At 40.3% G+C, this 72,089-nt stretch overlaps 2 long non-coding RNA genes across 3 annotated transcripts; one reads left to right on the forward strand and one right to left on the reverse strand.

The window, feature by feature from the left end:
• Positions 1-20,386: 20,386 nt before the first annotated feature.
• On the reverse strand, positions 20,387-26,887 carry LOC138957960 (uncharacterized). The gene is made up of 5 exons (XR_011453244.1): positions 25,958-26,887; positions 25,385-25,479; positions 24,638-24,700; positions 24,204-24,297; positions 20,387-20,890 (listed from the first exon to the last, which is right to left on the reverse strand). It is a non-coding gene; the product is annotated as an uncharacterized lncRNA (long non-coding RNA).
• Positions 26,888-28,144: 1,257 nt separating this feature from the next.
• Positions 28,145-39,340, forward strand: LOC138957955 (uncharacterized). 2 transcript variants are annotated; one of them, XR_011453240.1, is made up of 5 exons: positions 28,145-28,490; positions 28,978-29,071; positions 29,397-29,477; positions 38,286-38,332; positions 39,073-39,340. It is a non-coding gene; the product is annotated as an uncharacterized lncRNA (long non-coding RNA). The 2 variants fall into 2 exon arrangements; XR_011453241.1 differs by having other exon boundaries at positions 28,405-28,494.
• The last annotated feature ends 32,749 nt before the right edge of the window (positions 39,341-72,089 follow it).

Consider the following 72,089-nt stretch of genomic DNA (forward strand, 5'->3'; position numbering starts at 1 on the left):
TCTCAAAACGCAAATTTACCTCCTGGTATCACATTCTGATCACAAGTTCGACACACAGCACAATGCATCTCCTGTTTCGTGTCGTCGTACACGAGCCATACTCTTTCTTTGCCGATATCTGTCCTCTTCCATTTTTCCTGCCATTTTCTCTGCCATGTTTCGTTTTCATACTGTCTCTTTTGACCGCTTTTTTCATCGTCCGTTCTCTGTTTTTTTGCGGCGGGGGAGTGACAGTGTCCATGCATCTCCACATGTTTACAAGCGTGTGTACAGTACGACGTTTGAATGCGAGTGGGGAACTTCCGGAGGTAGTCGCGTTAGACGCGAGAAACATGGCGTCCAATATTATAGCAGACGAACCGCGCGGGATCTTTGTTCGCCGGCCGTTCCTATCGACTGCGTTCATCGAAATTTGAACCCGCCAGGCGGACAATTTCAGATCAATTTCGAACCCGCCCGACGCGATTTGAACCCGCCGGGGGTGATCGGGCGACCGCCAAAATTCACCCCTGCTCTCAGCTATACTTGCCATAACATATTTGTTTGTTTTATCAAAATAGGAAACGGGGAAAACTCTGCCATATTTGCTACGTGCAGTTGTGTACATGGCATCATACACAACTGCACACACCCGAGTTTTCTCATGGTATAAATATGGATTTTTAACTTCTTCGACTTGTTAAATGTGACCCTCCACCACGGAATGAGTACACCGGCACGGTTGGCCTAGTGGTAAGGCGTCCGCCCCGTGATCGGGAGGTCGTGGGTTCGAATTCCGGCCGGGTCATACCTAAGACTTTAAAATTGGCAATTTAGTGGCTGCTCCGCCTGGCGTCTGGCATTATGGGGTTAGTGCTAGGACTGGTTGGTTCGGTGTCAGAATAATGTGACTGGGTGAGACATGAAGCCTGTGCTGCGACTTCTGTCTTGTGTGTGGCGCACGTTATATGTCAAAGCAGCACCGCCCTGATATGGCCCATTCGTGGTCGGCTGGGCGTTAAGCAAACAAACAAACAAACGGAATGAGTCACATGTCACCTTTGCATGATTTTCATCTTTTTAAATTTTCCTAAAAAGTTGTTTATGCTCTATTCAGTGGTGAAAACCGTTTTAGAAAAAAGTGAAACTATTGTTTGAACTGTTTGAATTATAAGCCTGTGATACTAATGTAACAATGTTACATTATTCGGGGGCCGTCCTTTTTTCAACTTAGAAAAAGTTAGACTTAGATTAGAAAAAGTGTAAAATAGCTCATAATACAGTCTCGGGTTAGGGTTAGCATCCACTCTAAAAAATCACACGTCTCACACATGGCATGCACGCTTTTTGCAGAATCAGTGGCGCCACTCGCACACATGCACAGACAGATAGACACACGCCGTTATACTCTGATTCTACCCCCCTCCCCCTCCACCCCTACCCCCACTCCCTCTTTCTCTCTCCCCTCGTTCTCTCTTTCAGGGCTTTTTTTTTTATTTTTTTTAATTTTTTTTTTATCATTATTCAGCCACAAATATAAACATATTCTACATACACAAAAAGCAAATAAGCCTACAAAACCGCTCCAGCCCAACCATATTCCGCGTACACAATCATTACTTCCATCTCCATTTTGAAATATCGCAACAACAGATTTCCAGATATATAACACAATCATATGTGTTCTCTGTTAGCATGTTTGTCCAGTGTCTTGTCCCCACATAATGCATATTAACTCTACCTGTCCCAAGATAGGCCAAATGATTCTAATTAAAACTAATTATCATCATCATCTCTCCGGGCTAATATAGGAATTTCGCAGAAATGTATTTTAAACTACTAGGGATTAACGTCGCCTGTATTTAGGCCTTTAGCTCCCACGGCTGTCGCTACGCTGAGTGAATCAGCAAGTTCACGTGCGCGTGTCGCTGTGAACACAGGCCTGTGCCCACTGCGTCAGTTCGCTGCCAAACTCACGCGAGTGCGCACACACAAAAAGGGCTCGTGCAGAGACAGCTTCGTCATGCAGTCCTTGCGCAGGGTCTTCTGGGCGTCGGCCACTTACAACTTCCGGCTGAAGGCGGTATACTACCCCGGCGCCAGGAACGTCGTTGCAGACGCAGTCTCCCGCCTTCACGAGTCGGGAGGTCACGAACGCTTACGTAAATTGCTCGTGTCTGGTAACTGAAACTGCTAGTCACCCCCCTTTTTGACAGTCATGTTTTACCTTGTTTTATTTTATTTGTAGATTATTAATTGATGTCTAGGGACTGTCTGTATGGATTACCAAACACTTGAGAAGACAAGACTGTGTGTTCTACCCAGACGCTGTGCGCATCACCATTAGTTGGTCCAAGGTTATTCAGTTCAAAAATCGCACTTTGACTCTGACTTTCAGGAGGATGCCCTCTGCTCTGCTCTGCCCGGTCGCTGCGATTTTCCAAGCTTTCAGGCCCCCCCCCCCCCCCCCCACGCCCCGCCCGACGGCCCCGCCTTCGTGGCCTCGTCCGGCAACCCCCCCTTCTCCCCCCCTGACCCCCTCGTCCTTCGTGTCAAAAGTTAAGCAGTGCCTGCAGCAGGCAGGTGTTGATCCCAAGCAGTACGCCGGGCACAGTTTCCGCAGAGGGGGTGCTTCCTGGGCTTATCAAGTCGGTCTTCCGATAGAGACAATTCGCTAGTTTGGAGACTGGCGCTCATACGCTTGCCTAGCTTACATTGCCATCCCTGGTGATCGGATTGCTTCCGCAATCGCACAGAGGCAGTGCGCTGTCAAAACGTAAAAGGGACATTTTAATCTGTGACAGCGCACTAAAGGGACTTTAAAGGTAGAGTGAGTGAAGTGGATTTGGACAATTGGGCCAAGACAGGATTATCCATCCTGCTGTTGTGGAGTATACTATGTTTTGATATTTATGCGCCACTGTGGGATGTTTATTATGCGCGCAGCAAATCCTCAGTGAAAATATGTACATGTCTTTTAATCTCATTTCAAGCGCGACATTTTGCATTATTTTATTATGGTATTTTATTGAAGCATGAATAAAGCTTCCAGTCACCCCCTCATCTTTGAGTGGTCTCCTTTTTGTTTAATAGGAATTTCGCAGAAATGTATTTTAAACTACTGGGGATTAACGTCGCCTGTATTTAGGCCTTTAGCTCCCACGGCTGTCGCTACGCTGAGTGAATCAGCAAGTTCACGTGCGCGTGTCGCTGTGAACACAGGCCTGTGTCCACTGCGTCAGTTCGCTGCCAAACTCACGCGAGTGCGCACACAAAATTGTTCCCCTCCCTCCCACCCTTTTGAGCTTAGTGTGACTGGAATGCCTTATCCATTTTTATATTTAGTCAAGTTTTGACTAAATATTTTAACATCGAGGGGGAATCGAAACGAGGGTCGTGGTGTATGTGCGTGTGTGCGTGTGTGTGTGTGTCTGTGTGTGTGTGTGTGTAGAGCGATTCAGACTAAACTACTGGACCGATCTTTATGAAATTTGACATGAGAGTTCCTGGGTATGAAATCCCCGAACGTTTTTTTCATTTTTTTGATAAATGTCTTTGATGACGTCATATCCGGCTTTTCGTGAAAGTTGAGGCGGCACTGTCACGCCCTCATTTTTCAACCAAATTGGTTGAAATTTTGGTCAAGTACTCTTCGACGAAGCCCGGACTTCGGTATTGCATTTCAGCTTGGTGGCTTAAAAATTAATTAATGACTTTGGTCATTAAAAATCTGAAAATTGTAAAAAAAATTAAAAATTTATAAAACGATCCAAATTTACGTTTATCTTATTCTCCATCATTTGCTGATTCCAAAAACATATAAATATGTTATATTTGGATTAAAAACAAGCTCTGAAAATTAAATATATAAAAATTATTATCAAAATTTTTTTTTCGAAATCAATTTAAAAACACTTTCATCGTATTCCTTGTCGGTTCCTGATTCCAAAAATATATAGATATGATATGTTTGGATTAAAAACACGCTCAGAAAGTTAAAACGAAGAGAGGTACAGAAAAGCGTGCTATCCTTCTTAGCGCAACGAATACCCCGCTCTTCTTGTCAATTCCACGGGCACTGCCTTTGCCACGGGCGGTGGAGTGACGATGCTACGAGTATACGGTCTTGCTGCGTTCAGTTTCATTCTGTGAGTTCGACAGCTACTTGACTAAATATTGTATTTTCGCCTTACGCGACTTGTTAATAATTATGAAGAATTAACTGCCTATGCATGTATTTTTTGTATATGCTTGTTTGTTGTATGGTGTTGGTTATGCTTATGTTACAAGAAAGAAATAATTATGTGCGTGTGTCTGAGTATTAATTCGTTGTGTGTGGTTGTTGTTTTTCCTTTGTGTTTTTTTTAGCGCGTATGTTTGTGTGAGCCAAGACAGGATTATCCATCCTGCTGTTGTGGAGTATACTATGTTTTGATATTTATGCGCCACTGTGGGATGTTTATTATGCGCGCAGCAAATCCTCAGTGAAAATATGTACATGTCTTTTAATCTCATTTCAAGCGCGACATTTTGCATTATTTTAGTATGGTATTTTATTGAAGCATGAATAAAGCTTCCAGTCACCCCCTCATCTTTGAGTGGTCTCCTTTTTGTTTAAATAATAATAATGCAAACTTTTATAGCGCTATTCTAGAAAAATGTCTACTCTTAGCGCTTTACAATACATACATAGCATACTATACACGCACAGGCAAAGAAACCGACCAAACATAACCAACAAACTATACATGCACAGGCAAAGAAAACGACCAAACACACAATACACGCACAGGCAAAGATAACGACCAAACATAAACAAACATACTATGACCAATCATAACCAACATACTATACGCGCGCAGGCAAAGAGAACAATCAGCACATGTAATAATTACTGACAACTAATGATGCAGGCATACAATGACAATCCAATACACAGCCTAGGCACAAGAACCACATAAGGCTACTGTATAAAAACGTGTCAACAATACTATTTACACATACACAAACAGTGCTGACACAAAGCGCAGAAAATATGTATACACGTTATTTTAGGCACTAGGTAGGGGGTGAGGTGGGGCGGGATGGGGTGGGTGGGGAGATGCTGGAGGGAAAATCACTTGCGCTGAAAGAGGTGTGTTTTGAGATTTGTCTTGAATGTAGTGAGAGAATCTGTGTGTCTGAGAGGCAGAGGTAATCTATTCCAGGTCACAGGGGCTTGATAGGCGAAGGACCTCTCGCCACATGTCTTTGTTTGCACTGTGGGGAGTCGGAAGAGTCGAGTGTCGGCGGCGGAGCGAAGCTGACGAGAGGGGGTGTAGAGATTGAGGAGTTCTGAGAAGTATTCTGGGGCAGAACCAGAAACGACGGCAAAAGAAAGAGAGGAGAGTTTGTATTCGATCCTTTTAGTGATAGGCAGCCAGTGTAGAGAGTGAAGAAGGGGTGTGGCGTGTTCATACTTGGAAGATTTGAAGACCAGGCGGGCAGCGTTATTTTGGATCCTTTGAAGTCTATCTAAAAGGTACTTAGGGAGACCGGCCAGAAGAGAATTGCAATAATCTATCTTTGAGAGGACTAGAGAACACACTAACGTTTTGGTTGCATCAGTGGTGAGGTAGTGACGGACTGAACTAATCTTGCGCAGCTCTAGATAGGCGGACTTGCAGATGTTAGAGATGTGTTTTTGGAAAGAGAGAGTTGGATCGAGAGTGACGCCAAGGCTGCGGACAGACGGAGAGAAAGAGATAGGTAGTTCGTTGACAGTGAGAGAGGCAGGAAGAGAAGGGTGATTGAGAAATTTCTTGGGACAGGCCAGCATAACTTCGGTTTTGTCACTATTTAACTGGAGTTTGTTTAAAGACATCCAATCACTGAGGTCCGCAATGCAATCCTGTGTCCGAGATACCAGAACGTCAACTTCAGCAAGAGGGGCAGACTGATGAAGCTGTGTATCATCAGCGAAACTCTCGTGCGACAACGCATGGCGACTGATAACATCGGACACAGGGGAGGCATATAGAACGAAAAGTATGGGGCCAAGCACGGACCCTTGCGGGACACCGTACTGGAGAGCTGAAGGTTGAGATTTGATGCCGTTGACACAAACGGTCTGCGTCCGGTTAGTAAGGTACGAACGAACCCAGGAAAGGGCCAGATCATGAACACCAAACCGTCATAACAGCCCATCAGAACGCCCGCTTCGTGCACCCAGCCCCGCAACCAATCAGATACCCACTTTGGGCACACATGTTAACCCGTGATTTGTAAAAATGTAAAATGTTTTACAAATCCCGTAAATGCGCCCGATATTTAACTCATCATCTCCAAAGTGAAGGGATCTATTGAGAAAAAAAAAATTGTAATTACTTTTTTGTCCCATCGCTTGGAAATTCGGGTCGCTTCCTCCCAGTGGAAAGCTAGCAGTAACAGAGTCGCTCTACGCCAAAGTCAAGGGATCTATTAGTCCCGTTTCGCCGTTATCCCATTTCACCCCCTTCCCATTTCGCGACATTTCACAGGCCAAGTGTCATTTTACCACCATATCATGTACCATTAGCTCCACATCCCATGTTGGCGCAATCCCGTTTCGCCGTAAGCCCATTTCGCCCCATCCCATTTTCGCGACATTTTACAGGCCCAGTGTCATTTTACCACCGTGTCATGTACCATTCGCTCCACGTCCCATTTTGGCATAATCCCGTCTCGCCGTTATCTTATTTCGCCTCCATACCATTTTCGCGACATTTCACAGGCCAAGTGTCATTTTACCACCGTGTCATACCACTAGCGCCCCATTCCATTTTGTCGCCATGCCGTTTTGCCGTCATCCCATTTCGCCGCCATCCCTATTTCGCGACATTTTGGATTGTGGCAAAAATAGGATTTCGCGTAAACGGAATGTCTTCCTTGTTGAATAACGCAGTATATTAGTACATGTATAGTGAGGCTTGGCAAGAAGAATAAATCAAAAATGGGATGGCGGCCAAATGGGATGGTGTCAAAATGGGATGTCTCGCTATTGTTATGACACGGTAGTGAAATGACGCTTGGCTTGTGAAATGTCGCGACAATGGGATGGGGGCGAAATGGAATGGTGGTGAAACGGCATGGCGGCCAAATGGGATATGGTGTCAAAATGGGATGTCGCGCTATTGTTATGACATGTTAGTAAAATGACGCTTGGCTTGTGAAATGTCACGAAAATGGGATGGGGCAAAAAATGGGACGGCGGCAAAATGGGATTGCACCAAAATGAGATGTGGATCTAAAACCACCCCCACCACTCAGCGTAGAGGCTCTAAACAACAAATATTAATAATAATAAAAGACATGCATTACTTTGTGGAATGCAATATTTTAACATTTTTACATTTTTACAAATCGCGGTTATAGGTTCGACGTGATTTGTAAAATGTTTGTGCAAATCACGGGTTAACAACACACAATGTTTTTCATGAATTCTCTGCAGATCCGAATAATCCTTAACTTTTCACAGTAGGCAAACCTATTACACCACTATTTTGGAAATATAAATTCGGTTTCGAGCTTGTTCAAAAACAATGTTACCAGTTTAATGAAAGAAACAAGATTAAGACTGTTGCGTTGTGGTAGCCTTCGTACTACATTCCATACAGATTCTGTTGTTAGAATGGGTAAATCCCATAGTGCAGATTTAACATAGCTCGTATTGTGTTAGAGAAATAGATTTCATTGACCTTTTGTTCTATTCCTGTAACAAACAAAAATATTGGTAAAACAATAAACAGAATTTCTATCTTAAAAAAAGCAAACAACAATCTAATTTGTATAATTATTCATTGGTATTGTACATAATTCTGAATATTTACACTCAGATAGCAATTACTCTGCTTGTGCTTGCAAAATATGTGTCGGTGTGTATCAATATGGAACTCCATTAGAAACTAGACACAGTTTTAGTTACGAATAAAGGTTTAGGAACATAGAATCAAAGAAAAGAACAAGTTACAGAACGAAAAAGATTGGACCTGATGTCGGAAAAAAACCCATCCCAAAACAAGCAAACAAAACCGCGACGACACTTATCTTAATTCCTGTCCAAAAGTGTTTTTTCCACGTGTATTTCAACAGGAGGTTTGAAGCCCCACACACATATGGGAAAGCCGAGGCTAATAATGGCGGCCACCATGTGCTATGTCCCAAACCCTACTACAAGTCGGGAATAACACATTAAAATACACATATTAATTCGCACGCACATTTACAAACATAAATATTCATTATCACATACACATTCATGCACCTGCCTGCGGGCATATAATGCAATGCATTTCCAAAAATATGATGACATTTGTTTTTCCTCCCATAAGAAAAAACATAATTCTTATATCCGGAGTCTCCCGATAAGAAAAACCTCGAATGTAAGAAAGCAAAAATAATTTCTCCTGGACACTCTTATAAACCCTTTGTTCTTGACCTCACTGGGTGAAGGGTCATTCGCATCATTACGCACGAATTTGTGTGCATCACAATAATTATCAGTCTAGTGTTTCCTAGTGAATTATATTTATAGAGAAAATCTCGATAGCAATTTCAAGGAAAAGCTACATCCGCCCGGTAGCTCAGTTGGTAGAGCACTGGACTTGTGATCGAAAGGTCGCAGGTTCGAATTCGGGCCGGGACGGACACGGGTCAACTTTATGTGCAGACCCAGAGACGGAAGCCATGTCCCACCCCCGTGTCATCACAATGGCACGTAAAAGACCTTGGTCATTCTGCCATAAGTGCAGGTGGCTGAATACACCTAAACACGCAGACACCTGGGTAGCGCGACTCCGTTGCTGCTAGCTTTCCACTGGGAGGAAGCGACCCGAATTTCCCAGCGATGGGACAATAAAGTAATGATTGATGAAATGAATAATGTAACAATTGTTACATTATTCGGGGGCGGCCCCGAATAATGTAACAATTGTTAATTTATTCGTTTTTGTTACATTATTCGTTGTATCATCCTGTGACTAAGGTGACCCTCACACTGTTACCAGACACACTCCCCGGACTCATATCAAACCTAGCGCAGAACCGCGCAAGGTGACATGCGACTCATTTCGTGGTGGAGGGTCACAAATATGTAGAGGCAACAGAACGGCTACTGTGTAGATGTTCTTGAACATTCATACTAAAAATCAAACACACAGCAACAACAAACAGCCACGCGAACAAAAAGCACACCGAAGTTTAGTTTGCTTTCCGTATACTGGATGTCGTACTATTGTGTCGAACAACTCTAGGGCCATTCAGAGTTAGTTATGAAATTCGACACAACCTACCCATGTGATTTCCTACTGTAAAAAACGCTCGTGCTGGACCTGAGTACTCTTCAGACTGGCTCGCTCAATAAATATAAATGTTTGGAATGTCTGTGGTGTGAATGTTGGTTTCTGACCAGAAATGCAGATCTGTCTCTGGCCGATTCATAGATTCAACCTACAAACTGTGACCTCATCTGTGATCAGATGGCCAAGCAATGCGTGAAATCTTTTATTCTAAAGCCTTATGGCTCGTTTCGACAAGCATTAAACGGATGAAATTAACCACATGCAGTTTATTCTTCAGAAAAATGCACACAAAAAATGGGTTGGGTTCGGTGATTTGTACCACAGGCACTCGTCACGAGGTGGGCGGGGCCTATGTCTTGGCTGTCACTTGTGATGGACGGGGGGTCTTTTCTTATGGTTTATACAAGGTATGATACTGATTCTCTCGACCTCGTCGGCAAACTTCGCATTCCTGCCATACACAGCTTAGCAAAGCAAAACAACGGCTATGATAAAATCAAGCAGACAATAAACTATCGGACACTGACAGATTTATACCAAATAGACGTTGCTACTGCTGTCATTTTGCAAAACGGCACGGATTTTGACACACAAAATCCACCGTAGTTCTGAACCGAACGGAAGTTACGAATGACTTACTTCCCCTTATAATCAAACCGAGACAACAAGCTGTGTCTTCATTGGCTGAAGGGAAAATATTGCGCGAAATCTGACATGTAGATCTGTTGTAGATTTGAGAAAACATAAGAATGTTGGTTTGTATTAACGTTGCAATCTTTAATAAAATAGTAAGATTGCTTTTGTTGCTCCAGACTGATATTGTTCTGGAGCTTGTCTCCGTCCAAAATTGCGCACCATAAGAGAGTGGGAGGGAGATTGAGAGCAAAGAGAGAAACAAATTTTAAGGAAGCAAAATGCTGCAATCTAGGGCCACCTGAGCTCAGAAACTGTCATTTAATCATCTCTCTGCCTCTTCTTTTTGTCATGAAGGGGGCATGGCCCCACCCCACCCCCCTGGCCCCCGCCCCCCCCCCCTTAAATCTGCCGCTGGTTTGGTTGTTGATGAAGAACGATAGCAAAGGAGTCAGGTCAGATCATAGAGAGAGAGATGGAATTTTACTCATCAGGGTTCTTGCATGCTAACAGTGTCATCAATGAACATAAAGCCACAGCAAAACATATTTAACCCAATTGTACTTAGTGGTTTAAGCTAGTTTATCCCTTTGCATGCTGAGAGTGAAGTTAAGATTTATCTTTTCAATAAGTAGGCTCTGCAGTCAGCTAAGTTCAGGCTATCCAAATAATCTCATTTGCAGGCTTATAGATTCCCAGTTAGCTAGCACACAAAGAGCACCAAGTGCAGTCACATCTGTGCATGTACAGTACAGAGCATAGCAACCGAGCTTGACTCATTTGTGCAATTCAATTATAAGTTGATCAAAATGCTAATTGAGTCGATTGAAAATTAAGCAGATAATACCCTCCTGCTGCAGATTTTATGTACACATTTTTTCAACAAAGTAACTAATTGTTTACAGGTTCCAGTGTTCATCACAAGACATTCTTATTTTTATTTTCAAAAGCCATATAATCAGGATCATTTCACATCTCATACCTGCATGTGCATACTTCCAAACCATTGAAGAAGTCAAACATGAGTAATTATATCATGATCCTTCATATATATTTATTTCAAATTAAATCTTTCAGTAAACACCTCCAGATGTTACTAATTCATACCAATATACTTTATTGAGTCACTTGAGAAAAAGTGACTCTATGTAATCGGTCAGTGTTAGTCTGTCCGGCCGTCCGGCCGGCCGTCCGTAGACACCACCTTAACGTTGGACTTTTCTCGGAAACTATCAAAGCGATCGGGCTCATATTTTGTTTAGTCGTGACCTCCAATGACCTCTACACTTTAACGATGGTTTCGTTGACCTTTGACCTTTTTCAAGGTCACAGGTCAGCGTCAAAGGAAAAATTAGACATTTTATATCTTTGACAAAGTTCATCGGATGTGATTGAAACTTTGTAGGATTATTCTTTACATCAAAGTATTTACATCTGTAGCCTTTTACGAACGTTATCAGAAAAACAAGGGAGATAACTAGCCTTTTCTGTTCGGCAACACACAACTTAACGTTGGGCTTTTCTCGGAAACTATAAAAGTGACCGGGCTCAAATTTTATGTGAACGTGACTCCCAGTGACCTCTACACTTTGACGTCTGCTTTGGTGACCTTTGACCTTTTTCAAGGTCACAGGTATGTCTTGAAGGAAAAAAATTGAAATATCATATCTCTGAAACTATTCATCGGATTTGATTCAAACTTTATAGGATTATTCTTTACATCAAATTATTTACATCTGTATTGTGTTGTGAATAGCAATTTCTTCCTGTCCATCTGATGCCTCATATAATATTCAGAACTGCGAAAGTGACTCGATCGAGCGTTTGCTCTTCTTGTTGAAATTTAGCAACACCAATATAGAGAAAGACACACTTAACTGATAATCTGCATTCAAAATTATCACAACACTTCTTTCGACACGCACACACTTTTTGGAATCCTGCTGCTAAAGCTGAACGAACACATTTCACAGCAATATGCAAGCATTCATTCTTGTATTCAGCAAACATGTATACACTCTTCTTTCGATATGGCATTTTCTGGAAAAGATTTTGTTTGAGTGTTTATGGAGTAGTTGTATTTCATTTTCTGGATAGGGAGTCAAGATACAAACAACAACAAAAACATATGCTGATCGTATAATAGTGAACAATAATTATATAGTGCATATTTTGTCAAAGTGTTGGTGTCAGAAATATGCACTCATTCACTGCCAGTATGATCGTTTTGACTATTGATTGAACAATTCAACACATGATAGGCCCCCCGCGGGTTAGGGGGAGTCCCATATTGGTTGGGACGAGAAAGAATTTACCCGATGCTCCCCAGCATGTCGTAATAGGCGACTAACGGATTCTCTTTTTCCTTTTACCCTTGTTAAGTGTTTCTTGTATAGAATATAGTCAATGTTTGTAAAGATTTTAGTCAAGCAGTATGTAAGAAATGTTAAGTCCTTTGTACTGGAAACTTGCATTCTCCCATGCAGGTAATATTTTGTACTACGTTGCAAGCCCCTGGAGCAAATTTTTGATTAGTGCTTTTGTGAACAAGAAACAATTGACAAGTGGCTCCATCCCATCTCCCCCCTTCCCTCCGTCACGATATAACCTTGAATGGTTGAACACGACGTTAAACACCAAATAAAGAAAAGAAACACATGATAGTAGTACTCATTAGCTTGGATGTGCAGGTTTTGGAAAGAACATATTTAATTGCAGAAAATGTGTATTGGGACCGTGAGGCCTTTCATCACTTGCCCGAACATTATTATCCCTTGATATAGTTAAGGTTCATAAAGGTCGGCGGTCAATAAAACCCTGAGTAGATTTGTGGGGGCGGGGATATAGCTCAGTTGGTAGCGCGCTGGATTTGTATTCAGTTGGCCGCTGTCAGCGTGAGTTCGATCCCAGGTTCGGCGGAAATTTATTTCACAGAGTCAACTTGTGTGCAGACTCTCTTCGGTGTCCGAACCTCCCCCCGTGTTCACTACATTGGGTGTGCACGTTAAAGATCCCACGATTGACAAAGGGGTCTTTCCTGGCAAAATTGCTTAGGCACAGTTAATAATTGTCTACCTATACCCGTGTGACTTGGAATAATAGGCCGTGAAAGGTAAATATGCGCCGAAATGGCTGCAATCTACTGGCCGTATAAAATTTCATCTCACACGGCATCACTGCAGAGCGCCTAGAACTGTACCCACGGAATATGCGCGATATAAGACTCATTGATTGATTGATTTGTTTCCAAACTTCGTCAACTGTAGTGTTGCTCCTAGGCCTAAGTTTTTTTTTATTCACTGGTCCATATTTTTTTCTGATTTGAAGCACTGTTGTGACCACTGGCTAGTCAGCCTGTTGTCCGATACACTTTTGACATGTTGGAGGCCCTCTGATTGAAAACAATATTGTAATAAATCTTGAAGAAGGGGTCCGTTTAGCGAAATCCACTTCTTGCACCCTTCAGACTGAAACAATCAGTTCAGAAAATCATTAGTGTGTATAGTCTTAAGCCAAAACACTGCAGATTTTTTCTTTCACATCTCCATCTACTTATTTGTTTTGCTTTTGTAGTACACTGACTCTCCTTTCTCAAGTAAACAAAGAAACAAAACTAAAAACAGAGGAAACAAGCAAACAAACACCACCACCACCACCACCACAAACAAGAAGAACCTAGCTGAAGACAAGCTGTTTTGCACAACGCAAACATGTGCATAGCTCAAAATGGTAATTAGACAAGTAATTAATCATGTCTAACAGTCAATTCCTAGAAGTGTGTTACTTTAATAACATAATTATAACAACTGAAGGGAAAGCTCGCGTGGATCACCTTCATCTTAGATTATTAGACTCAAAAATGATCTGGCACTTTGACTCCACAAACAAACGATAAATATCTGCTTCTTATATAACCCTTCTCTTGAAACTTAAACGAGATCAACTAGACGTGATTCATAGCTAGATATGGAAGTGTAATATGTTTGAAAACTCTAGCTAGCTAAATACAAATCAAAGAAAAGGACAATTCCCCATAGTTTTATATACTGACCTTATTTGCTCTCACTTTGACATTTCATTATGGCGTACCAATTGTACATCATGACTGTAGGTTATGAAACTTAAGAGGATGTGAGTTTAAAAGATGTAGGTTCAAAAACGAATTTTTTTATATGACTGGAACATTACCTTTCTGCCGGCTATACAGACGGCCACTACTCAGTACTAAGACTCCAGCAATTGGCATGTGTCAAGACAGGCGCTTTCCCATCCCACTGCAAAATAAGACATTCTGGGTTTTAAAAAATTCAGCTACAGCACAACCTCAAAAGTATGATTAGCTGCGAAAAAAAAGCAGTGCGATGCTTGAGCATCATACGATACTAATTGTACAAACTTAAATAGATATGAAATGAAAACAATGCACGACACCTAAAATTAATGCTCATTTTTGTGTGCCATACAGATAAAAAAAAAAGCTACTAGAACTAAGAAGTACTTGTTTCATTTAACACAACTATTGAAAAGCACACGATTATTTCTGAAATGTGTAATTTGGAAGAATACTTGGCATTTTGGGGTGTTAAATACATTCATTCATGATATAAGCAAGTCACATTTATTTGTTTCTTTAGTCACCCACATTCTCAATTACTACCTTTACTTTTAGTCTGTATCTGCCACTGTTCATAACATTTTTACTTTTAATCTAATCCAGGTTCCGGTCGGATATGTTACACACACTAAATCAGTTGGTGTCAATTACCAAATGGAGACACAAGAAAGAAACTAACCTGTCAAAATATGGTTCCATGGCATATGTGTCGTCACAGGGACATGCTCAAGCACTTTCCACAGGTCGTGAGAACTAGTAGGCCTACATGTACTGTTATAAAAAAAATCCAGAAGAAAGAGCGTGAAATACAAATTAAAAATATAATGCAACAGAGCATTGAGTTTGTTTCAAACTCAAAATTTAAAATAAAAATGTATCACTTGAAAACACACACACACACACACACACACACACACACACACACACACACTCACACACACACACACACACACACACACACACTCACTCACACTCACACACAAACACACACACACAGATGATTTTTTTTTATATATAACATCTCCTAATTAAACCATTGAAGAATAGGTGTCTGAACTTACTCAGAGATGAAGAGTTGACCTTCTGTTGTTACTGCTCAAGAGATTAGTACTGCTCATGCTTGCCGCCTCGGGTTTTCCGTGTTCGGCCTGCGTTGAAGTTCCCCAAGCATCCTCTGTGTAAAGGGAAGTCTCTTTGTTACGTCTGTAGCTCCACTGGATATGATTGAGGCTTCGTGTAAAGTTCCTCTGCAATTTGCTGTTCCAGCACTATCAGTCATCAATATAGAATACTCCACCTGCAAAAATGCCAATAAGACCCCTTATAGTTATGTGTAAAATAACTTCGGATTCATAATGTAGATCTACACCGGAGAGCCAAAATTGTGTGACTGGACAACTGATGGGTAAACCTGATGAAATATAATCTGTCTTTGGTATCACTCGGAAATTGCTGCTTCCATATTTAGCTATGAATCTTCAAATTACAATTTTATACTGATTTACCCTTCACCTTCGTTTCCAAAAATCACATCAATCTAAGAGAGGAAACATAAAATCACATATCTTGTTATTTGCTTCTGGCCGTTAGATCTGAATGCAGTATTACAACTGCACTAGGTGCACAGACTGAGTTTAAGATCTACAAGTACTTTAATGAGTGTGCTGCCTACCAACGCAGCCTCTCTCAAATAGGCTGCTGCAGTGCTGAAGGGATTGGGATTATCTATTCGAAAATTTGCTCACCTTCAAATGTGGACTCCGTTGCGTCTTCAGCAGAACTTAGTCAAACCATGGCTTATAATTATGTTTCGTGACGTTCAACAACAGGCTTTGAATTAGTTCATCGCGGCAGTGAACAAACAAATCTCTCATCTCTGCTCCTGGTTGAAACAAAACCACAACCCCTGACAAAACAGACTTTCCAGTTTTCGAAAACTATCCGAAGACTTGATGCACTGGCCGCACTGGCCAAATCAGGTATATATATTTTCTCTGGCGAATCCATGATTTCCAACTCCATCACAAGGATGAGACTATCTAAAGGTATGTTTGCATCCCATTATCTGGAAGTTGCAAGAAGAATCAAGGAATAGGAAAGTTGGCGGTGAACAGACAGATCGACTGACGAACGCCGCTGACAACTTTTTAATTATGCCTGGTCACGGGGTCACATGCGCAGGAAGCATGCATTGCGCAACCTGTCTGTCGTCTGCAGCAATCTCGGTTTCTGATAACTTCACTACTTCCGTTCGGTCCAGAGCAACGAAGAGAGTTTTATAGTCAGTCGGCTAAGGACCGTTTTGGTTACTTTTTGGCGTCACGTTAGCAAAAACTTTTTTCTGATAGATTTTAACACCACAACACTAAATCGAAAGTTTTGGGGCAATATTCCAAACCACCGGTGAGAAAAACGTTGGTTTGTGTGTATGTTTTCCTTCTTTGGCGTTACTATTCTTGTTTTGAGGGTTGGGTTCATAAAACGGACATAAAACTTAAACCGCTTGACAGAAATTATATAACTGTAAATCATTCGAAAGGAAAGGCATTCATGTACACGTTTGTGCCACTTAAAATGACGTCATTATCTGTTTGTTTTTGTGAAATTGACAAGAAGAGCGGGGTAGTAGTTGCGCTGAGAAGGATAGCACGCTTTTCTGTACCTCTCTTCGTTTTAACTTTCTGAGCGTGTTTTTAATCCAAACATATCATATCTATACTGTTCAAAAAAAGAAACGCATAGCTTGTAATATTTGGTTAATTTAGTTATATGGCTACAAGGATATCCACCAAACTGCAGAAAATGTTTATCTGGTCGTCGACCTTTCGTCCATTGCCACAAGTGAGCTCTGCACGTGACGCATGCGTTATCAGTGGCTACAATGTCAAAATTGCTCATTTGGCATGACCACTCGTCATGCTTCAGTGTAATCTCGTGAAACTCGGGGAATATTGAGCTCTCACCATGTCTTCCAAAACCCATAAAAGCGGATTGTTCGCCACAAAGAAATCAGACGACAATTCAGCGACGAAAGATGGCCCGATTGAGCAGAGAAGACCGCCAAATTGCATTGGGTCGTTTACAAGCAGGCCAAAGTCAAAGTGCAATCGCCAGGCACTTCCACGTGTCCCAGAGCACCATCAGTAGACTGTGGGTCAGGTTTCAAGCCACTGGCTCCGTTGCTGACTTGCCACGAGCGGGAAGACCAAGGGCGACAACTGCTGCTCACGACCGCTTCATACGGCTCCGCCACCTCCGGAATCGTTTCCTGTCGGCCTCATCTTCTGTCCAGGCTCTCCCCGGGCCACACCGATTATCGGACCAGACCGTGCGGAACCGCCTGCATGAAGCTGGTTTGAGAGCTCGCAGACCTCACAGAGGAGCTGTCCTCACCCGCCGCCATCGCCAGAACCGAGTGCAGTGGGGCAACCAGCACCTTCGCTGGACCGTCCGGAATCACTGGAGACACGTGTGGTTCAGCGACTAGTCCTACTTCCTGCTCCAGCGACATGATGGTCGGAGGAGGGTCTACCGGAGAGTAAACGAACGTTACGCGCCCAACTGTGTGGATGAGGCACCCGTTCATGGTGGTGGAGGCGTCATGGTGTGGGGGGCGATCAATACCGCTGGAAGGAGCACCCTGGTGCACGTCCAAGGGCGCATAACTGCCCAGCGATACGTGGAGGAAATTCTGCGCCCACACGCCCTTCCTCTTCTGGCTGACCAGGATGCCATATTCCAGCAGGACAACGCTCGCCCGCACACAGCACGACTCACCTCCCAGTTCCTCACCGACCACCATGTCCAGGTGCTTCCCTGGCCATCCATGTCGCCAGACATGAACCCGATAGAACACCTCTGGGATGAATTGGACAGACGTGTGCGCAGGCGAGAAGAAGCGCCGGCAAATCACCGCGATCTATTGCAGGCACTTCAGGAGGAGTGGGACACCATCCCACAGCAAGATATCCGGCATCTGATCCAGTCCATGCCCAGAAGGTGCCGGGCAGTTGTTGCTGCTCAAGGCAGTCACACCCCCTACTGACTTGACAGCCTCGGCACCCAATCGTATTGATTGACTGATTGATTTGAAGATGCAAATGAACTGTGTGTGCATTCAACTGTGTCCATACCAAATTTCAAACAAATAATCTAAATATTGGATTTTCTGTTAATTTTTTCGAAAAATAAAACAAATTTGGCAAGTAGCAACTATGCGTTTCTTTTTTTGAACAGTATATATGTTTTTGGAATCAGGAACCGACAAGGAATAAGATGAAAGTGTTTTTAAATTGATTTCGAAAATTTAATTTTGATCATTAAGTAGATGTGCAACGCCAAGGCACTGCATACCCCAGCGAAAGACAAACCTCTCTCTCTCTCTCTCTCTCTCTCTCTCTCTCTCTCTCTCTCTCTCTCTCTCTCTCTCTCTCTCTGTCTCTGTCTCTCTCTCTCTTTTTCTCAAACACACACACACGAACACACACACACACACACACACATACCCCAAGTTACACACGTACACACATACACACGCACTCACTCACTCTCTCACACACACAAAACACACCCCCATACGCACATATACTATAGACAGACGGACATATACACACCTTTACAAACAAACACACATACACACACACATACGCACACGCGCAAACACACACCCATCCACCCACTCTCTCTTTCTCTCTCTTTCTCTCTTTCTCTCTTATACAAACAGACACACACCCACACACCCACACACACACACGTGTACATACGCACACATGCGCACACACACACACACACACACACACACACACACATTGACTCACACAAATCTCATGCACACAAAACACACACTTATATGCACATAGGCCGGCACGGTTGGCCTAGTGGTAAGGCGTCCGCCCCGTGATCGGGAGGTCGTGGGTTCGAACCCCGGCCGGGTCATACCTAAGACTTTAAAATTGGCAATCTAGTGGCTGCTCCGCCTGGCGTCTGGCATTATGGGGTTAGTGCTAGGACTGGTTGGTCCGGTGTCAGAATAATGTGACTGGGTGAGACATGAAGCCTGTGCTGCGACTTCTGTCTTGTGTGTGGCGCACGTTATATGTCAAAGCAGCACCGCCCTGATATGGCCCTTCGTGGTCGGCTGGGCGTTAAGCAAACAAACAAACAAACAAATGCGCACATAGACAGTCGGACACACACACCTCTTAAGGCTGTTCTTAACCAGACGAACCATTGGTTCGCCGAACTAAGGTTCGCGAACCATGGTTTGTGTCTTAACTGGGTGAACTTGTTCGGCAAACTCAAGGACTAGTTCGTCCAGTTAAGACACGAAACCTGGATCGCCGACAAACGAGGGGAGCTCACTCCGAGTCGACAATAAAAGCAAGTAAGTTATTCCCCTTCCAAAAATGGCTGCCTCCAAGACGAAATCACCGATTGAGTGGTAACTCCGTGCTGGTTGTTGATTTGGGTCTCTCCTTCCCACTTGATCATGGTGCACGAAGCCTGGTAATCTTGAACTTTAGTGTGTTAAATTCATAGCTCAGAATCGAGTGGCATACTTTACTTATTTTAGATCCAAGTACCTGTAATCAAGCCCAAGAACATTTATCATGAAATTAATTGACGGATTAAGCTCCAAACCTAAGCATAATTAATTAATTTGGTTGTTTGATCGGCGAAAATGGCGTAGGTTGTCAACCAAGGGACTTCAATTACACGACAAAGTTGCCTCCCCTGTCCGCTGACACGGATAATTCCTTCTTTGACGCATGCCGGTTCTCCAAATTTGGAGGCTTGAATGCCTCTGAATTATGAGCTATGAATTTAACACATTAAAGTTCAAGATTACCCGAAGCCTTCTATGTCATTTACCTCCTGGGTTAAAGGTTATAAATTGATTCGAGAAAATAACATGACTGGTATGGACTGATCATTGTGTCTACCGTGGAGCCATCGGGGTTCTATGGGAAATGCTACACAAAAAAACTTGCCTGTGAAAAGGGAAAGACATTTACCAAAAATAAATGATGATAGCGATATTTCTAATTGTGGATCAGCAGAGTCGAGAAGCATACATGATGTTTACCAAAGTGTGTGTGCGTGTCTGTCTGTCCACGTGTGTGTTTGAGCTCTTTTCGGTACAGAATATGAGTTTGGGGATTGAATGAAGAGGGAGACCTAAAAAAAAACTACTCGGGATTTTGGTTCTTTTTATCACAATTCAGTCTGTTTTAATTTTCAAGTTATATCAGAAATTTTCTATTTGCACTGATACACTGGAATCCCTTGTGGATGTATTGCTTTAAGGGTCTACAAATAGTAGCCTACTACTGAACCAAAATCATCCTGTTTCTTTACGTTTTGAGCAATTCAATTGGTCTTGGTTTTTGTTTTTTAAAAATTTGATTCCTCTTCATTCTTCTCAAAAAAAAGCTTTCATTGCGATAAACAAAACATTACTGGATAGACGTTTTCTTGGAGAACGTCTGTATTAGCAAGCATTTAAAGTAGGAGGACGATATGGAACGTACGATAAAAGGATGTGCTTTAGCTTTCTGTCTCATCATTTATAAATGTTGCCCTTCAATCACACACACACACACACACACACTTTTGATCCAGCTCCAACCATATTTCATAAGGCTTTATTCAGGGTTGTCTCTTGTTCTTAAACATCCGATTTCTAAGCACACGTCTGTGCTGAGAATATGAACATGAACCGATATGAACATCAATGTCAGCCGCCTTTTTATTATGAAATAATGTTCATTTGTGTTCCAAACACTTCCGAAGAATACTTGTTGGTGTGTCTTCAGTCGCCCTGACATCATCACAACTCGACCCTGTCCTGCAAAAATACAAATATATACAGGGTGACACCCAAACATTCAACCCAAACAAATGCTTATTTCTTTTACATCTGTTGACCGAATTAGTTATCTTTCTTTTTTTCTTTCTTTTTTTTTTTGGTCCCTGTCCTGTCCTGTCTTGTCTTGTCATGCCTTGTCTTGTCTTGTCATCCCTCTATTGGCCTACTGGCAACCTTTTCCTAACTTGTCTTGTCTTGCCATGTCTTGTCTTGTCTTGTATTGTATATACATTTAGCATACATTTGGGTAAAGGTTTGCGAACAGGTAAGGGGTGTAAGAGAGAGAGAGAGAGAGAGAGAGAGAGAGAGAGAGAGAGAGAGAGAGAGAGAGAGAGAGAGAGAGAGACAGAGACAGAGACAGAGACAGAGACAGAGATGGTGGTGGTCTAATTATTGTTACATTACACAGGTCAACACAGTTGCAAGTTCATAGGTTAAAGGCTGCCCTTTTCGTAGCGTTCATTAATTAATTCCTATTGTTTACATGTGCCAATAATGTTATAAAACTGTACCTAAGGGGATATAATAACGATTGGCTGTAGCTTTCGAAAACAGAAAAAATTATTTCAGTATTGCAAAGTGGTGTTGATAGTGTCGAATGTAAACAGAACAGTCTCAAAGTGAAAGTGGATGTTTTCCGGAAATTGCGAAGTTAACAAGAATACAGAAAAGCGCGCTTTCCTGCTTAGCACAATCCGCTACCGCGCTAATCTGGCGTGTCAATATCACTACGTTTTGCACGTGGAAGGTGAGCGATTTCCTTCACGCGGGGATTGACGAAGCTGTACTGTCTGTGTTGACGGTCTAAAAATAGCCCAAGCCCTGGAGAACTGTTTCTAAAGATAGCAATAAACTTTATTAAGAATTGATTATTTCTTGTAATTGTTAAGGACTTCAAACCTAAAACTTTGCAGGAAGCTTAATTTATACATCCCCGCAACGATGGGAAAAGCCCTGGAAGTAAGTAAACTAATTAAATAGGACTTTGTCAGCCTTTAAATGAGGGGTTATTGTGTATAGTGAGGAAATAATTTTCTGATGTATTTTTAATTCATTATTGGTGTTTTATGCAAAACGTACGGTCAATATTGAAAGTTTAAAAAAAAGTACTGCCCTCACATTAATACGAAGGCGGGATCACAGCTGGATAAGACAAGGTACGGCAATTTCGACCCGGAGGTCTCTTTCAGGGCGCACAGAGGATGAGACAACACAGGAGAAAAAAAAAACCCACAGATAATAGCACACGGAAGGAACGATTACAGCAGTTATAATTAAATTACTTTGTGGGTCAGGGTTTTTTAGGAGTACAGGGGAAACCCCTTTTAAGACCTTAAAAAATGTGAGAAAATCAAGTCTTAAAATGGAAGGGGTCTAAAAATGGGGGTAATTTACAGAGGTTATGAACAGAACATCTTCTTCTTCTTCAGCGTTCCAGAAATTCTGGTGACGTGTGAGCTTGTTTGCCCATTTGGGTTCCCCACACTATACTCTGAGAGCATAGTCAGCTTCACTCCGCTTTCGTTGAGTAGGCATGCTGGGTATTTTCGTGTTTCCATAACCCACCGAACTCCGACATGGTTTACAGGATCTTTTCCGTGCGCACTTGGTCTTGTGCTTGCGTGTACACACGAAGGGGATTAAGTCACTAAGCAGGTCTGCACATAAGTTGACCTGGGAGATCGAAAAAATCTCCACTCTTAACCACCAGGCGGCAGCAGCGACCGGGATTCGAACTCATGACCTCCCGATTAGGAGGCCGACGTCTTACCACTGCGCGCCACTTCACCCGTCACAGAACATCTAAAGAAGCAAGATCTTAAAAAGGAGGAAATCTGAAATGAATGGGTCTGAAAGGGGGGTTCCACTGTGGAAAAGTGATCTGTCAGTTTACCTGTATGTATTAGGACTGGGTGGTCGAGTGGTAACGCACTTGCGCTCGGAAGCGAGAGGTTGCGAGTTCGACCCTGGGTCAGGGCGTTAGCAATTTTCTCCCCCCTTTCCTAACCTAGGTGGTGGGTTCAAGTGCTAGTCTTTCAGATGAGACGAAAAACCGAGGTCCCTTCCGTGTACACTACATTGGGGTGTGCACGTTAAAGATCCCACGATTGACAAAAGGGTCTTTCCTGGCAAAATTGTATAGGCATAGATAAAAATGTCCACCAAAATACCCGTGTGACTTGGAATAATAGGCCGTGAAAAGTAGGATATGCGCCGAAATGGCTGCGATCTGCTGGCCGATGTGAATGCGTGATGTATTGTGTAAAAAAATTCCATCTCACACGGCATAAATAAATCCCTGCGCCTTGAATATGTGCGCGATATAAATTGCATAAAAATAAAAAAAAATAAAAAAATAAAAATCCCTGCGCTTAGAACTGTACCCACGGAATACGCGCGATATAAGCCTCATATTGATTGATTGAATAAGACCACCCCTGACATGCGGCACATACCAAATATCTACAAGTGCTTTGTGTGAACAGTAAAAAAAATTGTTTTCCTTTTTGCAAATTCATTTCATTAAACACAACAACAACAAAATTCATCAAATTCCAGCTGAGCAGAACGGCTTTCACAATTATGACTGGGCCTTTAAAGGCATGTTCCTCACCATATTACCCAGCATATCAGACACCACATGTTTGACTAGGTTTTTACATGGGAACAACAAGACTATACAGGATGGTAAAAAAACCTCCCTATTTTCTTTTTAATCACATTTTTGACTGCGAAAAAAAAAAGAGATCAAAAAGGAAATAGGGCGCTTTTATTTAGACACCCCTTTTTACGTCCAGCTTCTTTTGGTGGAGATTCAAGTTACAGACACATGTGAAATTCATTAAGCAAAAAGGTTACCACTATGCACTGCCACAGAACACAACCAGGTTATTAATGTGCGGTACAGTGTATAATTATGTTTAAGTAAAAGGATGCCCTTCTTTTGTTTAATTGGAGCATCTATGATGTCTGACATTTTGGTTCTAACGGTAAGGAACGTATGTTTAGGCTCTAATAAGGACAGTTTGTCTTGTCAAAAGCCTCATGCATATTCCTTCCTCCCCATGCAAGACTTTCTTTTATTTGAATATCTGCCTTTATAGTACAAAAATCAAATAAAAAGGTCGCACTCTGCGCATAGCGACAAAAATCGCAATTTTACCAAGAAAACCTCACACTCTTTATGTGGAGAAAGACCCTGACTGTTGCAGCATGTTATGCATTTGAAAACATCTGAAATTGTGTACTTGAATTCTACAGTTTGATCAGTTCTGTGTGTTTAAAAAGTTACCTTGATCATTCTGACATGCTCTTGCTCAAATCACATCCCAGACAATATTGTAGACTCCATTGATAGACGCTGTGGTGCATGGGAGAACTGCATTCTGAGGAAACGAAAAAAATATACACTGAGGAAGAACAGTCACAACAACATTTGCAGCAGCAACAGGCTATATAATTTTATTCAAAGAACACTTAAATAAGGTAAAATGAAAATCAGTGTTGTGTCAGTAAATTTGATTTGGGGGAGATGGAAGGATTGGGGTGGGGGTTTAGAGGCGGGGATAGAAGGATAGCTGGGAACCGGGGAAGGTGGGGTGGCTAACACAGTTTGATCATGTAATGACTGGTACAATGTTTAATATATCTAAAAAGGCAGCAACTCTGTAATGTATTATGTGAACCAACTTCTCCATAAACTAAATAAAGATCAGTAAAAGTTACCTCTTTCATTCTGGAAACTTTTTGGTCCCATCACAGCTCAGACGCTGACTCAATGGACAGATACTGTAATGATGAACAAAAACACCAGCATTTTAAGGGAGAACAAGAATTATGCAGAGAGAAAAAACAGTAATGAGTAAGAACAACAGCAGCAGCAGCAGCAGACTCAATACTCTTACTCTACATAACACTCTCACTGAATGTCTGATTCAGTAACTAAATCCCAGTGAAGTGCAAGTGATCAAAATTACTGATGTAAAAACAGAGAGAGAGAGAGAGAGAGAGAGAGAGAGAGAGAGAGAGAGAGAGAGAGAGAGAGAGAGAGAGAGAGAGAGAGACAGAGACAGACAGACAGAGAGAGACAGAGCGAGAGACAGACAGGCAGAGACAATGCGAATGTGTGTGTGTGTGTGTGTGTGTGTGTGTGTGTGTGTGTGTGTGTGTGTGTGTGTGTGTATACATGGGAAATGCAGTGCCATTGAAAACAAACACTTGCTTCATTTAAATATCAACAGTTATACAACATAAGAGGGTCTAGAAAAGTTGTACATGAAAATAAATGTTGCTCTTGCTGATGGAAAAAGAGCAGGGGGAGAGGGTCGATGTTGCTTGCACTTGCAGATAATTATGCACTAACATCCAGCTGTTTTTCTGGGTGTACTGTAACCCTGTAATGTTTAAGCAGAAATGTTTGTGGATCACGTTATGCTTCTGCTTTTAGATCAGTTTGAGTATTTGCAATATTACCTGGATCATTGCGGCATCCTCTTGATCACATCACATTTGAGACTTTGACCTATATAGACTCCATGGGCAGACGCTGAAGTTATTACAAGAGCATTCTGAAAAATGACAATACAAATGCAGAGATGTAGAACTTTACATTACACTTACAGAAGCAACAACCAGAGAGCTGATTTATACAGGTAGAGAGAGAGACAAAGAGAAGAAGAAGTAAAAGAAAAAAGAGAGCATAGAAAGAGAGAGGGGGTGGGGGATGGGGCAAAGGGAGTGTGTAATGTGACGTGAGGAAGGGGAAGAGCAATGGAAAATGAAACTCTCAGTACTTTTAATTTATATTAACAGTTATGGAACTATTTGAGCACTCCCCATAACCACAAACAAGGTACAGACGGCAACATATGTTGCACGGAAGGGTGGGGGTAGTTGGACTGGAGAGTGTTGTTATGGGGTTAGGGTGGTGCTGGGGCGGAGTGTGTACTGTATGTAACTTGATAATAATAAGCATGATCAGTTAGAGCTAACAACTATCTTGATCTTCACAGACATAAATTGCACAATGATTTCACCAGCATGTACCTTTATTTTTGCCCTTGAGTTAGGTGGAAGACAATGTTGAGTGGTGAACGCAAGTTGTATTGATCACTGGGTCATCCTGCGGTCCGGGCCATTGATCTGCACATTGCACCAGCACAAACAAACACAATGTTATGATTTCAATCAGCCTGCATGGTCAATCATGAATCTAAGAACACAAACACTGTCCAGATCTAATTGAAAACGAGATCATCATTACTTGGGAAATTCAATGAAAATCTAGCAGTCAACGAAGCAGATAGATCTGTCCTTGCGATTGTTGTTGCAAGCAGATAAATGTGTGAACTTCCTTATCTCAACGTTATCATTTAAAGGCATATGTACGCGCTCCCGTGTTTACAAAGTGTAGTTTGCCCATAATAGATGTCAAACGCACCATAAGACCATGTAATGACGATATGTCGCCATGCGCGGACCATATACATGCATTACAGCTTGTTTTAGAGTCTCAAAAACTTTGGATGTAAACAAAGACGCGGAGTTATTTCCCTTGCGTCAACGCTACCTCTGTTGGCAAATCTATAAATAGGACGATCCAGATCAAAATGAAAATTAACATATCTCAACATTTAAGGGGTCCTAGACCACAATATTTTGCAGGGAACTTATAATTCAGCATGTCTGCAGCTGTTGGTAAAGCAATTAGCGTGTATAGTCATCGAGTACATATGGCTTTAACATATTGATACTTTGCCTGATGGATGTTGTGCCGATGAGATAAACAAACAATCAAAATCAAAGTCATAAACTTTTGAAGAACAAAATTAAACAAATTGAGCAGAAAGAATCTAGCTTACTGCTGTGCTGATTTCGACAGAATCAATGCGTTTACATGCCGAAGTCATTCCTGCTTTTATTCATATCATACTAGATGATCCTAATGCACAACAATACGAAAACGAGCTCAGCGAAATGAGTAACACTGCCTCACCTGCACTTAGAACACAATGCTGCAGAAGCGAAGGTCGTCTACGACTGGAAATGTCGAAGTCGAACAGCGGCGTTTTTTCACTCTCAGCGGTTGTCTTGATCGGAAAAGTGAAAAGCTTAACTTGAAATCGAACGGAAGTCACCATTCTACCTTTTCGTTCAAACGTTGTTTTTATAAAATCTCAGAAAATGTAATTTTGACTTGAGTGATTTCGTCCGCCATTGAGATTCAGTTTTTCAATAATTTGTCTTCCTCCTTGGCAGAAGAGTCAAAGGTTCGGCCCGATCTTCAAGGTTTCCAAGACATGACTTGCAAACCCCGAACCTAGTTCGCCGAACCCCCCAAACCTAGTTCGAAAACTCAGGTTCGTCTGGTTAAGAACCAAGACAAGTTCGCCGAACCAGTCTTGAGGTTCGCCGAACCCCACGAACCTAGTTCGCGAACCAAAGGTTCGTCTGGTTAAGAACAGCCTTTACAAACAAACACATATGTATACACACTCATACACACACAAACATACACACAAACTCATGCACACACACATTCACACACACACACACACACAAACACTCTCTCTCTCGATCTCTCTCTCTCAAACACACACACACACCCCAAGTCACACACACACACACACACATCCACACACTCACTCACACGCACTCACTCACTCTCTCACAAAAAACTTCATACACACAAAACACACACCTATACGCACATATGGACAGACAGACATACCCACCTTTACAAACAAACACACATACACGCACACACATACACTTATGCCCACACACACACTTACACACACGAGTACAGACTCATGCACGCGTGCGCACACACACACACACACACACACAAATACACACACACACACACACACACACACACACACACAAACAGTAACACTAACACATGTGCACAAAATGAACAGGCAAACACATACTGCGCGAGAGAGAAAGACAACAGGGAGGCATGACGTCATGATGCATTAATTGACGTCAAAGACTTTCGACCGTGACGTATTCTTCTTACGCGAGCTTTATCCATAGACTTGGAAACTACGGAATTTCTACCCGTCCAAAGCGGCCTTGGGTGGCGTTTGCTGAAAAAATGGGGGCGACTATTGCACCCACCGTATTTTTGTTAGTATGGTCCCAATTTTTGGTGAACTTCCATCTCCACCTGTAGCACGTAGCCGGGCACAAAGAATCCTTCTTTATCATGTATTATTCGGTATGCACATTTCTCAAGTCGATTATCACGACTTTTTTCCGTGACCTTTCGGATTTCATGGGGGCTGCCATTTTGTTCTCATCTCCTCAGTGTGTTCCGGTCTGAAACCGGTTTAAAACACCACTAGGCGGAAACCCCAAAACAATGACGGCCGCCTTTTTCGAAATAACATTTTCAGAGATTGTACACAAAAACAACGCCCGAACGGAAAGACAGAATGTGTCTTTCGCTAGATTGCAAGTCAGGCTTTTCACTTTTCCGATGAAGGCAACCGCTGAGAGTGAAGAAACGACGCTGTTCGACTTCAAAATCTCCAGTCGCAGACGACCTTCGCTTTCGCAGTACAGTCTATAGGCAGGTGCAATGTTACTCATTTTGATCAGCTCGTTTACGTATATTTTTTGCATTCAGATCAATTAGAATGATTGGAATCAAAGCAGGAATAACTTCGGCATGCAAATGCATTTATTTGGCGAAATCAGTACAGCAGTAAGCTAGATTGTTTCCCTTCTGACTGAATTTTGTCTTCAAGAATGTACCACTTGCTTGATTTTGATTGTTTGTTCAGCTCATTGGCACGAAATGCATCTTGCAAAATATCAATTTGTTGAATGAAAACGGAATAAGTGACGTTCTAATATTTATCTGCTTGCAAAAACAATCGCAAGGATAGATCTATCTGCTTCATTGACAGACAGATTTTCATTGAATTTAAAAAGCATGACTCGGTTTGCAGGCTCTCCGATTAGATCTATCTAGTGTTTGTGTTCTTAGATTTATTGGCCATGTGGGCTGTTTACGATCATAACACAGTGTTTGTTTGTGCTGGTGCAATGTGCAGATCAAAGGGGATTGACCACATGGTGATGCAGTGATCAATGCAACTTGTGTTCACCACTCAATGCCTTCTACCAATCTCAATGGCAAAACGAAAGGTACAGTAACATGCTTGTGATTTCACATTATGTAATGTCTCTGGCGATCAACATAGTTTTTAACTCTAGTCTAACTGATCATGCTTATTACTATTAGTATTCAATTACATACGATATATTCTCCGCCCCAGCTCCACCCTCACCCCATAGCACTGCCAATCAGCCTCTACACTACAGTCCAACAACTACACCTCTAAAAGCCCCCCCCCCCCCCCCCCCACCCTACCCTCCGTGCAACATATGGTCATAGGGAGTGCTCTAATTGTTCCAGAACATACCCGACCACACTCATACACAGGGTACTGACAAAAGAACTTTTTTTCAGTCTCCATCAGGGCTGTCACCTAATATATGCAGACAGGTGTAACGGACGTTTTAGCAGCCACTGTACCACACATGTCATAAGGTAAATATAGGTATGTTAGTATATTTACAAACTGTTCACTCTGTTGGTTTTTCTTGCAGCATTTATGCAGAAACTCTGTAAATTGTGGCAATTACATATGCAGACGTTCAACTTATTATTGAAGAAATAGAATCAAAATTGGTTTATTTTTGAATTTTGATCATGTGATCAGAGAAACAGTTTCTTGAACAGCTAAGCTACAAGTGAAGTACAAGGACAACAACATAAAAAGGTGACTGGAGACTCAGGCATTGTTTTTTAAAAAAAATATGCACAGCAATGTTTACTCAGTACTGGGTGGGGGGGGGGGGGGTGGATTTAAAGTGTTCTTTTGGCTTCCAGAGAGGTGCTACGCCTGTTGAGATGGAAATGAAATAGAATAGTTGATGGTAAGGGTTATCACAAAACAGCAAGGATAATGTTGCATGCCTGTATTTTCAGTTTGAGTTTAAAAAAAATTAAATACTAGTTTTCTGATTAGCTATAATTCACGTGAGAATATTATAAGATGCTACCTTTTTTTAATTTTTTTTTTTATAAGATTAGCTCATTGAGTCTGACAGGAACATAATTGAGGAATGCTTATAATTTCTTGGCCAGCTAAAAAAAAATTAAAACCCTTGAAATGAAGTTTACGCAGGTTAGATGTGAGGATATCTTAATTGGGATAATGCATTTACCAGTAATTACAACGAGAGATTTACTTAGAAAAACTGAAGTCATTCATAAACAATAATTATGATTACAATCACAGAGTAAGGGGAAACATGGCCTTTGGGCTGGAACAGTAGCTGGAATGGTCTACTTGTCAAACCTGCCTGAATGTGCTTTTTTATTTTTGTATACCTAGTGTGAACGACGTTTAGGTATTTGCAGACTAATTATTGTATTGCTGTTGTTTTTTTTTGTATTTTTTTTTTTTTTTTGTATGGGATATGGTTGTCTTCAATTCTTCACAGTTCAACCATCGCACACATGTACGTACGGCCAAACACTGTACAAAAGGAAGACGTGGAACTTGCGAAGAAAATGCGAAAAAGTGTTTGTGGGTTATCGTCCCTAGTCACATGCTGGCGGCGAAAACAAAATGGCGGATCGCGTAGGTACCGATCGCGTGCGTGGTGGTGGTAAATTGTGCTCGGCTTTTTGTTGCAAGAACGCCCGTTGCAAACAGAGCTGCTTCGGGAAAACTTTCCACAAGTTCCCTAAAGAAGAAAAAAGGTGGGTTGTGCAGTGATTATTTCATCAGGTTTACCTTCTTCAGAATGAGAATGAATGCAATGGCTCGAGTCAACTCACTCAGTAGACTACAGCGTCAGCGAGTACTTAGTACTTACGACTGTGAGTGTGAGTCAGCAGTCAGTACAAAACAACAGTTTACACTTGATGACAAACTACCCGTGGGCATATTTGCCGAAACCTTTATCAAACCTTGCTTACGGGAAAACTACAGTACAAAGGTACATCACTCATCTGTTTTGCGTTCCGGCAGAGCGTTAGATTTAGACTGAAGATCTGATTTAGCTTTTTTTGTCTTTCCTTGTTGCTTAGTTTAACAATAACATTGTTGTTTTTATTGTCAAACTAGGTGCAGAATATGGATGCAATTCACAAGGCGAGAGGACTTTGAAAAGCTGCAGCCAGCTGATGTTCAAGGTCTCAAGCTTTGTACTGATCACTTTGAGGCCAACCAGTAAAACAATCCTGCAGAGAGGATCACTTGTGTGGAATGCTGTCCCGACATTGTTTGCAGTGCCCAATCCACCACCGAAGGTTATTTATTTATTGGTTTTAGGTTTTTGCAAATCAAAGAAGCACACTCATAAATGCAGGTTGAGTAATGACAAGTTTGAGGCTGATGTAAGAATTGAAAAAAAACAGCATTGTTCCCATCAAATAATGCCTGTTTGCATTTAGCGCAAAATAATGATAAGGCCAACAAAAAAACGTTACTTATTTTGGATTGACGTCTTGATTATGATGATATGATGAACTTATTTTGCCAAAAAACAGCCCCAAATGGCAAAAACAGTATAGGGTCGGCGTCAACAACAAAAAAGTTGTATGTTTCTGGTCACCTGACCCTACCTATGTTTTCCCGATGACCCTAGACTTTTGTTTTTGCATTTTCAAAAATAAAAGGGGTATTCGAAAATCACTTGTTTTCCTGTTTTTCAACAAAATAAGTTAAAAAGATGGTTTAAAAAAAAAAGTTTAGAAAAAAAATCTCCACCTTTAGTCATGTTAGGCCACACAAAAAGTCTGTTAAAGGTAACATAGGCCCCCCCAAAATAGCGTCGGTAGGTCGGCTTTTTATTTTTGTATTTTAGCCATCTGAATATTTTAATTTTATTTTTTAATGCCCCAAAAAAGTCTAGGGCCGGTGGGAAAAAAATAGGGTCGGTCCGGATATCGTAAACAGATTATTTTTTGTTTTGCCTTACCAGAAACATACACTTTTTTGTGTGGCCTAAGACCAATGCCATGAAATTGGGAGAATTGTTTCATTGGGACTGGGTGTTGGTTGTGAGTTTGTCAGTTAAAGAGCTGTGCATTTGCAGGTTGCTAGTGGGAGGAAGCCACCATCGCAAAGGGTAGCTACAAATGAAGCCAGCACCGACCTGTCGCCTGATGCACAAATTGTTCAACCAGGTAAGAGATTTTTAACCATGAAGAACACCCTGACATCAAAAAATGTTTAAACCCATCCATTACATAGTTGATAATTGCTGTATAGGGTGACGGGCGCTGTGGCGGGGTGGTAAGACGTCGGTCTATTAACTCGGAAGGTCGAGGGTTCGAATCCCGGTCGCGGCCGCCTGGTGGGTTAAGTGTGGAGATGTTTCCGATCTCCCAGGTCAACTTATGTGCAGACCTGCTAGTGACTTATCCCCCTTCATGTGTACACGCAAGCACAAGACCAAGTACGCACGAAAAAGATCCTGTAATCCATGTCAGAGTTCAGTGGGTTTTAGAAACACAAAAATACCCCGCATGCTTCCTCCGAAAGCGGCGTATGGCTGCCTAAATGGCGGGGTAAAAACGGTCATACACGTAAAATTCCACTTGTGCAAAAAAATGAGTGCGTGTGAAAGTTTCAGCCCACGAACGCAGAAGAAGAAGAAGAAGAAAGCTGTATAGGGCGGATGCATGGATGGATGAAATTGTACCTGTAGTTCCCACACGTAAAGATGTTATTTTATGTGTTTTGTGTGTGTGTTTTCTTTTTTAGATGACATTCAGGCGATCCTGGAGGACATAGGATGTAAAGCATCAAAGTCGTCATCCTCCCCATCCCCTCGTGAAGCGGAACTTCGGCAGAAGGTCAACAAACTGAGGAGCAAGGTTTTCCGATTAGAAAAGAAAACGATGGAACCCCGTGTAAAACGAACGAGTAAATTAGCCAGGCCTCCCAAGAAAGAACAGTTGTCTCATATATTATCAGGCGAGGCGAGCTATTTTGCCATTTATGCCTGTTACATATTTACCGGTTATCTGCTGCTGTGTCCAATCCTGGCAGAGACGGGAACGCATGTTACCAAGGAGCCGAAGGAGAGTCAATGAGATGAGAGAATGTGATTAACAATTGCCAACTCTCTCCGTACAAAGAGGGTCCAAAGTTGTATCAAAATATAGATGGTCGGCAATTCAAAATAAAAAAAGACAATAGACAAAACATGTACTTCGGCTCATAGAGCCTTCTTTAATTTTTGACTCATTAAGTCCATGCTCCGAGAGTCCTTTTTTTAATTTTGAATTGCCTACCATCTATATTTTTATACATTTTCAAAAAGATTCAACAGTCACCTTCCGTTATTCTTGAACTTGGCTATCCCAGCCTTACCTCAACATTCGATATTCCTGTGATATTTTTGACGTAAAGTCAATTTTTACTGTAAAACTCTTCGGCAAGAGGATTGGTCCAAGCAAACAAATAATAAACTTGTTAAGATTTTTCCTGATATTTCCGATCAATTGCCTATGGTTTTATTTAGCTAAAAGATTCAAACGTCACACCTATGACTCATGGCTATTTTTAAGGGGGGAGTAGCATCCCTGGTGTGTTGTTTGTGATGTACCTTTTAGTCTGTTTACAGTAACATAGGCACACAAAAAGAGGGTCGGTAGGTCGGCTTTTTAAAAAAAAAAAATTTATAACCATCTTTTTAAATTATTTTGCAAAAAAAACAGGAACAAAATTGATTTTTTTTTCTTTTTCTTTTTCTCCAAATGCCAAAAAAAAGTCTAGGGTCGGCGGGGGAAAAATAGGGTTGGTCGGGATACCGTAAACAGACTATTTTGCTTTGTTTTGCCTAAGCAATGACTAACAAACTTTCTTTAGGGTCTGACATTGTATATACTATACAATTTTTGGGGTATTAACTAAATACATGTATACAGTTTTTGATTCCTTTTATACTTTTTCACAAATTAGCTCCCCTCCCCCCCCCTTTTCTTTTTGTAGTCTGCCCTGGGGGCGGGAGGTCTCCCAATTTCGGTTTCTAGGGTCACCTTATGCTTCCATATGAGCTGAGAACTTAATTTAAAATGGGCCTTGATTTTTTTTTATTTGTATTTTGTAATTGTGCCTTTGTCCAGTCACATGATTTCACTTTGTACTTAAAAACTTGGCACTGTCATCATTTATTGCTATTTATTGTTCAGTTGTTCAGTATTTATTGCTATTGGGCATCAGTTGTTCAGTTGCCCTGTTTCGAATGAGCCATGCATGCATTATGGATGTGTTTAGCGAATTGGGATACCTAAAGCAATGTAAAAGAAACAATGTGAAGCAAACATATAGCACCAAATAAAATAACCGAATCAGAATGGAAACTTCTTCGGTGTGTGTGTGTGTGTGTGTGTGTGTGTGTGTGTGTGTGTTTGCTGTTTTAAATACCGAAAATGTGAAAATAAAGCAAGTCACAGCATGAGAAAGATCGACTGTACTAGTCATGACAAAGCAGGAGACAGCCTGGTCAGCATGTAGAAAAGGGCAATAACTCGTATTTAGCCATTCTCATTTCTAAGCATGCCCAATGAGGAAGTTATCCTTCTTCCCATTGTAGTTTCTTTGGTACGGCACACGACATCCAGACAATCAGGGGTGTGGTATCCCTGTCCCAGCCCCTCACCCTCAACCCAAAGACCTGTGACCATGACAATATCTGCAACGTCATTGGATCGTTTTACGCTGGCAAAAAAAAAAAAAAAAAAAAAAGGTAAGGGTATTTTTGAAGGGTTTAGGATCCAAGAATTAAACAGCAGGTTGGCCGTCGCGATATAACCTTTTTTTTTTTTTTTTTTTTTTTTTCAAATTTGCCAAGCACATCATTGTGGGGCTTTTAATCAAAAAATATTCAAGCATCCGTCTACAACGTATCCTCATTCATCCTTCAACATTTACACAATACTGAAATATCTCAATGCTAATTCATATCCTAACATCACATTCAAATCAATAGGTCTACCATATCTATACTTACTGATACACATTTTTGAAATGAGCAAAATATGATTAATAATTTTGTTTATGGGGGTTTGCACTTCTGGAGAGTATCCAAACAATACATCTTTTTCTGTTAATATAATATTTTCTCCCGTATTAACAAATATACATCTTCTAACATTTTCCCAAAACAATTTCATTTTACTACATTTCCAAAAGAAGTGTTCAATATAATCAATTTCATTACAAAGACTACATAAACTATTTTCTTTTAACTTCATTTTATGCAATAAAATATTTGTGGGATAAATATTATGTAAAATTTTCCATTGGAGTAACTTTAATCTTTCTTCGCTTGTACATGCACTTGCCAGGACCCAATACTTTTCGTCAATGCAAATGTTATATTTGTGGGACCAAAATTTTACAGCGCAGGGTTCACTGGCTTTGGATTGCGTTAATATCGCACGAAATTTCTTCGGGGAAGGGTTATTTAGCATGCCCTGAAAACAGGTCGCAGGATGCTCGTCACCCGCGTCTGTGTTGTCCCGCAGTGCTCGCGCGCAGAGGGCCGTGTGCAAAGCGTTGTACTCAAACAGCCTTGTGGCGCTATATCCGACAATGGCACAAATATGTTGAAATGACACAATATTTTCGTCTATCCATACATCACGTACACAATTCACACCGGCTTCAATCCATTTATCAAAACACAACACATTCTTTCTAAAAATAATATCTGCATTATTCCACAAACATTGATCAAGAATACTTTCTTTTTGAACAGGAAATAAATATCTGTTCTCAATCCATATTTTTAAAACTTGTTGCCAAAATTTTGATTTAACTTTGGTCAGACCAATAAACTGTTTTGGTTTGGCAGTTGATTTAAAGCAGCACAGCTGGCTTCCGAGAACCTCATAATAATGTCTTGGGATCAATTGCCAATTTGCAAAATCGGTTTGTTGTAACCTGGCTGCCCAACATAACAAAAAGGATGTCTGCATATCATGCATATTTATCATGTTAATACCGCCTATTTCTATGTTACTACATACAACTGTTCGTTTCACCTTTTCAAAAGCTTTACTATTTGAGTACTTCCGTTTCCACAAAAATTTAAAAAGGATAGTATTAAATCTATCAAGCACTTTTGTCGGTGCAGAGAGTGCCTGCAAAACATATACAAACTGGGATATCAAAAAAGTTTTAATTATACACAATTTACCACTAATGCTTAAATTTCGTTTTGACCACATTCCAACAATTCTTTCAATTCTATCAAACCGTACTGACCAATTCTCTTCAATGTCAGAAGCAGCGATATCGTTTCTAAATATTATACCCAAAATTTTTAACTGTTTTTTCCATCTTATATTACAGTATTGCTCAAGACTGTTCTTCATGGATCCTAGCCACATTGCCTCTGTTTTATTTTCATTCAGATGTAAATTTGAAATACATGAAAACTGTTTTACTATTAACAGTACTTGTTGGAGATCGTGTTTATCTTTAAGGAACATTGTTACGTCGTCTGCATACATTGCCAATTTTAAAATATATTCCAAATTGGTTTTTAAATGAAATGACGGGAATTTTAATCCTTTTATATTCGGGTCACTGCGTATCTTGATGGCTAAAAGTTCAAGGCCAAGGACAAAGGCCATCGGTGAAAAATTACATCCCTGACGAATTCCGGTTAATACATCGAATTCCTCAGAGATCCATCCCATGTAATTGATGCAACTTGTGGTATTATTCGTTAACATTTTTACGGAATTCAAAAAGTTATCACCGAAACCAAATTTTCTAAATGCCCAATACATATAATCTTTAGAAATTGAGTCAAAAGCACGTGAAAAGTCAAGGGCAAGTAAAATGCCTGGTTCGTTTTTCTGATTCATAAGATCTGTTACGTCATCAATCAATCGAATAACATCGCTTGATTTTCTCCCTTTAATAAAACCGACTTGATCTTCTGAGATAATATCAGTAATGACAGATGCGAGGCGAATTGCTAAACACTTTGCAATTATTTTGTAGTCAGTATTTGTTAGCGAAATTGGTCTCCAATTGATTAGGCTGTCCCGTGGTAAATCTTTTCCTTTGTGGAGTAAGGAAATAACTGCTCTTTTTTGTGTAGTCGACATCTCACCGACTTGAAAGGATGTTTGTAGAGAATTGAAAACCATCGTCTTTAGGCTCGGCCAAAAAAACTTCACGAAACTAGCTGTAAGCCCGTCCAAACCTGGTGATGATCCGTTCCTTAATAACTGTAATGCTCTGCCAATTTCTTCAATAGTAAATTCACGGTCCATGTCAACTTTCTGTTCTTGTGTTAACTGTGGAATATTTAATCCATCAACTTCACGTTCAGCTTTATTTTCGTCAAAATCAATATTTTTTCCAAATACATCGTGGTAAAATTTTTTTTGTTCTTTCATTATTTCTTCTTGTGATGTAATCATATTCCCGGAATCATCCATTAATTTGTCCATTATCTTAACGTTTGCTCTTACCTTTTCGAGATTCAAGAAGTAGCGAGTGTTTTTCTCACCCTGTTCAATAAATCTTTCTCGAGATCTTACTTGTGCACTCTTTGCTTCTTGAATATTGAATATTTCAAGTTTGCGCTTTAAATTTTCTCTTTGTGTTAACAGATCCTGATTTTTTGTATCAACTGACAATTTCTTGTCTGTTTCGTTAAGTTGATTTTGCAACATAGATTTATTATCAATGTTTTGCTTATGTTTATTTTTACTAAATCGTATGCAGAATTCCCTTATCTGAATTTTACAGAAATCCCATTTGTCGTGGGGGTTGTCCTCGGAATGATCATTTATATATTGTTCCAAAAACACATTCATTTGGTCAACAAACTCAGAATCACGCAAAAGGCTGTCATTAAATTTCCAATACGAAGGACCTCTTACTATATGTGTTAAATTATAATACATAACTACCATTCTGTGGTCGGTTTGTGCAACTGATTGTATTTTACAATTATTAGAACGGTTCAATACGGCATCACATGCTAAAATATAATTGAGTCTCCTCGCAATAAAAGGTGTCTTGCTGTTGTTTGTTTGTGAGTTATGTTATGGTGTGTCCTAAATTGGTCGGAATTTGTTGTGTAACAGTATGTTCTCATTTGTAATTTGTTTCTCCATGACCCCAGAGGAACAGACTTCATATTAAAACCTTGAGACCCTGAAAATACTTGCATACTAAATTTTATTGGGGATAGGCAAGCTCTTGAATTCTTCAAGCCTTGAGAAACTTTCCAGTCTGATATATACATGTACCAGAAAAAAGTGTGATCCTAACAATAACATGAATACTTAATTCAATATGTGCAGGAGCTACTTCGGCAGACCCATATGGCTAGTATCACAATGCAGGGAAGGTAAGTTCATTGATTTATGTTTTTTTCCACCTTTTCTGTGTTTGATGTCAGCCGTGATTACCCAATGAGAACTTCAAAACATGTTGCTGACTTGCGAAAACCCAACCATCACATCTGATGTAGTTGTGTAGCCCATCTAGAGGATAGAACATCTAATTTCGTGATAGCATAGCAATGTTGTGTACCTGACTAAATCTCTGCACATCACAGTGAAGTCTTACTTTATGATCATATGATTCAATACCCCCCCCCCCTCCCCCCGACTAAACAACGAAGAGCAGGCACTACACACTCACATAACTACCAACTCCACAATGTCATTTCAGAATCAAGCAATCAGGAGAATGAAAGGATTCACCAGTGCTCCGCCACTCGGTTGGATAGCCATCACTATGCACAACAAAATCCATTATTGAGGGTTTCTTGGTCGTTTCTGAAGCTAGGGCTTGGAAGCTTCACATACAAATATTCCTAAGAAAAATCCTTGTCCTTGAGTAAGATTCCCAGTGAATGGGGCCGAAAACAACAAAAATGAATACTATTTTTTTTTAAATCAAAACATTGTTAAATTTGTTATCTTACTCATTGTGAAAGTCTGACCAAATCTGCGACATTGAGGCAAACAAGTTGGGGTGGGCCTTTTAACTAAATACTCTGAAACCAGCAGCTGCTTGAAGTAATTGTATGTGTGTTGTCATTATGTACTGCTTGCACTAAATGCATTTTCTTTATCTCCTCAGAATCGAGCCACCCAGAGAAAGACCATTGACATGCAGGGCGCATAGTAAAACATATAGAATTATGGCGTGCAAGTCGGTCGACAGGTGCCAGCCATTATCATCATAACAAGCAATGCAGATCATAGTTCCTTATGTTTTATGTTGTGCACAAGTCCCTAGATCTGCTTTAATTTTAATGTAGAATTTCATTATCAGATAATTTGAAACATTTTGTTTAATTAAATTGTAAATACGTCCAAGTCAATTTGCAGCATTTTTTCTTTATTGTTCTTCGATATGACTAAGTGCCAAAAGGTGCTCACAGAACAGAAGACGACTTTGTTTTACAATAAAAATGTTTCTAAAAACGTGTGTCTGCTGAAAATTGGTGTGTGTGTGGATGAATGTGCGAAGAGATAGTGGACATAATTTCGTGTGTCTGACTTGAACGGTTTTGAAGTTATCTTTGTTTAAAGTCAAAAATAACGCTAAAACCGGCCATCTGAAAAAGGACATCGTGATACCTCGTGTTTTGAATATGCCACAGAAAAATAACAAGAAGCACAAATGAATTGCATTTAGTTTGATTGAATGCCTGAAACATCGCTTTACAGACGAGACCAAACGTCAAATCTAAATCTCGAGAGAATTTTTTTTTTTCGATAACCGAATTTTAAGGTGTCGCACGCAAGATGTGTCGTCATCACGGCATACATTTTTCAATCGCAGATATTTACTAAATTTCTTTTTCAAAAACTCTGGAATTGATGTCGACACGTCAAGCGATAACGGTGTATCAAACTGCTGTCTTTCAAGTAATCCAGCAAAGACTGCAGAACTTTTGAACAGCATTTTTGAAAACGATTTGAAAATTTCGTCATATCTTGCGTGCGACAAAATGTTCGGTAATTAACGGTTATTTTCTTTTAAAAACAAAATTTACATGTACAAAGATCTACTTCATCTACGGAACTACGTGACACATTCTGTGTTCAAAATCTGTGAAGAAATCACGAACCACGAATGCGCTATCAAGTGTTGAAATTATGTCGTCAACATCTTTTCAGATCTTGCGTGCGACACCATCTTGCGTTCAACATAAAATGTCACTACCTTATCGAGTTTAATGGGTAAAACTAACTATTTGTTGTCTTAGTTTAATCTTCTTAATTAAAAGCGTAATAAAACCGAACTTCCAAGATGAATTTTAATTGAGATTAGCGAAAGAGCGGGCACGCAAGTCGACCTTAAAGTAAAAGAATGATAACACGAGCGTTTGTCGTGTTGTCTTGCGTGCAACACATTGTCCAAAAAGGAAAATGTATATTTTTCTCAGACGTTTTTTAAGTTGAAACCTTGAAACTTCACACACATTTGGGGTTTAATCGCCCCCATGCATGGTAAAAGTCTTGTTGACCCTTGTCAGATTTCAAGGTCACGGCTGGGTCACATGTGGTTCAGAAAACGGATGAAACATATTTTTCAGAGATTTTTGAAGCTAGAACCTTCAAACTTCAAACAACGCTTTTGCTTAATGATTGTTCAACATGGAGAATTCAAGGTTGATCCTTGAGAAATGTGAAGGTCATAGCAGGGTCTCGCGTGGGTAAAAAAAAAAGGAAATTGTATTGAACTTCAATTTATATAAAACAAAAGTCTGGTTGATCTGTTTTAAGATTTAAGGTCAAATCTGTTATTTAAGGTCAAATCAAATAGAAATTTGTTGATGCTTAAATCTTTGAAACTTCCAACAGGTTTGAGGTTTGACAACTTCTGGACTTTGAAATCTGGTATGGTTGATCCTGGTAATATTGATTAGTCAAAACATCAAGATCAACAATTATAAAATAAGCACTTTCACCAATGTCAAGTGAGCAATAGCAGCAAACGTGAGTCTTATAAAGATTATCACTTTTTGTGTGACCTCAACTTGACCCCTCTGAATGCTCTCAATCATGGAAATTGACCACACTTTGATTATAACCAAACAACATCAAAACTTTGGAATGTGTGAAGTTTCAAAGGTGTTGCTTAAAAGGCGTTCGTGAAAATGACAATTGTATGTGTCTGACTTCAATGCGACCCCGCTGCGACCTTGACGTTTGATTTTATCAACCAGACTTTCATCATGTGTGAATGACTTCAAACACTATAAAACTAGTTGAAGAAATTGACAATTTTTCAAAGTTTAAGCCAGATGGCACTGCTGTGACCTTGAAATTTGACAAACATTAACCAGGCGGTCACCTTTTTTAGAAAATATCCTTAAAGGATCTTTAACCTTACTGTGACCTTGGAATTTGATGAGGTTTAATTTAACTTGCGTAGTGTGCCAAGTTTCAAGGCCCTAGCTTCAAAAACATATGAGAAAACCTCATTGAAAAATGTATATGTTTGACCTCAACGCGACCCTGCTGTGACCTTGACTTTTTCAACCAGACTTTAATCGTGTGTGAACATTATACACTAGAACTGTGTGTATTTTCAAAGCTCGTACTATAAACGCGCTGAATAAATTGAAAATATTCCACATTTGGACCAGATGTGACCCCGCTGTGACCTTGAACTTTGACAAAGATTAACCAGCAGGTCACTTTTAATGAGGTTTTATCAAAATGCTGAAAGTATGTGAAGTATGTAAAGTCTAACTGATCTAGTATTAAAACATGTAAGACGTGACAACGACAATTTTCCAGTTTGCAAAGGAAATTTAACCTCGCTGTGACCTTGAAATTCAATGTTGTTTAATGTGATGTGCACCATACCTGGAGGTCATTATACTTTGGTTGTGTGCCAAGTTTCAAAGCCCTAGCTTTAAAAACGTGCGAGATAACCTTAATGCTATGACTCAGTGCCGTTTTGAATGATATAACGAACAAAATTATCGTTATTTGTAAAATCATTTGGGTAAATTTATCTTTTCTTTTCGTAATTGGGTTCCAGCATCTGTTGTCTTAACAAAAATCACAATATCAGTCGTGTTTGTCAATTTTTATTTTTTAGCCCCTTTGTCCGCTTTTCGTGCGCACCTTTTGGCACTTAGTCATATACCCTTAACACTAACACATAGTAAAAACAAGAGGCGAAGCCTTCAAGGCTCACGTAAGAAATCGACAAGCAGTAACACAAACTCAATCACTCCGTCACACATACACACACACACACACACACACACACACACACACACACACACACACACACACACACACACACACACACACACACACACAGTAAGCATAGGTGAAACTGTGCAAGAAAGCGAGACCCTGGATCTGCCAAGTAGTCTCGGCCCGCTCACAATAACAATGACCGAGACTTTCAGTAATTCCTTTGCGTGACGTCTAACCCTCTTACGTCATAATGTGACGTCTTCAAATAGTTTCTATCACACACGTCAAACACTTTTGACCGAGACTGACGTAATCCATAGACTCGGAAATGTTAAAGTTTCTATCACACACACACACACACACACACACGCACGCACGCACGCACGCACAGACAGACAAAGTTTATCATCGCATAGGCTACACTTACGTGAGCCAACAAGAAATGTTTGTTCAAGGGAGATCATCTAAAGCTTTTTTTTTAAATCTGTAAAATTGCATAGTGACATCCTCCAAAAATAAAATGTCTTAAGAATAAAGGTATCTACACGGGTTGTCTACCTATTTCTTGATAGCTTTGCTTTTAAGTATAACTTTTTTTCTCAGAATATTTTTTTTAATAAGTTTTATTCAAGGTAGGCAATAAAAAATATTTACAAAAATGTGTCCAATTGTGTGCTTACAAATATTAACATTTCTTGTAGCCCCAAGAAGTGTGTTTTGTCTTGTAACTATTGTGATTTGAGAGCTTTAGCACTGAATGCTTTGCATCCTAGTGTGAATAGCATTGTAAAGCTTGCCTCTTGCTAATTTAGAGCAGTAGAATAGAAAGCAGCCTACTCCACAATCTTCTTTCATATTCTGTGCATACTCCTTGACAAGAGAACCACGAGATTTGTTTTTATTCCGATGTTGCCTTTTCTATTCAATTAAATACTTAAATCCTACGTGCAACACAAACCTTTTTTGCGTTGGTTTGTTTGTTTATTTTCATATTGTGTATGTATAGACCGTATTAGAGACCAGTCTTTCACCGCCGTATAATTGATCTGGAAATCTCCGCTAAGCAGTTCAATAACATAATGTGTACAAGGCTAAAGCATTTCTGCTACTCCACTCAAAATATGTCTAACTACGCACTCGTACTCTCTCCCTAACATAACACTTGTTCATGCAAAATTGTTTGCGGATAAAATTTGCGTGAAATATTGAATTTGCGTGAAATATTGAATTGCAATTTTTTTGTTTGTTGTTGTTGAAAATTACTTCAAAATAGATGAGTGTTTACTGAAGCGATAAACTATTTATACAAGTTAATAAGAATGGTTTATAAGATCAAATACAAACCAGCAATACAACTAGTTAAACTCCTGTCGATAGATTACCCCCCTTGACTTCTCTGTCTGTTGGGTCAAACTACGCCAGACATTTCTATTCTAGTGGCTCCATAGCATGAGATACAGGCTCCGAGACAGAAACTGCTTCGTTCTGAACTTGAATACATCAGTTCCTCTCAGTTACATAGTCTTTTAATTCCTTCTGTCGTTTCAATGCAACAGGTAATCAAGCCTGTGACAGTGTGAGTGTTGCATACTGTATCAAGTTCTGGTGTATTAGCGATCGAAAAGTTTACGAGGTAGTTGCAGAATCGATGTTTGTACGTACCTTTCTGGTCAGTTATCAGGAGATAAAAATTAAAAACAAATGACATGTATGCAACATAAGAGGCTAAAAGGCTAAGAAACTTGATGCCTCATCTGTCTCGGTTGCTTGTCTTCATCGTTCATACTCATAGCATATATAGCAATACCATTTGTTGTGTAGAATCAATGTTATTTTTTTCTGAAATAAAATATTCACGAAGAGGGTTCGATTCTGATCGAGTGAATATATGTGTCAAAAGCTGAATAAAACAATGCGTTTGTCTTTGACTGGTGAAGTAGAGCTGAAGCTTTTTGTGCTGGATGTAAGCTTAGTTGGTTTTATCACACACACACACACACAACCCTGATGTTTGTCAAAAATGTTGCATGTTCCTGCTTCACAAATGCCTGCACAAAAGCACACGGATGTACACGTACCTACCTACATACCCGTGCAAACAATCTACCACTGCAACACCACAGCCCCACACATTTATCCAAAAGTTGTCTGAATATCAATACTGGCAATCTTGGTATTGAACGGGGAACTCTACTTTCATGGCGTATGTGGTCTAGGTCTCATTTTATACATGCTAAACCACCCTTACAAAATAAAAAGCCACACATCGTGTAAGCTAATCGACTAAGCAAAAACCAGACACGCGAACAAACAAAAACGAATACTTTGATTTTCAACAAACTTAATAACAGATTTAGGTAAATAATTATGCCATGCAAGGAACATTTCTATTGAATTCGGTCGATGCTTAGATCTAGAAAAACACCAGCTCACTTTATGGGGATTTGAATAGTGCTGTTTCATGAGTTCCAGATTTAGACTGACAAGGTAGTGGAACATTTATTTTTAGCTTGCAAAATTTGTACTTGCCCTGCAGTCACCTTAAGTCGAACTGCTTTCCCTGCCACCGGGTGCAGCAGTTTGGCGGGGGGGGGGGGGGGGGGGGGGGGGCATAGAGTCGGCAAACTGGGAGTGGAACTTGACGAAATGTCACCTGGGGCCTAGTACGATAGCTTCTCTTCGGATTGACGTACAAACAGCGTCAGGGCCGCTTCAAACTTACATACGGATTACGATTCCTATCCCCAGTTTCTCATGTTGGTAACCACTGGCTATTTGTCAGATGTGTCATTCTCCCACATTTGAACGATGCTGTAGTGCGAGCCGGTCAAAATGCCCTTTAGTTGTCAAACCACGTTCTCTTTTTCCGCACAAACTGTCTTGCGTTCCGGACCGGAACACACTGAGGAGATGATCATTGACTATTTCTGATTGGACAATGATGCCAACGCCCACATGACCCTAGCCACAATGTCAAGGTCGGAAAGTCGTGAATAGCGTTCACGGGATACCTCCAGCTTCGCTGGGATAAGTTTTAAATTTTTAATTTTTAGAGCTTGTTTTTTTAATCCAAATATAACATATTTATATGTTTTTGGAATCAGAAAATGATGGACAATACAATGAACGTAAATTTGGATCGTTTTATCAAAAAAATGTTTTGTTTACAATTTTCAGATTTTTAATGACCAAAGTCATCAAATAATTTTTAAGCCACCAAACTGAAATGCAATACCGAAGTCTGGGCTTTGTCGAAAATTACTTGACCAGAATTTCAATCAATTTGAGCGAAAAATGAGGCCTCAACTTTCATTAAAAGTCGGATATGACGTCATCAAAGACATTTATCGAAAACTGAAAAAAATTTCTGGGGATATCATACCCAAGGAACTCTCATGTCAAATTTCATAAAGATCGGTCCAGTAGTTTAGTCTAAATCGCTCTACACACACACACACACACACACACACACACACACACACACACACACACACACACACACACACGCAGACACAGACACGCACATACACCACGACCCTCGTCTCGATTCCCCGCTCTACGTTAAAACATTTAGTCAAAACTTGACCAAATGTAAAAAAGAGGAATAATTGCAATCACACACACACACACACACACACACACACACGCACACACACACGCACGCACTCATACATACACACACACACACGCGCGCGTGCACGCACGCACGCACATACACACACACGCACACACACAAAGACATACACAAACATACCGACAAAATGACAGACATACACACAGTGAGACAAACCGACACAGAAACCCCCACACATGCACGCACGCACTTATGTACGCAAACAAAGACGTAGAGATGCTTATAGAGAAACACTTACGCAACCAAAAAAACACGCACACAAACACACAGACAGACAAGAGAGAGAGAGAGAGAGAGAGAGAGAGAGAGAGAGAGAGAGAGAGAGAGAGAGAGAGAGAGAGAGAGAGAGAGAGAGAGAGAGAGAGTGAGAGAGACACACAGACAGACAGACAAAGACACAGAGAGAAAGAGATAGACAGACAGAGGGAGAGACAGACAGACGAACACACAGACAGACATAGACAAACACACAAACAAAGACACACAGACAGACTTCACTATTGTATGTGCAAGTAATGTTGTTAAACCACACGTTACGTTCACCACTGAACGTGAAACCATGTAAAACGTTACTATCTCAGATAACGGCACTGACGCTACCGGAAATAGAATTTATCAGTGAAATTCTACCATCAATTTAGTAATCGATGCGATGTAAATTATCCTAAAACTGTGGTATGATCACGACATCGTTTAGCATTTAGGATCAAATGGTGCCAATGTGTACACAATGCACTAATCACAGACAACAGTTATACACTTTACGTACATGTAACTCTCCAACTGACATTGTCTGCCACTTGAAACAAATGACTTTCGAAGGAAAATTAACTCCAATATATAAATATTATGTATGATTTTTAATAATTACTTGCACTTTTTGAAAATAAAGCTTTTTTCTACGATAAGGTGTTTACCCCCTAAATGTATAAGTCATCCGGTAGAAAAACCGGAAGTATCCCTATCGTGTTCTAAGCATATGTATATGTTTAAAAAAAAGTTAATTGTGTTAATGTAGAACATCTTGCCTATGTATATGTTTAGGTTTTGAATACTTTAGGGGAAAACCATAGCCATTATTCATTCATCTTCAACTAACACCCCTAATCTCAGGGCACATTTTGTTAGTGGGGGTAGGGTTTCAATCAGTCAAAAATCACTTTCATTCAATATTTTCTGCCATTTCAAATACATACACGTAATTGCACAATTTCTTGAATTTTAAGATGCTTTAACTTACTATACCAAGAAAACCTGCACTTTTTGTAGAATTAGTTTTTTGTCCATGATTTATGTTTAAAAATGTCAATTTTTACGACAAAAAATGCTAACGGTTGCCTCACCAGAGGACACGTACCAACGACGTGAATCGTGTCTGCCAATTAAAATGCATATATTTTGAAATAAGGGGAATCATAACATTATTCACTGTAAAGTGTCTCACTCTAATACCTTCTGGGTTCATTGTGTATTTGGTTAAGTGAATTGCAGATAGGTTTTTTTTTAAAATGAGAGCTATACATATATTTTATTAAAACTGAAACTGGTGGAGTAAAAAACAGACCTGTTTTGAAGAAGTCGTACTAAAATCATGTATGGGCTTGAACTTCACAGTTTGCGTGTTATCTTTTAAAGAAAACCCGTTTTCATCACTTACAATGACCTAATTTACACATACATATCGGTCGGTCATAGTCGCGTTTTTTTTAGAGAGGTAGTGTACATAATGTCGTTTTGTACGTTTAAATTACATGTCCATCATTTTAGTCATATATCAATCAATAAATAAATGCGCATACTTTTATTAAACGTTACTTTCACTTTAAGATCGCTTCTAACATTTAGTATAATTTCTGACAAATGCACGCTATGTAATAAATTGATAATATTATGGACGCCATGTGGTAAAACCGGAAGTTGAATTATTTTGCGATAGCAAAATCCTTTTACAATGATCACTTTCCTTTTATATTAAGCTGATCTTTAACGTTATGGGTAAAAATCTAACAGATTGAACCAAATTATCCTTTTTCAAGCCTGTGTATGTGTAAACTCTTTTTTGCTTCGACCCGGTTCGGTTTTCGGAGTTGATTCAAAATCATCCATTATGTATCTTATGTGACTGTTGTTTTCCTCGGTAAATTAACAATAGCTGTGAGAATAAACAATTTTCAAGATGTTTTTGATTGCGGTTTCAACCAGGCGTTCAGTTAGCCATACATATCGATTGAGAAAATGGCATTTCCTGTTTTGTCGTCCGCATGTTATACAGATGTTGTTAAAAATAAAACTGTGTATACGAATTAGACATTTTACTTGCTGTCTGATGGCAAAAATCTTTAGCTTTCGTTTAAGGTATAATTTGCTTATATCCGTATGCAGTCAAGCGGTACATGACGGTTTTTTGTAACCTACCCCCTTCGTCATGGCTGCATTTTTGCAAAATATGGGTTATGATACAAAAACGCTTCTTATTCGCATGTGGTTGGGTTTAGCCATTTGTCGTTTACCGAACTGTTGCTGCAAATGAAACGAACTTTCCAAAAAACATAACATCTAATATGAGCACCCAAAGTAACCCTCCCACTATAGCCAGCCAGGTGACTATATACGTAGAGGTTACATGCCGAGTCTCAGTGATTATTAAAAATAATGGTCGAAGTTAGCGGATCATGAAAAATGCGAGCTTCAGCGAGCTTTTTCATGACCGCGAACTGAGAACATTATTTTTTATAATCACTGAGACGAGGTGTGTAACCTCTTTATTCCTCCTTTCTTCAGTTATTCAAAGAAAACAGGAGTTTTTGTGCGAAAGTTTGATCGAATCCGAATCACTCAACCAGTCAACCTGCGCAGGCGATCGATTAATGCGCGGTTGTATAGTTCCGTGCAAATCATTCCATTCTGTTAACACTTCTTTTCAGTTTTCCTGTTTTGGACTAAAATCAAGTACACAGATATGCTGTTATTCTGCTGTGGCGGTAAAGGCAGATATTGTGTGTTCTGTTTATGTTTTAGTATCGCTTAGGATAATGTTCTTTCGTCAAATGGGACTAGCAGACGAACTTTTGCACCCGTGTTCACCCGTGTTCCAACGTTAATTACTGTATGAAGTTCAGTTTTCTGGGGAAAATAGTGTATGAAACCGCTTTATGTTGTTTAAATTGATGAGATGTGTGCATTTGGTTGCGTGTGATCTGTTTATAAAATGAAATATTGTTGAAAACTGACCGTCGGATTGCAGTCAGTGTTGTCGAAGAAACTGCGTTAAAAGAAGGGGAACTACTCTTGTCGCTAGAGTATGAGTTACTTGCCTTGGGAATTTTCTTGTAATGAACGGTTTGTTCACGGCAGATCTAAATTCATGGATTTTATATGGAGATTCATGTGTTCAGGCCTGTAGTTGTTAATTTAAATGCGGTATGTTTGTATTGTTTGCTCCAGAGATGTACTTGTATACTTCGTACGTATAGAGCGTTCGGAACTTTTCAGTCGCAAAAGTAGTACCGAAACAGAACAGCTTCTCAACCCATTGCACTATCGAGGATTCAGGCTGTTGCTGGCTCGTTATTTGTTTGGTTGCTGGGTCATTATCGAAAAATAACTAGCTCTTCAAGTTTACAGAGGTAAAGAAGCAGAGGGGGGAATAACTTGTAATAGTAGTAGTCTTGAGAGCGCACAGGCCCCGCCCATTTTGATCCCGACCCGATCGTGCCGAGTGCCTGTGATTTGTACATAAACGTCTTCCTCGCGATAGATTCGCTTATTATTTTGTCTTATGAAGCCGTCATCAACACGAACACAATGATTGCAGAAGCAAACTCTGTACCTACACGACCGAGACACAAGACTGATTATATCACAGCTGCAATGTGAATAGAGAACAAAGACGTTTTGGGTAAGCTTACTCACGTCAGTTCACTGACAAGCTAGGAACAGACGGCAAATTCCGAATAAAAGTAAATGACGTCAAAGTCTCTTTCGCTTTGCGTGTAACTTTGTCATGACGTATTTGTGTGTGACGCGTTCGGCTGTTCTATCAGCTCAATGGCTGCGTGTTGCCCCGCCGGTGTGAACTCCTCCTACGGCCAAGTCGTTTTTGTGGTTTATTTCGCATTTAGGTCCCAGGTAACATTATGAAGTTTTAATACGATCAATCGGACCTATTATCAAGTTAGTGTATCAACTTTTGAACGAACTGCGCCCAGTAGTTTCCCAGCAATAAGCTGTTAAGTGGAGAAAGACACACACACACACACACACACACACACAAACACACACACACACACACACACACACACACACACACAGACACACACACAGACAGACACACGATTAAAGTCTGCTGAGCCCAAGTACTAGCTTACTCGGGGATAATCTCATATATATTAAAACAAACGCGAACAAAAACGTGTCAGCGATTGTTAAACTTTCTCTCTCTCTCTCTCTCTCTCTCTCTCTCTCTCTCTCTCTCTCTCTCTCTCTCTCTCTCTCTCTCTCTCTCTCTCTCTCTCTCTCTCTCTCTCTCTCTCTCTCTCTCTCTCGCTCTCTCTCTCTCTCTATCCACGCTCACACACACACACACACACACACACACACACACACACACACACACACACACACACACACACACACACAGAGACAAACATACACACACACACACCCGCGAATCACACACACACACACACACACACACACACACACAAGCACACACCTCTCCAACATAAAACAAGTCGCGTGAGGCGAAAATACAACATTTAGTCAAACTGTCGAACTCACAGAATGAAACTGAACGCAATGTAATTTTTCAGCAAGACCGTATACTCGTAGCAACGTCACTCCACCGCTCGTGGCAAAGGCAGTGAAATTGACAAGAAGAGCGGGGTAGTAGTTGCGCTGAGAAGTATAGCACGCTTTTCTGTACCTCTCTTTGTTTTAACTTTCTGAGCGTGTTTTTAATCCAAACATATATATGTTTTTGGAATCAGGAACCGACACGGAATAAGATGAAAGTGTTTTTAAGTTGTTTTGGAAAATTTATTTTGATCATAATTTTTATATGTTTAATTTTCAGAGCTTGTTTTCAATCCAAATATAACATATTTATGTGTTTTTGGAATCAGAAAATGATGAAAAATAAGATGAACGTAAATTTGGATCGTTTTATAAAAAACTTTTTTTTTATACAATTTTGAGATTTTTAATGACCAAAGTCATCAATTAATTTTTAAGCCACCAAGCTGAAATGCAATACCGAAGTCCGGCCTTCGTCGAAGATTGCTTGGCCAAAATTGCAATCAATGTGATTGAAAAATGAGGGTGTGACAGTGCCGCCTCAACTTTTGCAAAAAGCCGGATATGACGTCATCAAAGGTATTTAGCGAAAAAGAGAGAAAAAAAAGTCTGGGGATATCCTTCCCAGGAACTCTCATGTAAAATGTCATAAAGATCGGTCAAGTAGTTTGGTCTGAATCGCTCTACACACACACACACGCACAGACAGACAGACACACACACACACATACACTACGACCCTCGTCTCGATTCCCCCTCTATGTTAAAACATTTAGTCAAAACTTCACTAAATGTAAAAAACATACCCAGATTTGGCTGCACAAATGGGCAAGGCGTAGTAGTAGTATCCCTTTTCCACGGTGCTGTCACGTTTGAACGTGGTACCACTAATTTCCCAAAGGCCTCCACCGGTTTAGGCGTTCCTTCCACAGGCTGCAGTTCTGCCCCATCACCCTGTGTGACGTTGACGCTACTCTTCGTGTCGTTACTGCGTCCTTTCGTGACGTCAACTTGTCCTTTTATGACGCCACTGACACTTTTTATGACGTCAGGGATATTTTTCATAACGTTACTACTATCGTTTTTGGTGACCTCACCACCGACTCCTGTACTGACGTCACCGCTTTGTTTATTGACGCCAGCACTTTCTTTCGTTGGGTCACTTTTTGAGACGATGTCTTTCGATTTCGGGACGTCACTATTCCCTTTCGTGACGTCACCGTTTCCTTTTGAAACGGGACTACCTTCTTTCGTAATGTTGCTGCTGCTTTTCGTGATATCCTCGACATCATGTTTCACGACCACGGTAGAGCTGTAACGAAACAGAGCCCCGATTCGCTTGCCTTTGTTGAAGAAGCTCCAGAAGAACACGACGTTGACGAGGGCGCCGAACAGAAGCAGAAAAACGAACATGCGGAACGTTCCCCTTGGCGGAAGCATCGCACAGGTTCTCTGATGTGAAGCGGTCTGTGTGTGTTCCTACAAGCTTATGAAGAAGTCCTGGTGGTCGATGTCATTTGGTATGTCTGCGCATTTTCTTTTCGCAACCTTCACCGGTAGTCTAGTTAGTGTTGCGCAAGGTTTCAGTTTGAAGCGTTTTGCTGGTGGTGTTGGTGTTGGTTCGTGAAGCTGGTGTGTTGTTGTTGTTTCTGGTGGTGGAGGGTGGTTGTTGTTGTTGTTGTTGTTGTTGTTGTTGTTGTTGTTGTTGTTGTTGGTGGTGGTGGTGGTGGTGGTGTTGTTGTTGTCGTCGTTATTCTTGTTGCTGAATGGTATAATGGTTAGTCACAAATAAACATTGCACCGTTGCACAAAACCTTCCTTGTCAGCGATTTACAACCTCCTCCGAATCGTAAACTAAGTTCTTTTCCGGACTCCTTCGACATGAATTTCACACATCGAAACTGCTCGAAATGTCGTGCTTGTCTTGTTTCTAAACAGGCGCTGCACCTGGAGTGGATTATGAGTGTCCAAGTTGTGGTTCTGACAGCTGTGCGTGATCAGAATAGCAATGGATGTACCCTTCTGGGCTGGGATTGCAGTTTTGTAGTTCTTCAGTTTGTTAAAACAAAGAGCTTTTGAAAGGTCATGTACACCTCTTATCTCTGAGTAGTTCTGTCTTTTTTTCTCTCTTCTTTCTCTCTCTCTCTCTCTCTCTCTCTCTCTCTCTCTCTCTCTCTCTCTCTCTCTCTCTCTCTCTCTCTATTTCTCAATCTCGAGACACTTGACAGGACTTGAAGCAGTGCAAAAAATATCAATTGCAAAAAAAAAACCTTGGAGAATTCTTATCAGAGAACAAACCAGGCTACCGTTTTGGGCTGCACTATCTGTCTCTCTTGTTATTGTGAAATAGGGAAATGTTTGCTGAAAATTTCCTGGTAAATGTATAGTAGCACCGCCCTTCAAAATAGCGTAGATTACACGAACCAACACGATTTGTCATACGAGATTACTAATACTCTTTCGCAATCAAGCAACTGGTGGTTCTCTCATCGAAGGTAATTTAGGCACCTTTCTGTGACGTTTGGAGTCTACATTCTTGATCTTCCCCGAATTCCACACTTCAATTGAAGCAGCCTGAATATCTAAAAAAATGAAATAAAAAGATCTTTCTTTATTTCACCTTTTAAGAAGTTGCAGTTCTCTATCGTCGGCTGGAGTCTTCATTTATTCCACACTTAGACTCTCCATCGAGCGTCTATGATATCCTTGACATCAAGGCACACGTATCCAAAGGGAGCCAGAAGCCATAAAAGAATGCAGAGTTGTTGACTTGTTGTCTTTTGCGTGCAGATTTCAAATTAAACCTGCAAAAGAAAACAAATACACACTCATTAGAATTCACTTATCGTGGAGTTTAAAAATCACACGTGCAAAAAAAAATACACACTCTTTAACAATTTATTAGCAGTAGCAGGTGTTAGATAAGAATGCTGAGTTGTTGACTTGTTGTCTTTTGCGTGCAGATTTCAAATTAAACATACACAAAAATAAACACTCATTAGGATATGCACTTATCGTGCGCATTTAAAATCACACGTGAAACAAAAATACACACTATTTAGCAACTCATTATCAGTAGCAGGTGTAAAGTATTAGTTGCTGTGTAGGAGCAGAAAATTACTGACGGACAAACCGAAATGACGGTTAAAACTGCTATATGGGTTATGCAATACGTAATGGTTTAAACAAGATTTTATTAATGAAATACAGGGTGGCATGTATATATACGATATAAACATTTGTGGCCACACAACAAGCTAAGCTTATATTAAGTGTGGTTATAAATATGTACATCTAGATAGGAATTGTTATTTCACGTTATGTCAAGGTCATAGAATCACTTATACCCTTATGAGAACGCAAGACAGACAATATACAATTTTTACACACACACACACACACCAAAAAAGAAGAAAACATGCAGCAAAAGAATTAGAGGATGTGACAGAGGACGGGAAGGACGGCAATATCGGGGAGATTCCGGGGGGGGGGGGGGGGGGTCAGAGAGACGATGAGAGACTTTCACAGACTTGCTAGATCAATGCTTCTGCTGCAGCAAAAATTTCATTTACATTGTCGTACAAACAAATTAAGCTGAGGTTAGTCATGTGACTACACAGAAAAACCTTTAATAAAAAGATTCACTCACAACTTAACCTTCAGTAAAAACGTAAAACAGCATGACCTGCCAATAATCAAATACTGGATCATTGACATGGTGATCACAGGGTAATCAAAATATATCACTTAACCTTATAAAGCTATGTACCTTTTCGAATATTTCAATGTTTTCGGTAAAACGTAGGTTTGGCAGACCAAACAATAAACATTGTACATTTTGATGATCATTCGGTAATGTGTGTATAGTTAGTCTTCGGACATCATCGTAATTACTACAAAATAATAAATAATGTTCAACATTTTCATTTCGATATCCGCACTGACAAGTCGGGTTATCACTTAAGTGGCGTTTCACCATATCATTTTAATCGCTCATTTCTAATCTTAGTCTGCAGTGTATAATTCCGTCTTTTCTCTTGCCATAATAATATTGAGGAGGAACTTTACTATCTGAACGACATAAAAACTGTTTAAACTGGCTAATTGATTTTGTTAATTTGATATTATCTGGTAGAGAATTCCATGTTCGGGTAGTGCTGGGAACAAATGACTTATTATACAATTCAGTTCTGTGTGGTGGTACGACCCGTTCAAGTGGGTTTCGTCTGATAGGGGCTCACAGTCGAGACAAGAGGAGGCAATAAATCAGCCACGTTATGAGAACATTTCCCATGTACCATTTTATGATACCAAATTAATTTATGTTTTTCCCGTCTTAGTTTTAAACTACTGAAGCCTGCTTCGTCATATAATTTTTGGTGGCTTGTTCCTTTAACTGCTCCGACAATTACCCTTGAGGCATCGAGGTGGAGCTGTTCCAAAATGTTAGATAAAACTTCTGTACAACTGTCCCAGACGACATCGGCGTAGTCAAAGTGTGCTACGTAATACGTAGGATTTATACATAGTTTCTAAAGATTTTCTACTAAACCTGTGCTTATACAATTTCAAACAATTAGTGAATAACATTACTTTACTTGCAATACTGTTAATATGAACATTCCACTTACAATCATTTTGTAAAAAAAAACGCCCAAGTGTTTGTGGTTGGCAGTGTCCTGAACATCAATGTCATAAAATGTCAAACAATCAAAGTCGCAATCACGTCGTTTAAAGTTTAGCAGCTCAGTTTTTTCATTATTAAATGTTACCTTCCAGTCGTTGGCCCATGCAATACGTATTCAGGTTCTACTTTTTATATTTCAGTGACAAGATCGAGTTTTCAAACTTTCTTGGTCCCAGACTGACGTGATAAGTCCGTATGTCAGTCTCAGAGAGAGAGAGAGAGAGAGAGAGAGAGAGAGAGAGACAGAGAGAGAGAGAGAGACAGAAAGAGAGAGAGAGAGACAGAGAGACAGACAGAGAGAAAGACAGAGAGAGAGACAGAGACACAGAGAGAGAGACAGAAAGAGAGAGAGAGAGACAGACAGACAGAGTAAAAGAGACAACAACAGAGACAGAGAAAGAGAGACAGAGACTGACACTGAGAGACAGCCAGACAGACATAACAAGTCGCGTAAGGCGAAATTACTACATTTAGTCAAGCTGTGGAACTCACAGAATGAAACTGATCGCACTGCTTTTTTTCACAATGACCGTAGTCCGCCGCTAGTGCAAAAGGCAGTGAAAGTGACGAGCCTGTTCAGCGCGGTAGCGGTTGCGCTGTGCTGCATAGCACGCTTTACTGTACCTCTCTTCGTTTTAACTTTCTAAGCGTGTTTGTAATCCAAACATATCATATCTATATGTGTTTGGAATCAGGAACCGAAAAGAAATAAGATGAAATTGCTTTTAAAACGATTTCGGAAATTTGGTTTTGATCATATTTTTTATATTTGTAATTTTCAGAGCTTGTTTTTAATCAGAAAATAACATATTTATATGTTTTTGGAATCAGAACATGATGAAGAATAAAATAAAAGTAATTTTGGATCGTTTTATAAAAAAATAATTTTAATTACAATTTTCAGATTTTTATTTTTATTTTTTTTTATTCTCTTTTTGTACAGTTTTTTTTTTTACATGTACATGCTGTACATTACAGGACATCACCCAACCGAAAGGACAGAATCATATAACAGAAAAGCACACTTGGACAATTACAACATACATGGGGTGGGAAGATGGAATGGGGAGGGGGGGATGTTCAGTGGTTTGGTGGTCGCATTATCAAAAGGTTTTAAGAACGAAAAAACCTAAGGGTTACATCAAAACGTGCATATACAGGCGCCAATCCTTGTAGAATTTATCTACTGTATTATTCACAACTGCGTTATACTTTTCACAAATAAATCTTTGCTTAAAGTTTCTACTAAATGTCTGAAAATGAGGGGTCTTTTTGTTCATTTTGGAAATATATACATGGTGTTTGGCACAGATTAATAACACATCAAAAGCTTTATCGGTGACTACATTGTTCGCCACTCCAAGAAGAACCAGTTCTTTAGACAGTTTTAAAGTGTCGCAATGGGTGCAGTTTGCCTTTAGCCAATTTACAAATTCTATCCAAAAAGTCTGCACTTTATCACACTCCCAAAACATATGTAAAAGGGTTTCTTCATTTCTACCACAAAATGTACACAATGACGTATCCACAATTTTTCGCAAAAATAGAAACCTTTCTGGGGGCAAAATTCTGTACAATAATCGGTACTGGAACCATCTCACACAAGTGTCTTTTGTTGTTTTAAAAACATGTTGAAAAATAGCCTGCTTATCTAACAAACAGTCTAAAGATTCAGACCATTTTTCGATACATTTTGGGACCGTAGTATGTTCAATCAGTTTTTTGTAAATAAGTTGTGTCTTACCTTTACAAATACATTTCCACACAATGGGCTCTGTCATAATAAAATGTTTATCAAATTCTAAGCCGACTTTTTCTCTGATATTTCTTAACAGCCTGGATTACACCTTGATACAATACAATACAAAATTGCCTCGCACATTTGGATATTTGATTTTAAACGCATTATAGGATAAGTATCCATTTTGTCCCAAAATATGACCAATCTGAGCTATTCCATTGTCGATCCAATTTTGAATGTACACTGTCTTTTTATCTCTCCGAATATTAACATTATAATGTAAACATTCTGATACAAAATCGTTAAAGGTTATAGGGTCACATTTTCCATGTAGTTTCTTATAATGTTTAAAAACATTGGTCCAAAATGGGTTTTCCATTCTCTGCATCAAAACATTTGCAAATTCCTCTCCTCTCATATTAATTGTTGTAACAGATGGACATGCTTTAAACAATAATCTTGATATTAATCCAGTAAGACCATCAACTCTTTTTAACCAAACAATTTTTAGAGATGACAGAAAACTTTTCACGTCAATCATCTTTAATCCTCCATCTTCATAGGGTTGGGTGACCGTAGTTCTTTTAATTTTATCTCTTTTTCCATCCCAAAGAAATTTGAAAAAAATATTATTTAACTCCATCATAAACTGTTCGTCTGGATCAGGTAAATTAGTAAACAAATGTGTCAATTTGGAAATAGCCAAGGTTTTTAGGACTGTTATTTTAGCAAAGGGTGTCAGGTTCCTTCTGGTCCATGAATTCAGAAGTTTTTGAATTTCCTTTAACTTATAGTTAAGAAAAACAACCTCGGATACATTCACCGAAAAAATAACGCCAAGTGCTTTAAAATTATCCGGGTTCCAGGTAAAATTCATATCAGGCAAAAATCTTCTTTTGCAAAACTTTAAAGGTCCTAACCAAACTACAATTGTTTTATCATAGTTCATTCTCAGACCTGACAGTGATGCAAAATGTTGTAACACTTTTATACTTTCGCAAAAAGATTGCTCTGTACCATCAAGAAACAGACTGGTATCATCGGCGAATTGTGACAATAAAATATTTTCGCCAAGAATATTCATACCACCAATCTTTTTGTTCTGGCGTACCATAAGAGACAATATTTCAGCACAAATCAAAAATAAATAAGGTGACAGCGGATCCCCTTGCCGGGTACCTCGACCTACATTAAACCATGCTGAATACCGACCATTAACTGAAACACAGGACTTAATTTTGCAATAAAAAGTAAAAATCCATCGTTTCATGTCATTTCCAAAGTTAAATTTGCTCAAAGATTTTTCAATAAATGACCAGGCAACACTGTCGAAAGCCTTTTCAAAGTCGACCATCAAAAGTAGGCCAGGTATATTATGTTTATTTGAGTAGAACAGGGTATCATATATTAATCTGACGTTTTCACCAATATATCTTCCTTTCAAGAAGCCTTTTTGATCATCATGAATCAAATTTGGCAAAACACGTTTAAACCGTTCTGCAATGCACGTTGATGCAATCTTATAGACCGTATTTAACAGAGTAATTGGTCTCCAATTTTTCAAAAGTGTTTTATTTTTTCCTTCCTTTGGAATACATACTATAACGCCCTGTCTCTGAGTCACTGACATTTCTCCTTTCTCAAATCCACAATTTATAGACCGTAACATAAACTTTCCTAAGTCAGAATAGAAAAACTTGAAGAATTCCGCAGTGTACCCATCTGATCCTGGGCTTTTGTCGTTGTTTAATTTTTTCACAGCTTTGAGTAGCTCACATTGAGTAAGTCTACCTTCCAATTGTTTACTCTCAGCATATGTTAATACAGGATGAGCCAGATTTTCATCAATCTCTTGATTTACCAGTTCGGCTTCTCTTGAAGTATATAACTCCTCATAAAAAGTCTGTGCTTCCTTTCAGATTTTTAATGACCAAAGTCATTAATTAATTTGGAAGCCTCTATGCTGAAATGCAATACCGAAGTCCGGCCTTTGTCGAAGATTGCTTGGCCAAAATATCAATCAATTTCATTAAAAAATGAAGGTGTGACAGTGCCGCCTCAACTTTTACAAAAAGCAGTTATGACGTCCTAAAAGACATTTATCAAACAAATGAAAAAAAGTCTGGGGATTTCATACCCAGGAACTCTCATGTAAAATTTCATAAAGATCGGTCCAGTAGGTTAGTCTGAATCGCTCTACACACACACACGCACAGACACAGACACAGACACACACACAGACACACACACACACACACACACCCACACCGTGCACACATACCGTACACACACACACACAGCACCCACACCCACACATAGGGGGATATTCGCCTATTTGAGGACATTGTGTATCATTTTTGTCCATCCGCGTCAAAAAGCAGTATTATGAGGACCTGTTTTGACTTTTTTGTTTGAAGAGATAGAAAGTTGAAAGTAAGCGAAATGTTTAGGGAATTCGACACAAAGGTGTCAAAAAAACTTTTACTTCGATATTTCTCTTAATATAGCGTTACGAACGATTTGAAAAAAGCGACTATATGAGGATAGTCACTATTTCGCAGCTATTTGCGGACCAAAAAACTACAGAGCTAGCCCTGCGTTTTAGTGGTCCTCAAATTGCTGCTGGTATGTTGTGTGTGTTGTGTCAGGCCTAATTCTGGAACTACATCTGTTTAACTACAGAGCTGGTAAGAGCGGTCGCTTAAGCAAATGCTGTTAGCACAGGAGCAGTGAAAAAGGCAATACAATCATAAAGGAGTGGTGTCTTTCAAGGACTTGTTTGTTGATAAAGTGGGTGCTCCATATACATTTAGCTTGGTAGGTTTAAATTATGCAATTCCCCGCATCAGTGGAAGATAGGAAGCAGGAAGGGTTAAAGAAGGTGTCTGCGAGTCAGAAAGACACAGGAATAAAAACAACACAGACTAATTGGTAAAAGAGAGAGAGAGAGAAAGAGAGAGAGAGAGAGAGAGAGAGAGAGAGAGAGAGAGAGAGAGAGAGAGAGAGAGAGGAGACAGATACAAAGAGAGAGAAAGGAGAGAGAGAGAGGAGACAGATACAGAGAGAGAGAAAGGAGAGAGAGAGAGAGAGAGAAAGGAGAGAGAGAGAGAGAAAGAGAGAGAGAGACAGAGGAGACAGAGAAAGGAGAGAGAGAGAGAGGAGACAGATACAGAGAGAGAGAGAGCTATAGCTCTGTATTTTAGTGGTCCGCAAATTGCTGCATATGTTGTGTAAGGGTTCATCCTGGATTTACATCTGCTAAACTACAGAGCTGGTAAGAGAAAATGAGCGGTCGGTTGAGCTAATGCTGTTGGCACAGAAGCAGTTATAAAGGCAATACAACCATAAACGAGTGCTGACTTTCCATGACTTTCTTTATGAAGTTGTTGCTCTACATACATTTAGTTTGAGCGGTCTGAATAAATTATGTAAATCACCCACATCAGTGTTTGCAAGCTCCTCGGGAACGAAATAATACAAGAAGGGCTTGAGAAGGAGTGTGTGAATAAGAGAGATACACAATTAAAACAAGTCGCGTAAGGCGAAAATACAATATTTAGTCAAGTAGCTGTCGAACTCACAGAATGAAACTGAACGCAATGCAACGCAGCAAGACCGTATACTCGTAGCATCGTCAGTCCAGCGCTCATGGCAAAGGCAGTGAAATTGACAAGAAGAGCGGGGTAGTAGTTGCGCTAAGAAGGATAGCACGCTTTTCTGTACCTCTCTTTGTTTTAACTTTCTGAGCGTGTTTTCAATCCAAACATATCATATCTATATGTTTTTGGAATCAGGAACCGACAAGGAATAAGATAAAAGTGTTTTTAAATTAATATCGAAAATTTAATTTTGATCATAATTTTTATATTTTTAATTTTAGAGCTTGTTTTTAATCCAAATATAACATATTTATATGTTTTTGGAATCAGAAAATGATGGAGAATAAGATGAACGTAAATTTGGATCGTTTTATAAAAAAAATATTTTTTTTTACAATTTTCAGATTTTTAATGACCAAAGTCATTAATTAATTTTTAAGCCACCATGCTGAAATGCAATACCGAAGTCCGGGCTTCGTCGGAGATTACTTGACCAAAATTTCAACCAATTTGGTGTAAAAATGAGAGCGTGACAGTGCTGCCTCAACTTTCACAAAAAGCCAGATATGACATCATCAAAGACAGTTATCAAATAAATGAAAAAAACCTCTGGGGATATCATACCCAGAAACTCTAATGTAAAGTTTTATGAAGATCCTGATCGGTCCAGTAGTTTAGTCTGAATCGATCTACACACACACACACACACACACACACACACACACACGCACAGACACACACACATACACCGCGACCCTCGTCTCGATTCCCCCCTCGATGTTAAAACATTTAGTCATAACTTGACTAAATGTAAAAACACAGAAAGACTAATGGGAAAAAGAGAAAGAGAGAGAGATTTAGAGAGAGAGATTTAGAGAGAGAGAGAGAGAGAGAGAGAAAGAGAGAGAGAGAGAGAGAGAGAGAGAGAGAGAGAGAGAGAGAGAGAGAGAGAGAGAGAGAGAGAGAGAGAGACTAATTTGCGGACTGATCGACTGACTGACTGACTGACTGACTTTGATACATATGGACAGAGGATTTAGTCACAACTTAGTCTTACAGCCTGTCCGTTCTGCATCTCAAGCACATAACACATATTACAATGCGTCAGATTTTAACTAAAGACATTAAGAACAAGAAATTCCTCCGATAGGAAAAACACCCCCTATAAAGGGAAATAACCTTCTCAGTTGGTGGCAGTGAGAATGGTTATTTCCCTTTGACCAACGGGGGTGTGCCTCTATAAGTCGTTGTATAATTTTAATCCACCAATAACTCCCTAACCGTGTGTTTGACTGGTCCCAATTTTTGTAAGGACCGTCTCAGGAATGTATAGAACCTGTTCACCAAGTTTGGTGACGATCGGTCCGTTCATTCTTGAGATCTATATGCGAACACAAACAAACACACAAACAAACACATCGAGTGAAACCTATACACACCCCTATACCGGGGGTGTAATTAAAACCGCAAGTTGATAATTCTGTCTTGTGGTGATCACCATACTTTTGATATTGTTGTGTGAATTATCATGGAGTTTGTTTTACACAAGTCAAAGACCTCATAACATGGTGTCACTAGATGTGTATAGAAACGCGTCAGCAACAAAAATGCTGTTAATTAATTCACAATCAGATACATGTAAAGGTAGATCATAAGTGGTAATAGAGGAAAGAATGGGTTTCAGGACTGAGCCTGAAGGAACTTCTAACATAACATGTTTTTGAGGAATGTCAGTCATTTATGAAGACTTTTTGCCGTCTTTCGGAAAGATGCGAGTTAAAACAAGTTGAAGAATTTGCTGATGACCGTTTTAAGCAAAGCGTTGTGTTGTGTATGGTTGTGTACGGTTGTGTTGTGTTGTGTACGACTGTGTTGTGTATGGTTGTGCTATGTTGTGCATGGTTGGGTTGTGTTGTGATGTTTATGGTGGTGCTGTGTTGTGTGCGGCTGTGTTGTGTTGCGTACAATAATTGTGTACAGTTGTGTTGTGTTGTGTTGTGGTGTGGTGTGGTGTGGTGTGTTGTGCTGTGCTGTGCTGTGCTGTGATGTGGTGTGGTGTGGTGTGTGGTGTTGTGTTGTGTTGTGTTGTGCTGTCCTGTGCTGGGCTGGGCTGTTGGTGTGTTGGGTTGGGCTATGGTTGTGTGGGATTTTGTTCTATTGTGCTGTGTTGTGTTGCGTCGTGCCGTGTTGTGTTGTGCTGTGTTGTGCATAGTTGTGTTTTGCTGTGTTGTGGTGTGTTGCGTCGTGCCGTGCCGTGTTGTGTTGTGCTGTGTTGTGCATAGTTGTGTTTTGCTGTGTTGAGGTGTGCATGGTTAAGTTACATTGTGCTGTAGTGTGCATGGTTGTGTTGTGTTGTGGTGTGCATGGTTGTGTGGTGGTGTGCATGGTTGTGTTGTGTGGTGGTGTGCATGGTTGTGTGCATGGTTGTGTTATGTGTTGTTGTAGTGTGCATGTTAGTGTTGTGGTCTGCATAGTTGTGTTGTGTTGTGGTGTGGTGTGCATGTGGTGTGTGGTGCGGTGTGGTGTGGTGTGATGTGGTGTGGTGGGGTGTGTGGTGTGGTGTTGTGAGGTGTGTGGTGTGGTGTGGTGTGGTGTGGTGTTCTGTTGTGTTGGGTTGTGTAGGGTTTGTTTGTTTGTTTGTTTGTTTGTTTGTTTGTTTAACGCCCAGCCGACCACGAAGGGCCATATCAGGGCGGTGCTGCTTTGACATATAACGTGCGCCACACACAAGACAGAAGTCGCAGCACAGGCTTCATATCTCACCCAGTCACATTATTCTGACACCGGACCAACCAGTCCTAGCACTAACCCCATTATTCCAGACGCCAGGCGGAGCAGACACTAGATTGCCAATTTTAAAGTCTTAGGTATGACCCGGCCGGGGTTCGAACCCACGACCTCCCGTTCACGGGGCGGACGCCTTACCACTAGGCCAACCGTGCCGGTGTGTAGGGTTGGGTTGTGTTGTTTTGGGTTGTGTACGATTGTGCTGTGTTGTGTACGGTTATGTTGTGTATGTCTGTTTTTCTATTGTAAGGTGTTTTGTCGTGTTGTGAGGTGTTGGGTTGTGTTGGGTTGTGCTGAGAGAGGTACGGATGTGTTGCGTTGTGTTGTGGTGTGGTGTGCATGGTTGTGCTGTGTTGTGGTGTGGTGTGGTGTTGTTTTCGATTTGTGTACGGTGTATGTTTGTGTTGTGCTGGATTAGGTGAAGTTGTTTAGGGGTGTGTTACGTTGTTTATGGTTGTGTTGTGTTGTGTACGGCCGTGTTGTGTTGTGCACGGCTGTGTTGTGTACGGTTGTGTTGTGTAGTGCATGGTTGTGCTACGGTGGTGTTGTGTTGTATATGGGTGTTTTGTGTACGGTTTTTAATTTATTTGACTATTCAGGACCAACAAAACATTGTTTCCTTTCTGAGCTGCGTACGTCCGTATGTGGAACTACAGTTGAACAACCTTTATGTATTCAATTAAACAAAAAATGTATTAACTAATTATTTATTTTGCCATAACATAACTTTGTGTTCTGTGATGTGGTAAATGTTGCGGTATCTTCAATTCACCTTCACTCGGATAGAGTAGGGAGGGGGCAGAGAGAGAGAGAGAGAGAGAGAGAGAGAGAGAGAGAGAGAGAGAGAGAGAGAGAGAGAGACAGACAGACAGACAGACAAACAGACAGAGAGAGCAAGGGGGCTGTACACTGATCAATGTACTGGCCCGACTGAAAGAACAGTTATTGCTTTTTCAGTGCCGACATTTTACACATACATAGAACACATGCTTGATGGGATAGTTAGTTAGTTCGTTAACTGTTGCTTAGTGGGTCCAGCGGACCATTTAGGCCAAATCAGGACCCCATGCTTGATGGGATGACGACAATAGATGTTGCATGGAAATATATTTTGCTTTCTCGTTTTTCCCTCAATCAATTGGTAAATGTGTAGTACCTTTTCACCTTTTACATTGGAGTAAAAGCTATCAATCCCTTTAAACCCATTTTTCTTGTGCCCCATAGTCATATCAATCCAATAATCTCTCTCTCTCTGTCTGTTTGTCTATCTGTCTGACTGTCTGTCTGTCTGTCTGTCTGTCTGTCTGTTTGTCTATCTGTCTGTTTGTCTATCTGTCTCTGTTTCTCTCTTTTATTCAGGAAAAAAATGTTGCATGCTTTCTTTATTGTTTTCCAAAATTACACATCGATTTGTCTCTCTGTCTCTTTCCTCTGTTTTGTTTCATCGGTTCCGGATTACTTTTTTGTATGTGCAAAGTTTTGTATGACCAAGTTCTTCTTCCCTTGTGAAGAGGCTAAGCCTCACGAAAACAATATTGTGAATTATGTCTGTCTGTCTATCTGTCTGACTAACTGTCTATATGTCTCTCTGTTTGTCAGTCTGTCTGTCTGGCTGGCTGTCTGGCTGGCTCCCTGTCTGTCTGTCCGTCCCTGCGTCCGTCCGTCCGTCCGTCCGTCTGTCTGTCTGTCTGTCTGTTTCTCTCTTGTTTTTTCTTTGTACATCATTTGGAATAGTGGTGGAGTTACAAAAGTGACCTTGACCATAATGATCGCCTGAACTTAACGCGAATGTTTAGTCAATCCCTTGAGCGTTCGTTCTGGAAAGGTTCAACTGTTGTAAAGACCATCGGATACACAGCAAATGTATCCGTGTTTGTAGAATGAAAAAATCCTAAAGCAAATAGATTGCCAACGTTCCGAACTTTAGAATGTAACAAAATATAGAAAGGTCAGTTTTTGGAAAGTTGAATTCTTGGCCATGAAACCCACGTCACATTGACTGATATTCGACCCAGCGGTTTTTAAAGCGTACAGACACACCAACAGTTGCTATACCGAAAATATATTAAACTGCAACATGTCTGTATTATAAGAGTTTGTCTGGTCGTCAACTTAACAAACCGCTGAGCCGAAGATCAATCATTGTAACGTTTTGTTTTATCAATAATTGAACGTTCCAATGCCGACCTTGAGTGTTGTTTTGATTGTAGAATAAAAAGCCGAACTCATTTGTGTATTCCTAAGCATGTGGACTATGAAAAATATCCAATTTTACATACTTCTAAACGAAGAACGGACAAGAAGAAAAGGGGACAACGTAATATAATAAATATAGACAAACCAGAATGAAAGCAGACGTAAACACGAGGACCGACTTAGCAACAGAATAGTAAAGAACCCCATTCTTCCCCAAGCTCTTTGCATTGAAAGTGCAGTGAAACTCCGCCCCCATCGCTTCCTAATTGCCTTTTGCAAGACTTGTCAGAAGGTACTCTCGTTCCTGTCTTTATCCTCTATTGGACAACATAAAGAATTTGCATAATTGAATGACCAATCAGTGCACCCCATCGCCTGTCTTTAAACGACCATATCTCTTCAAGTACGCAGTATGGAACGTAAGGAACGCCTATTTGATTTATTGGACAATAAATCACTGGAGAGCTAAAGTCCGCTGCAACGCTGGATATTTCGCTCCGCCTTCTGTAACTTTTATGATGACGGTTTAACTGATGAGTCTCAGTCAAGCACTTTCGATTCTTCTTTTTTAAATGTAAACAATTCTTTAAGAATAACCCTCCTTGAGATATGTTAGTTTGTAATGTTGATACAGTATCTGAATGGAATTATTGCTATTTGTTTCGCTGTGCTTCAGTTTTTGTTTTTGTGTTGTTCTTGTGGTGTTGTTGCGGGGGGCGGTTGTTCGGAAATTACGAAGTAAATGGATAATAGATATTAAAATTCATTAATGAATAATCAAATAAGATTGAAAAACAAACCTGCTCATAAAACATGGAAATGTGTCTTGTTGCTGTAAGTGTAAGCAAGTTCGGAAAATAAATAAGAAAATAAGAAAGCCAGATACTGAATCTCCTTCTGTTCCAAACTTATTCTTTTTATTTTATTTTCTACTCTCTTTGTCTGCAAAGAGATGCTGAAAGGGATTTTGAGGGGGAAATGTTAACTGGTTTGCGATCATATGTAATCAAAATATCGTATTCAAAACAATACGTGTATGCTTTTTCATGGAATGACTCGGACAGATGTTTCAGCGAGAAATTATGTAAGTGCATCGCGAGCAAATCTTTTCGAAAAAAACTGTATTTTATTTTGTATTGTATATCACTCTTAGGGTTTAAATTCAATCAACTACAAGAAAACATAAACGCTGAAGCGTAATTTAAAAAAAAGTACATCCAACGACACACGAATAGTTTACCTGTGACCAGTATGAATAGACTTGAATTGATCTCAGAAAAAGAGAGGGACACGGATGCACAGACAGACAGACAGACAGACAGACACACAGACAGACAGACAGACAAACAGACAGAGACAGAGACGGCGAGTCACACAGAGACAAACAGACAGAGACAGAAAGAGTTTCATACGTCTTGTTCCCAAAAATAAAGAATTCTATTTAAGTTTTGATAAACAAAAAATATGGTCTTTCTCGGCAGCACACGGTTGAGTGGTCCTTACTAGGCAACCTTTTCTTATTTAGGTGCGTAATTTCGCAATCTGTTCTACCTCAACCTTTTCAATCTCGCCTTTCTGACCAAAGGCATCGGCGATGAACGTCGCCGACAGAGATAAAGACTATAATCTCTGTGTCGTCGCCGTGATTTGACGCATATCACGCACGGCATATTTATGGCGCGATTTTGGTCTTCACATGGCTTCTTGACCTCATTAGGCTAACGCCGAGGATGTGACACCTAGTTGTGAAACCCTTGAAAACGGCTGAACAAGAGCAGTCACTGCAGGTTTATTGCCCACGGCTGGTCAGTGAAGGAGGACTGACCTCTTTTTCGCCCGCTATAGCCGAAGCAGCAAGCATGCACAATATCATCACATATTTATATTAACTAGCCATTTCATCACTGTTTCGGCTTGTGTTTAACAACATTAACGTCAACGTTCTAACGTCACATTTCCCAGCTGGAACGAGTTTGGGGTCCTCGATCAGAATATTGTATATACTCCCTACAGGAACGTCATCTCAAGCACACACAAAATGCACAAATACAAACATAATACACACAGAACCGTAGCGATAAGTTTAAGCCACCAAATGCAATTTTCCCTTTTTTTGAAAAATTCAAAAAAATCAAGTCAGAATCAAATAAATATATTTTTTTTATCAGTATTTGTTACAGGCGAGGTTTGCACTATACGAGGTTTGCACTGTAATTCCGTTCTAAACACCGAGTTGCCGCGACGACTTACGGACTAACCCGTTCGAGAGTATTACATGGGTATCAACTTCTTTTGTAGAACATACTTTTGTCTCTGTCTCATCGGGAAAATACACAAACGATTTTTGATTCAAAATCTTTTACTTTGCCATCTTTTTCCCTGTTTTAGGACTCTTCTGACTGCAAAATTATGCGTATGTTTGAATGCGTTGACGCGTGTCCGCTAAACACGCGATCGAAATGACACTCGATCGACATTGACACTAACTGGTTAAAAAACATAAGTATTCACATATATATGCACACGTGCGAGCGCACTTTTGCAGTCCCCACTGGCCATTTAACATTAAACGTACCCCGTGCGCTGGTCAGGAGTTTAACCTTTTTTCTTTTTTAATTTGATGTAATCGATATAATAACGAAGCATAAAAAACAATTTTGTTTAAAACGTATCTCTCCAATGAATGCTCTCCCTCATGTGCGAGGCCGGAAAAAGTGTAACACATGAAAACGAAGAGTGTGAAGAGAAAACTGAAATAAAGCGGAGGAGTCGGCAACTGAGTCAAACAACCTCTAGTAAAGTGACAAACAATCGACTTCTAAGGTTCATTTGATTTTGTAACCAAGAAAAGTTTAAGATTTTTAACGGCGCTGTTAAAAAAAAAGCATCTTTTCTGGTCGACGTTAACATATTCAGCATTATAATTATCATTTACATTTAACGTATCCTATATCATGGTATGCTGCCCTACACGCCACCAGGCGTGAAAGGCAGTAAGTAAGTAAGTATATCATGGTATCAGTGTGCTTTTTATTAAAAAAACCCACCAAGAACGACAGCAAACCATGAACATATTTCATTTCCTTGTAAATCGGTTTTGCTTCTTTCTTTCTCTTTGTATTTATTTGTGTGGTTTTGTTCTATTGTTAGTGTTTTATTGTTCCCCAAAAGCTCTTCTATCCTTTTAACTTTGTACTACCGCAGGCACAGCGTTCAGTTTTAGGACGGAGTGGAATTCAGCTTTATTTGAAACAACGTTGGCGTTGGCGTTGGCGTTGGCGTTGATGTGCAAAACTGATGGTTGATTGAACAAAATATTAAAATATTCTGCGCGATAACAAAAGGAAGTCTGTTCCTCTAAACCTTTTGTTTTACCATCAGGTGACAGTTGGCATGGCACGACCCCCGTTTAATCATCCAGGCTCTCCCTCGCCCACTTTTTCCCCGCAAATAGCTGAATGGAAAAACCTCTGAAATCAGGGGGGGGGGGGGGGGAGGATGGCATAATTAAAATCTACGCATTCTGGATTAAATCCTGTGGAAGTTGGTCGAAAGTCAACAGTACATGTACTTGGCTCACCGACACGAGCTTCAGTCAATAAACATTTCTGCATTCAAAACTATTCTGTTCAAAGACGCTTGAGCGATTTGAGCATATAAAACGCCCTTGCAAATGTTTACATTTTGACTTTGTTTCCTCTAAAAATGTTTTTTGTCCTCTGAAATTTCAATTCTAAACCTCTGAAAATACGATTACGATGTTGAAGGGGGGGGGGGGGGGGGGGGGCAGCAAATATTCGCATGCACGTGGTGCTCAGTAACATTTGTCACACAACTTGCTGTCTGCTTTTAATCGCACATGTGGTGTGCAGCTCAAGTTGTGTCTTCCGCGTGTGAAGTTTCACAAGTGGGCCCAGTTGGACAAAGCTAAGTAGATACGTGATCCGGAATGACAAGGTATGGTTTTATTGAGACTTATGCTTCGTGTGAACTTTGACGGTTTATATCTGATATGATCCGTGACCTAGTATCTGACCGGTCTATTTTCATGTCGTCATGCACCATTGAGTCTGTTTGCTGTTAAACTGCCACGAACTCCACGAACTTCACGCGTACATATAGTTGGTGTGCGTGACTGTGTCGGATCAACACCCGAAGTCTCAAACTACAGGCGCCTGACAGCTATAATTCCTTTTCGTATCTCCCCATGTCGCGCGACGGGACCAAGCGTCCCCCAACGTCTCCTTTATCGGACATTGACGAAACCTGGAAGAGGCAGTGCGTCTCAGCCGATGATAGCATTGTATCCGAGTCTGATCCTGAAGCTACGATCATAAGCGCAGAGATTTTGTCAAGCACCATGATCGATTCTGTAAACAAAGGCAACAGCCCACCAGCAGCAGTAGCTAACCCGAAATCGCCAACGAGCTCTAACCCACTCAAACCCCCTCGGGAGCTTACGATGAAGCAGCAACTTCGTGATGTTCTGGCTGAGCCGTCGGTGGTGGACATGATCGCGCGAGCCGTGGGTGCTCATGTAGTGGACCAGCTAAAAGGGGAAATCATGTCCCTTAAACAAACTGTCGCGAAGAAAGACGGCGAGATAAAAGAGCTACACGACAAGCTTGACAACCTCGAACAATACACTCGTTGCAACTCCGTCCGCATTGGCCCTGTGCCGGAGCGGCTCAATGAAAATACCGACAACATTGTCATCAAACTTGCAGAAAGTGTGGGTGTGCAACTTACCGTAAGTGACATTGACAGGAGCCACCGTGTAGGCAAACCAACAGAGGGGCCGAATCAACGACCTCGCTCAATCATCGTCAAATTCAGCACCTACAGAGCCAAGCAGAGCCTGATGAAGGCGCGAAAAGGACTGAACAAAACTGACGTCACTAAGACTCTGGGCGACCAAGGCTGGCCTCGCCTGCCTTCAGCTTCTCCACGGGTCTTCATCAATGATGATCTCACCGCCAGCAGGGCCTCTGTCGCGGCCAAGGCCAGGCAGCTTAAGCGAGACGAGAAGATCCAGGACACGTGGGTCCGTGACGGCCTCGTATTTATCAAACATAGAGACAAAATCTACCGCTTCACACGCTTGAGCGAGCTGTCCCCTTTCAGTGTTTAGTGTTCGATTCAATCGCTATGAGGTGCCTGTGCTTCACCTTCTTATAACTCTTGTGCTCGTTGACTGGCCACTTGTTTCCACGTGCATTTAGTGATTTTTACAGTGGGTACACTAGGTATATTAAGTGCTGCTGCACCTGAATAAATGTGCACCCGGCAAAACTGTGTTACGCACTTGTCCTGCTTGAAGTCTCATGTTCCTAAATATTATCAACTTGCGTGCTTCTTGGTTATTTCCTATTATTCATTTAATCTGTTGGATACTTGTAGATCAACACATATCCCGGACCAGCGTTTGTCGAGTTAAAAAACAAACAAGAATACAAACCTGATGTCTTATCTGATTGACTGCATAGTTTTCTATTCCAGTATTCGTTCGACAAGTTGTATGATCACTTTGATGATTACCCCCCAACTGACTCTTTAGATGACTGCGTTAATCATCTTGGTCGTCTAGCTGATCGCTTATCAGACTGTCATCTGGTCGTGTTGATTATGTAACCCTTTCTTGCAGCTCTCGCGCTTGTTGACAACCTCAGTCCATTTCCCCGTGCACTGTCACAGTGTCTGATATAGTGGGTATACTGAGTGCTGCCGCACCTATAGTGGCGTCCAGTCATGCACCCCAGAAAATACTGTTTATGAGTGTCCGTTTTTTTTATCTGTCTCATTAACCGATCATATAGACTGTAATTATTTGAAATAGTTGGAGTATTTATAAAGTTGTTTGTCGCGTAGCTACTGGATTTAGATGCTCTTTGATTAGTAAGATCACTAACTGAAGAACTAGTTTGTTGTTTGTCGATTATATTTGCACGGTTGTTTAGCTGATGTATTTGCGTTTGCTTTTGTCTTGTGCATGTTTTCATGGATTGAAAGGTTAATCACTTGGTCCAATAGAGTTACTCCGTCACGGCGGAGGGCTGACCGTGCACCCAAAAGCGGACTCAACCCAATGGGTATTTTTTGAAAACTTGGGGCCTGCCGAACATAAAAATCGATGTTAACAAGAAATATTCAAGGGCGCACTTTCTCTTTTCAGTCAAAATTCAACTATACACTGAAGAGTGATGCACGAGCATTTCAGACCCTTGCCTCTGAAAAAAGAAGTTCTCAGCCAAATTACGAACTCAAACTGGTACGTTTTACATATAAATGTTTTAGTTGGTATCTTTTGATTATCACAAAACAATTTGCGACTGCTTTGGCCGAAGATGCTGGTGACAGTATCATTATTATGAACCCTACCCTAAATCCAGGAAAGACGTCGTCCAAAATGTAGGTAAGTTTTGATTAAAAATAAATTCACACAAGACTAGTATTGTTGTTTGGCTTCAATGGATATATTTTCGTCAAGTAT

This window comes from Littorina saxatilis, unplaced genomic scaffold, assembly GCF_037325665.1.
Source record: "Littorina saxatilis isolate snail1 unplaced genomic scaffold, US_GU_Lsax_2.0 scaffold_150, whole genome shotgun sequence".
Taxonomy (NCBI): domain Eukaryota; kingdom Metazoa; phylum Mollusca; class Gastropoda; order Littorinimorpha; family Littorinidae; genus Littorina; species Littorina saxatilis.